The sequence below is a fragment of the Saccopteryx leptura genome, unplaced genomic scaffold (assembly GCF_036850995.1).
Source record: "Saccopteryx leptura isolate mSacLep1 unplaced genomic scaffold, mSacLep1_pri_phased_curated manual_scaffold_76, whole genome shotgun sequence".
NCBI classification, from domain to species: Eukaryota; Metazoa; Chordata; class Mammalia; order Chiroptera; family Emballonuridae; genus Saccopteryx; species Saccopteryx leptura.
This window is the reverse complement of record NW_027095758.1, coordinates 16,884-87,121: the sequence shown is the minus strand read 5'-3', so window position 1 is coordinate 87,121 and position 70,238 is coordinate 16,884. Positions and strand designations below refer to the sequence as shown.

The 70,238-nt window shown below is 48.1% G+C and overlaps 4 protein-coding genes across 6 annotated transcripts in view; 1 reads left to right on the top strand and 3 right to left on the bottom strand.

The window, feature by feature from the left end:
* Positions 1-986, bottom strand: part of ZNF287 (zinc finger protein 287) — a 16,615-nt gene extending 15,629 nt beyond the window's left edge. The window contains exons 1-3 of one of the 3 annotated variants that reach the window (XM_066358169.1): positions 786-986; positions 295-433; positions 1-114 (exon numbers count right to left, since the gene is read on the bottom strand). The exon at positions 1-114 is cut by the window's left edge and continues 469 nt beyond it. The gene's annotated coding sequence lies outside the window, so the exon portion shown is untranslated. The remainder of the gene's footprint in view (positions 115-294; positions 434-785) is intronic. The other 2 variants (XM_066358170.1, XM_066358171.1) reach the window with 2 other exon arrangements.
* A 12,882-nt stretch (positions 987-13,868) lies between these two features.
* Positions 13,869-27,722, bottom strand: ZNF624 (zinc finger protein 624). Its single transcript, XM_066358167.1, has 5 exons — positions 27,621-27,722; positions 25,998-26,072; positions 20,862-20,988; positions 20,181-20,276; positions 13,869-16,513 (listed from the first exon to the last, which is right to left on the bottom strand). Exons 2-5 carry the CDS (start codon positions 26,028-26,030, stop codon positions 14,295-14,297), a joined length of 2,475 nt encoding a protein of 824 aa, XP_066214264.1. The 5' UTR covers positions 26,031-26,072; positions 27,621-27,722; the 3' UTR covers positions 13,869-14,294.
* Positions 27,723-36,067: 8,345 nt separating this feature from the next.
* ZNF286A (zinc finger protein 286A) lies at positions 36,068-49,478 on the bottom strand. Its single transcript, XM_066358172.1, has 5 exons — positions 49,420-49,478; positions 47,258-47,346; positions 43,350-43,464; positions 40,846-40,938; positions 36,068-38,879 (listed from the first exon to the last, which is right to left on the bottom strand). Exons 1-5 carry the CDS (start codon positions 49,475-49,477, stop codon positions 37,648-37,650), a joined length of 1,587 nt encoding a protein of 528 aa, XP_066214269.1. The 5' UTR covers position 49,478; the 3' UTR covers positions 36,068-37,647.
* A 17,206-nt stretch (positions 49,479-66,684) lies between these two features.
* Positions 66,685-70,238, top strand: part of LOC136387096 (tripartite motif-containing protein 16-like protein) — a 19,933-nt gene continuing 16,379 nt past the window's right edge. Inside the window, exon 1 of the mRNA XM_066358166.1 lies at positions 66,685-67,273. Coding sequence (XP_066214263.1) covers positions 66,791-67,273 — 483 coding nt within the window. The 5' untranslated portion in view covers positions 66,685-66,790. The remainder of the gene's footprint in view (positions 67,274-70,238) is intronic.

Genomic DNA, 70,238 nt, shown 5'->3' with positions numbered 1-70,238 from the left:
CATGCCAGAGCCACAGAGACTTCTCTAGGGCTCCTGCAGCCAAGGGACCCGTCAGAGTCAAGCTAAAGCGTGATCAGTCTGGTGCCTAGAACCTGCAGGGATGGTTCAGAAACCCTGAAACACAAGAACAGACCACAAGGTCAAGAATTCCTAGTGCCCTCCGCTAGACACACCCACAGACAGAACCAGACTCTCCCGTGTGCGCAGATCAACACATAGACTATTTACTTCGGTCTCTTGTTAGAAATTCAGACTTGTAAAAAAAAGGGGGGGGGGAAGGGGCGAGTCCTTTACCTGTCCCGCATAGGAACAATGCCCACCTATTCCAGCTTTTCTGTCTCTGAGGCCAGGAGAGCGAGGGAGACAGGCCGGTTGGACTGCAAAGAAGGAGAGGAAGAGCTTTCGGTGGACGTGCTTCTCAAGGTGACAATTCCTTGTGAAAAGAAAAAGAAAAAGAAAAAAAGGGAAACCAGGATCCCTGTTGGAAGAACACCTGCAACCGACCTGCCCTGGAGAAGAAGCCACACCATCTGGGGCCACAAGGCTCCATCCAGCTCCGGGGCCTCCTCCCGCACACGGGTGTCACCAAACCCACCCGTGGACAAGGGGTGGGGGGGTCCTGCGTGGTGGCCGCGCGGGCCTCGCCTCCTGCAGGTCCCGCGGGCCCCCCAGCCCCTCTCCTCCCGGGGCCCCGCAACGGCGCTCACCCCGCGCCCGGCCGCCCGGCCCGGCCCGCCCGCGCGGGGACCGGCCGAGGCGGCGGCCCCTCCCCGCGGCATCCTTACCTGTCGCCGGGACGCGGCGGACGCGCCGCCGGAGCGGCCGGGAGGCCCCGGGCAACAATGGCGGCGGGCGCCTGCGTGGCGGGCTCCGTCCCGCGCTGCCGAGCGGCCTCCGGCTCCGCCGCTGCCTTTCCCCGGAAAGCAGCTCGCGTCTCGGCCGGGCAGGGGGGACAGCGCGAGTCCAGCCCGCCGGTTCCCGAGGAGCCGGAACCCACCCACCCGCGCGCCTCGGCTCCGCCGAGACCTCGCCTGCGCGCCACTACGCATGTGCGCGCGGCGAACGCTCGCGGCCGCCGAGCCAATCGGAAGCGGCTCTCCGAGCCTCCGCCGCCTCCATCCCCTGGATTTGTCGCCATGGCAACCTCCTCCGCCCGCGCGGTGTGACTCGGTTGGTGAGCCTTCGAGGTTCTTCTGCAGGAAACCTCGAAGTTCCCGGGATCAGGCGACTTGGAGGCTGAGGGAGGGAGATGCGGCTGGGGACAGTCAGAGCAAACCTGCTGCCCGACCTCCCAGAGGAAGGAAGGATGGGCAGAAGAAATGGGGCTCTAAAGGAAAAAAGACCCAAAGGGCTGGTTCAGGCTTTACTGCAGATAAACATTCCCTCTGAAAGGTTCTGGGTCCCTCTTCCGGAGTCTGATTCTGAGACCCTCAGGTAGGAAAAAAAAAAAAAAAAAAAAAAAAGAACATCCAAATGTGATAAGGTGCCAAAGAACTGTAAAACTTAGTATTGGCAACGCCATTTTAAAGAGGAAATGTCAGGCTTCTTGCCCCCCCTGTTCTATGGAAAATGGAGGGAGAAGAATGCAGAAGCTTTCTGGTTTACAAGGACAAATGGGTCATCTAGTAGTCATAGTTTAACTATAGTTCTCCGGAAGGACTGAGGCCACTACTTGCTAGACAACAAAGAAGAGAAAGGTTATCTAAAAACTTTCTTTCCCTTTCAATAAGAGGCAATATTTACATATCCCACACTGATTTTAACTCTCCCTCCCTTCCTGGAGTCCTGAGAGTAACATATACCTCTAGACAAAGGGATGGGAGGTAGACACTAAAAGATTTGTGAACATCTTTGATATGTAAAACGACACCACTATTGTGTTACCGTGTAAGTTTTAATATGTAGGAATGCTGTTTATAGATTTTATAGACAAATGTAAGCTTATTAATGATTGATTACTGTGTCATGCTCCCCCAACCTATATGTGATCAAGTCTATATAACTAACTACAGGGCTATTTTGCTCACACATGATTTGGGTTAGCTATACCCCATGTAAGTCATATGCAGCCGGCTTATTAATAAATCTCCTCCTGCCTGACCTGTGGTGGCGTAGTGGATAAAGCGTAGACCTGGAAATGCTGAGGTTGCCAGTTCGAAACCCTGGGCTGCCTGGTCAAGGCACATATGGGAGTTGATGCTTCCAGCTCCTCCCCCCTTCTCTCTCTCTGTCTCTCTCTCCTCTCTCTCCCTCTCTGTCTCTCTCTCTCTCTCCCTCTCTCTCTCTCTCTAAAAATGAATAAAAAAAAATCTCCTCCTAAAAATTCTTCTGTATCCTGCCTTGGTGTCTACATAACCTGCGAATTAAGGTACGTTACTTTATAACACAAAAACATGTTCATTATAAGAGTCTCAAACACAAAATGCTTGAAAATAAAAGGATAGGAAAACATATTCCAGGCATTCCGGTTATCTGCTGCTGTCTTGGCAAAACACCCCCAAACTTAATGGTTTTCAAGAACAGTCATTTATTATTATTATGCTCATGGATTCTGTGGTTCAGGTATTTGGAAGGGGAACAGTGGGCGTGGCTCTTCTCTGCTACATCCCGTCTGGAGCCTCCCTAGAGATAGAAGATTTGATGGAGCGGAGGGTCCACTTCCAACAGGACTTCTTTACTCACATGTCCTGTGCGTAAGCTAAGATGGCTTGAGGATGAGCTCAGCCTGGATTTGACCCGAGTTTCCATATGTGTCCTTTCCAGCATGAAGTACTAGGGTGGTACTATGGAAGTACTATGGTAGAACCGGGCTCCAAGAGCAGAGGTGTTCCAGTGAACAAGAGAAACCCTCTATGACTGATTATAATACAGCCTTGGAAGTCTCAGAGGACCACTTCCATCATACTCTTGGTCCAACCAGACACAAGTGAGTACGGGCAGAGCCTGGCCTTGTACTCTGGGCTTCTACCTCCAAGCATAGCTGTGGGTCAAATAAGTTTGCAAATATGATGTATATGTTTCTCACTTATAGTTTGCATTGGGTGTGGGGGACAGGCTGTAAGCCAGCAAAGTCATTATAGCCTAAGGCTTAGTTTTAAGACTAAGCCTTTCCCGCCCCTTTAATACTAAGATCTTTCAAAAGGAAACTTTTCCCCACACCCTTGACTGTTGCATGATGTGGGGTAGTACACTCTCATGAGGAATCCCATTTATGCCTCAGATAAGTGACTTTGTATCAGAGACTTCCTTATTTGTATATTGGCTTAAAGGTTTTGATTGCTACACTATAAAATGGGGCAGACCGGTCTCTCTCTCTCTCTCTCTGTTCCTGAAATTAGCATTGCAGAGGAGAAGCAGCCAAGATGGTGGAGTGCTGAAGGAGAAGCCAGTTTGTGCAGAGTTTGTGCAGAGAGAAGGAGATGGGGAACAGTGGTGAATAAGGCTGGTGAGGTACAAACCTTTGATTCTAGGAAACTCGGATAAGTCAGTGGCTTTGGGAGCCCTAAATGGAAAGGGAAGTGTTTTCCCACTGTGTGTATTTCTTGCCCGCCGGGTGTGAATTAGGATTAAAGGTAATGGCCCACCAGTTCTTGGCTCTGTTGTTTCATTACCATCTATCCAAATCAAATGTGAACCTGCCCGGGCCAGGCGGCTGTGATGGTGGCCGTGGCTACTGGCTTTACATTTGGCGTAGTCTGTGGCAGGATTCAATACACATCTGTATGGAGCCACCACCACCTTTGAGCGGTGGAGTAGAGGACTGGCTGCTGTTATGGTTCCCCATGGCTGTCCTTTTGGGGACAGTAGGCTAGCTGACTTTTACAGCCATGCGTGAGGAAACCGAGAGCTCTGTGGAAGAGGCTGCCCAGGACCTGCAAACCAAGCAGTGGAAGGAACTGGAGCAAACGTGGGGAGAAAGAGATGCCGACCCTGGAGCTGGAGCAAGCACCGGAGGAGGCCGACCGGGTTTGCGAGATTCACCTGGAAATGGTGCAGCCACTGGAGAAGGAATCACAGGTTCGTGAGTTGCAGATTGCTCTGGACGTTGTGGAGAGCCAGCAGCGGCAGGAGGCCGGGGCTGAGGCTGGGGCCAGGGCTGCAAGGCCCACGGAGCAGAAGGCAGCGGTGTGATAAGGTGCCAAAGAACTGTAAAACTTAGTATTGGCAACGCCATTTTAAAGAGGAAAAGTCAGGCTTCTTGCCCCCTCCATCCTGTGGAAAACGGAGGGAGAAGAATGCAGAAGCTTTCTGGCTTACAAGGACAAATGGGTCATCTAGTCATAATTTAACTATAGTTCTCTGGAAGAACTGAGGCCACTACTTACTAGACAACAAAGAAGCTAAAGGTTATCTGAAGAACTTCCTTTCCCTTTCAATAAGAGGCAATATTTACATATCCCACACTGATTTTAACTCTCCCTCCCTTCCTGGAGTCCTGAGAGTAACATATACCTCTAGACAAAGGGATGAGAGGTAGACACGGAAAGATTTGTGAATGTCTTTGATATGTAAAACGACACCACTATTGTGTTACCTTGTAAGTTTCAATATGTAGGAATGTTTTCTATAGAGCCTATAGACCAGGGCTCGGGAAACTTTTTGGCTGAGAGAGCCATGAATGCCACATATTTTAAAATGTAATTCCATGAGAGCCATACAACGACCCGTGTATGTTACACATTATCCATTAAAAATTTGGTGTTGTCCCGGAGGACAGCTGTGATTGGCTCTTACCTTGTAAGTTTTAATATGTAGGAATGTTTTTTTTTCTTATTTATTTTATTTTATTTATTTATTTTTAGAGAGGAGAGAGAGAGAGACAGAGAGAGACAGAGAGGAGAGAGAGACAGAGAGAGAGAAGGGGGGAGGAGCTGGAAGCATCAACTCCCATATGTGCCTTGACCAGAGAAGCCTAGGGTTTCGAACCGGCGACCTCAGCATTTCCAGGTCTACGCTGCTTTATCCACTGTGCCACCACAGGTCAGGCCATGTAGGAATGTTTTTTATAGAGCCTATAGACCAGGGGTCGGGAAACTTTTTGGCTGAGAGAGCCATGAATGCCACATATTTTAAAATGTAATTCCATGAGAGCCATACAACGACCCGTGTACGTTACACATTATCCATTAAAAATTTGGTGTTGTCCCGGAGGACAGCTGTGATTGGCTCCAGCCACCCGCAACCATGAACATGAGCGGTAGGAAATGAATGGATTGTAATGAGAATGTTTTATATTTTTAATGTTATTATTTTTTTATTAAAGATTTGACTGCGAGCCAGATGCAGCCATCAAAAGAGCCACAGCTGCATCTGGCTCGTGAGCCATAGGTTCCCGACCCCTGATATAGACAAATATTGTAAGCTTGTTAATGATTAATGCTCCCCCTCCTTTTCCCCCAACCTATATGTGATCAAGTCTATATAACTAGCTGCAGGGCTATTTTGGGGACACACAATTTGGCTTAGGTATACCCTGTGTAAGTCATATGCAGCCAGCTTATTAATAAATCTCCTCCTAGCCGGACCAGGAGGTGGTGCAGTGGATAGAGCGTCAGACTGGGATGCGGAAGACCCAGGTTCGAGACTCCGAGGTCGCCAGCTTGAGCGTGGGCTCATCTGGTTTGAGCAAAAAAAAAAATTCACCAGCTTGGACCCAAGGCCACTGGCTCAAGCAAGAGGTTACTCGGTCTGCTGAAGGCCCACGGTCAAGGCACATATGAGAAAGCAATCAATGAACAACTAAGGTGTCGCAATGCACAACAAAAAACTAATGATTGATGCTTCTCATCTCTCTTCGTTCCTGTCTGTCCCTGTCTATTCCTCACTCTGACTCTGTCTCTGTAAAAAAATAAAATAAAATAAAAATTAAAAAAATAAATAAATAAATCTCCTCCTAAAAACTCTTCTGTATCCTGCCTTGGTGTCTCTACATAACCCACGGAATTAAGGTGCGCTACTTTACAACAGAAACCTTTGATTCTAGGATGAGTCAGTGGCTTTGAGAGCCCTCAATGGAAAGGGAAGTGTTTTCCCACTGTGTGTGTTTCTCGCCCGCAGGGTGCAAGCTAGGATTAAATAAATGTAACAGCCCACCAGTTCTTGGCTTCGTTGTTTCATTACTGTCTGTCTGAATCTAATGCGAACCTGCACGGGCCAGGTGGCTGTGATGGGGGTCGCGGCTACTGGCTTTACAATAGCCCTGCTCTTGTTTAAATTAACCCTGCTATACAAACATGGCGGCCTAGAGCCTTTCTCACCCGGTCATCATGTCTTCAGTTGCAAAGGGAAGTAAATTAATTCACTATTTAAAAGAAAGGTCAGAGCGGGTTTCCTGAGTCCAGGGACTAGGGAGAATATCAAATGTCCTTAGGGCTCTCAGCACCTGTCCGCAGGGGACCCTAGCGGGCGGGCGTGTGTTGAAAGTTTTGTTTTATTCTCGGGAAGGCTGTGTTATGCGCTTAGTAAAAACTAACTTCTCAAGTCAGCTCTGGATAGTGACACATTGCAGAAACCCAGCCAGGTGCTGGCACCCCTGTGGAGAAGAGCTGCTCTTCCGGGTGCTCAGGTGGCTGAGGACCCAGCGGGTCTCCCCCACCCGGGCTCAATCCTGGGCGCCTGCCTTGTATAAAAGTCTGGCTCTCATTTTTATTTTTGTTTTTGTGTGAGCATACTAATTTGACTTGTGCCTTATATAAATACATCTTAGGTCAAAATGTTAATGAAAGTGTCCATTACAGATGGTGAGTAGATCCAGTGAAAAGTTTTTTAAAAACTACCTTTACTGAGGTATAATGAACACACAAAGAACTGCACAGACTTAAAATCTACAGTTTAACTATTGCTTACTTTTTATTGATTTTTAGCGAGACAGAGAGAGGAAGGGAGAAAGAGGGGAGGGGAAGTGAAACATTTGCTGTTCCACTCAGTGTTGCATTTTTTGGTTGCTTCCCATGTGAGCCGGGACCAGGGATCGAACCCGCAACCTTGCTGTCTTGGGAGGACACTCTTAAACGCTGAGCAACTGGCCAGGACCCCTAGTGGCCCTTTTGCAGTCATTTTCTGTTCTCTGTTACCTCTGCCCCTTCACCAAGTGACTTCTCATCTGCTTTCTGTCGCTCTTGATTAGTTCACATTTTCTAGTATTTTAAAAATAGATATAACTATGCAGTATGTACTATTTTCTGTTTAGCCTGTTTCACTCAAAAATTCATTGTATGGACACATGCTTTCATTTCCCTTGGTTAATACCCAGATCTGGACTGGCCAGGTCATATCCTACCTAGGCACATACTCAACTTTTGAAGACACTGCCCAACGGTTCCCTAAAGGGGCTGTGTCACTTGACATTTCTCCCCAACAGTGTGTGAAACACCCAGCTCCCTGCTGAGGGTTCTTAATTCCTGTTGTAGTTTCAGCATTTTATTTGTGGGTTTTTTTGCAGAATCACAATGGGTAAAGGCTACTCTAATCACATAAAACAAATTAAATTTGTTCTGGTATTTTTTTTTCCAAAAAAAGGGAACCTTTAATAAAGTATTTCTCTTTTAAAACTGATGTTTTTATTTTACCTGATACTGAGCCAGACTTCATTAGATGTGGTGATTTTTTCATTGTTATTTTTTATTTTTCAATTATAGTTTACATTCAATATTATTTTGCATCAGCTTCAGGTGTACAGCATAGTGGTTAGATTACCATGTGCTTTATAAAGTGGTCCCTCCCATACTTCAAGTACCCACCTGGCACCATATATAGTTATTACAATGTTATTGATTATATCCCCTCTGCTGTACTTTACATCCCCCAAACTACTTTGTAACTATTCATTTGTAATTTTTCTTTTTTAGCAAGCATGGGGGCGGGGAGAGAGAGAGAGAGAGAGAGAGGGAGAAATGGAGGAAGGGAGAAAGATGAGAAAAATCAACTCATAGTTGTGGCATTTTAGTTGTTCATTGATTGCTCGTCATACGTGCCTTGACCAGGGGGCTCCAGCCAGCAACGATGGTGTGATGTATATGATCTCACGCTCAAGCCAGCAACCTCGTACTCAAGCTGGCAAGCCTGTGCTCAAGCTGGATGAGCCCATGCTCAGGCTGGCAACCTCAGGTTTCGAACCTGGGACCTTAGTGTCCCAGGTTGACGCTCTATCCACTGCACCACCACTGGTCAGGTTCATCTGTACTTAATGACCATCTTTTTCACCGCTTAACTCCCCTCCCTTCTGCCAACCATCAGTCTGTTCTCTGAGTCTATTTTGTTCATTACATTCCACAAATAAGTGAAAACATATGGTATTTGTCTTTCTGACTTATTCTACTTAGCATAATACATTTTAAGTTCATCTATGCTGTCACAAATGGCAATATCTTTCCTTCTCTCTCTTTTTATGGCTGAGTAATACATGTACCACTACTTTTTTATCCACTTGTCTACTGAAGGGCACATGGGTTGCTCCCAGCACGTGGAAATTGTTAAGTAGTGCTGCAATGAACTTAGGGGTGCATATATTCTCCTGAATTAGTATTTTGGGTTTCTTTGTATATATACTCAGAAGTGAGTTGCTGACTTGAGCCCAGAGGTCACTGGCTTGAAGCCCAAGGTCTCTGGCTTGAGCTCAAGGTCACTGACTTGAGCTCAAAGGTTGCTGGCTTGAAGCTCAAGGTTGCTTGCTTGAGCCCAAGGTCACCACCTTGAGCAAAGGGTCACTGACTCAGCTGGAGCCTCCTGGTCAAGGCACGTATGAGAAAGCAACCAGTGAACAACTAAGGTGCCACAACTATGAGTTGATGCTTCTCATTTCTCTCCCTTCCTGTTCCTCTCTCTCTCTCTCTCTAAAAAAAAAAAAAAGTGCAAACCTTCTACACTGGAAATGTAAAAAAATTGCTGAGCCCTGACCAGGCGGCGGCGCAGTGGATAGAGCGTCGGACTGGGATGTGGAGGACCCAGGTTTGAGACCTCGAGGTCGCCAGCTCATCTGGCTTGAGAAAAAAAAGAAAAAGCTCACCATCTTGGACCCAAGGTCGCTGGCTGGAGCAAGGGGTTACTCGGTCTGCTGAAGGCCCATGGTCAAGGCACATATGAGAAAGCAATCAATGAACAATTAAGATGTCGCAACGAAAAACTGGTGATTGATGCTTCTCATGCCTCTCCGTTCCTGTCTGTCTGTCCCTGTCTATCCCTTTCTCTGACTCTCTCTCTGTCTCTGTAAAAAAAAAAAATTGCTGAAATTATAACATGTTTATAAGTGAAAAGGTATAGCAAGCTCATATCTGGGTATCTCAATATTGGTAAGATTCCCATTCTTCCAAAGTTAACATATATTTAATGTAATACCCATGAATATCCCAACATTTTTGGGTGGAATAATTGAAAAAATCATTAAAATATATATATGAAAATGCCAAGGACCTAGAATTGCAGGGACAATTTTGAACAAGAATAAAAATTAGAAGACACATAACCACTAGATGCCAACACTTAATATAAATGTTTTCATTAAGAAACTTTGATGTTCAAATAGAATGAAACAATAATCTAGAAATAGATCCTCACATAATATGACCATCTGATTTATTATAATGGTATCACTTCAACCCAAGGAGGAGGGGAGGAAATTATTTTTTCATTAAATAATGAATAAATTGTATATTTGAATGGAAAACATTAATTTTTACCACTACCCCACACTATACATAAAAGTTAATTTCAGATATAAAAACAGTGGACATGCAGAATAAAATGTAAGAAAATATATGACCCTGGGTTAGAAATAGATTTCTTAAACCAGGCACAAAAACACTAATCATGAAAAAAAAGATTCATAGCCCTGGCTGAGTAGCTCAGTTGGTTAGAGAATTGTCCTGATTTGCCAAGGTTCAGGGTTCAATCCCATTCAGGGCACATACAAGAATCAATCAATCAATGCATATGTAAGTGGACCAACAAATTGATGTTTCTCTCTGCCTTCCTCTCTAAAATCAATTAATCAATCAATAATTTAAAAAACCCCACCAAATGAATGCATAAAGTGGAACAAATCAGTTTCTCTCCCTTCCTCTCCCTAAAATCAATAAACTGAAAAGATTGATGAATTACTTTTCATTAAAATTAAAGACTTCTGGCCCTGGCCGGTTGGCTCAGTGGTGGAGCGTCGGCTTGGCATGCAGAAGTCCTGGGTTCGATTCCCAGCCAGGGCACACAGGAGAAGCGCCCATCTGCTTCTCCACCCCTCCCCCTTTTCCTTCTCTCTCTCTCTTGCCCTCCCGCAGCCGAGGCTCCATTGGAGCAGAGATGGCCCAGGCGCTGGGGATGGCTCCTTGGCCTCTGCCCCAGGTGCTAGAGTGGCTCTGGTCGCAACAGAGCGACGCCCCAGATGGGCAGAGCATCGCCCCCTGGTGGGCATGCCGGGTGGATCCTGGTCTGGTGCATGCGGGAGTCTGTCTGACTGTCTCTCCCCGTTTCTAGCTTCAGAAAAATACAAAAAAAAAAAAAAAAAAAGACTTCTGACCTGTGTTGGTGCAGTGGATAAAGTGTCAACCTGGAACGCTGAGGTCACCAGTTCAAAACCCCGGGCTTGCCCGGTCAGGGCACATATGGAGCTTCTTGCTCCTCCCCCTTCTCTCTCTCTAAAATAAATAAATAAATACATAAATAAATAAATAAATAAATAATCTTTTTTAAAAAATTAAAGACATCTATTCATTAAAGGACATCATGTAGAGAGATAAAGGCAAACTGCAGATGAGGAGATAGTTGTGATACAAGTATCTAAAAATACATTATATACCCAAGGTTAAAGAAACCTATAGAAGAGCAGAGTTCCCAATAAAAATATGGGCAAAAGTCTTGAACATGCACTTCTCAAGAGAGGAGTATTCTGAACACTAGTAAACACCTGATAGGGGATTCGATATTATCAGCCACCAAGGAACTGGAAACTGGACCTATAGCAAGGTAGCATTACACACTAGAACCAGGCTTTGGAACCTATTCCTCACCGAAACCGCGCTCATAAAGGTGACCTAACCCAAGGACACTTCAGTTCTTGTCATTTGAACCTGCTTCCATGCTCCTGTCCTTCACATGGCCGGCTCTAACACGGGTAGGAGGCGGGGTCTAGGTGCGGTGGATGTTAGGAGGTAAAAAGCAGCAGCCAATAGAGTGGGCACTGTCATGTCAACTGTCTCGACAAGCAGGGTGTTTTTAAAAATATTATTTTTCAATTACAGTTAACTTTCAATATTAGTTTTAGGTGTACAGCCTAGTTAAACATTTATATAACTTATGTGATCCTGCCAATAAGTCTAGTTACCCAACTGACACCAGACATAGTTGTTACAACATTACTGACCAGATTCCCTGCGCTCTATTTTCATCTCCATGACTATTTTCTAATGACAGCGGAGGTTTTTAAGGGTTAGTATTTCAAGGTCTAATCCTCAAACCTTCTGGTCAGAAAGTGGTGCATTATATCCAAAGAAGATAAGTCTCGTGGTAATAGTCAATACATTTCATTATTAAAACTCAATCAGAAATGGTCATTTTAGCCTGATCTGTGGTGGCGCAGTGGATAAAGCGTCGACCTGGAAATGCTGAGGTCGCTGGTTCAAAACCCTAGGCTTGCCCTGGCCGGTTGGCTCAGCGGTAGAGCGTCGGCCTAGCGTGCGGAGGACCCGGGTTCGATTCCGGCCAGGGCACACAGGAGAAGCGCCCATTTGCTTCTCCACCCCTCCGCCGCGCTTTCCTCTCTGTCTCTCTCTTCCCCTCCTGCAGCCAAGGCTCCATTGGAGCAAAGATGGCCCGGGCGCTGGGGATGGCTCTGTGGCCTCTGCCCCAGGCGCTAGAGTGGCTCTGGTCGCAACATGGCGACGCCCTGGTGGGCAGAGCGTCGCCCCATGGTGGGCGTGCCGGGTGGATCCCGGTCGGGCGCATGCGGGAGTCTGTCTGACTGTCTCTCCCTGTTTCCAGCTTCAGAATAAATGAAAAAAACAAAACAAAACAAAAACCCTAGGCTTGCCTGGTCAAGGCACATATGGGAGTAGATGCTTCCAGCTCCTCCCCCCTTCTCTCTCTCTCTCTCTCCTCTCAAAAAAAAAAAAAAAAAAAAAAAAAGTCATTTTAACCACAATGTCAAATTATTCATTTATAATGGGAGACAGCTCATATCATTTATCCAATACCCCTCCTAATAGTCAGTAGATATTTGTCTACTGCATACATTGTAAGAAGGGCATTTGCTTTTCTTTCCTTTGGTCTCCACTGAAGCATAGCTCATCACGCCTTGTTCTTTTTGGATATCAGGTCCACAGTCAGTTAGAACCTTCTGGCATTGGGTCCCTGGCCTCTGGGTTCCCACTCTGACTCAGGACGTAGTATTCCTGGCCTCCACTGTGGACTTGGGAATCCTTGGCCATTCTCCCTCTCAATGCCCCAATGTTCTGTGAGGCTATGCACAGAACTTTTTACCATTGTGAACTTCACTTGGGCACCAGGTTGGAAGTGGAACTTCTGAGGCTTGCAGTCTTATCTATAGCCTGGACACGGGTCTCTAGATATTCTTGAATACGTTTTCCATCTATATAAAATACCTATTACCTCCTCCAAATGAATCCCAGAGCATGGAGGAGTGAGGTGCTGGGTAACCTTGGAATCTAGGCAGGATCAAAACCAATCCCCCATGTTCTTAGATCCATGACCCCCCCCACCAATGTATATGCAGCAACCGCGGAGATTCCTGGCATATAACAGGTGTCCAACATACCAGCTTCGCAAGAAAAATAGGTTTTTCCTGATCGTGTAAATACGACATGCTCATTGGAAAGAAAAATTTAAAAATATAGAAAAAGTGCAGGGAAGTCAAATAGACAAAAAACACCCAATTCTCCACCAACTTTGAAACAACCATCAAGATTGGGAGGCCACCCCTTCATTCATGGCTCTCAAAAGTTCACACAAACACATAGCTTTACAGTTTTACTCCATACACGCTGCACTTAACACGTCTGTTTTCCCCAGTCTTTCCCTTTATTTATCTCCCTACCTCTCCTTTTCTGCTCCCTTCAAGTTAACCGTTAACTATCTCACCTGTTTCCATGCTCATCTGATCACACACACGAATATAAATACATAAGTGGGTGTACTCATTCAACAAAGTGAAATATTACAGATGTACATATCTGTAATAAAGCAGTTACCTATCAAAGATTGTAAAAAATCCTTGCAGTCAACTACTGTAGGTATAACTTACTTTAAAAATGACTCTCATGCTATTCCATGCATCAGGATACATCACAATTCATCCAACCGAGCCTTTTAGTGGCCATTCATTTCGTCTCCAGGTGGTTTTCTTCTGTCTCTAAAACAATACTTCAAGAAACATCCTTATTTCTGTGTACTCTTGTGCACTGATGCTTTTATTTCTGTGGGACAGACTTCTGGGTCAAAGCATTTTTATTTTTAAAATATTAGGTATTTTAAAAATTGGAATGCTCGTGGAAGTACAAGTTGACATAACCTTTTGGTAAGAGTGCACATTTCCCAAACCCCATTAGCAAACGATTCTTCATTTGCCAACTCCAGGAAGTGGAAGTGACAGCTCACTGGATGTTTTCATTTGCATTTCCCTGAGTACTATTTAGGTTCCTAATATTGTCACAGGTTAATGGCCATTTGGAGGTGCACTCCTACCAACGCCCTCCAGTCCAGATGGGTTAAAGACTTCAGTGTAAAAAAAATTATCAAAATTTTAGAAACAAACTTAGGAGACTATGTATAAACTAGGAATTAAGGAGACCCTTTTAACTAAAATGGTAAATCAAGAAAAAAAGAGAAAAATGGACAAAATATTTTACTATAAAAATAAAAATGCAGTGGTTTCTTTTACTACATAAAAAACCATAAAGACAAATGCTAGATTAAGAAAAACATCTGCAACACACATGACAAAGGATGAGTATCTAAAATATACACAGAGCAACTCCAGATTTATTTGACAGAGAAACCAATAGAAAAATAGGCAAAAATATACAGGCAATTCATTAAAGGTCATCTGTTAACTGAATAAAGTATGAAAGCTGGAAGGTTTGAATCTGTCCATTGTTGTACTCTACTATGAATTTTCTTATAACTTCTAAGACTGAACGTGATTAAATGCCTTTCCACATTCTTATATTTATGGAGTGTCTTTTCTTTGTATATCACACAAATTGTTTCTAAAATTTTTCCCACATTCATTAAATATACAGATCACAGCTTTTCTTGTGGAGCGGATATCTGTATAAATGACTTATTGTTTTCTATATTAACTGAGTTTCTCTCTGATGTATCCTTTGATGTACAGAAAGGCTGGAGCTGCTCCTGAAAAACTTCCCACATGCGTTACATTTATAGGGTTTTTCTCCGGTGTGCATCCTCAGATGCACAGTAAAGTCTGAGTTCGTTCTGAAGGCTTTCCCGCACTTTTCACATTTATAGGGCCGCTCCCCAGTATGAATTCTCCAGTGTAGAGTTAGCTGTGACAGAGTGATACAACCTTTTCCACACTCTTTGCACGTATAGGGTCTCTCGCCAGTATGTGTTCTCCAGTGCACTGTAAGGTACGAACCCCGCCTGAAGGCTTTTCCACAGACATCACATTTATAGGGTTTTTCTCCACTATGGATTTTCTGATGCTCTGTGACATGCACCATCTGGCTAAATGCTTTTCCACAGTCATTACATTTGAATGGTTTCTCTCCAGTATGTGTTCTCTGGTGGGTACTAAATCCTGAGTTACTTGTGAAAACCTTCCCACACTCATTACACTTATAGGGTTTCTCTCCAGTATGCCTTCTTTGATGCACAGTAAGCTGTGATGTGTTAGTGAAAGCTTTCTCACATTCACTACATTTATACGGTTTTTCTCCAGTGTGGGTCCTCTGATGGACAATAAGGTATGACTTAGTCCTGAAGGATTTCCCACAGTCACAGCATTTATAGGGTTTCACTCCAGTGTGAATTTTCTGGTGCTCTTTGAGATTTACCATTTTGGTGAACGCCCTCTCGCAGTCAGTACATTTATATGGTTTCTCTCCAGTATGAGTCCTCTGGTGTACCGTTAAGTGTGATTTTATTCTGAAAGACTCGCCACATTCACTGCACAGATAAGGTTTCTCTTCAGTATGAATTCTCTGGTGTATGATTAGGGATGAAGAACGCATGAAAGCCTTTCCACACTCACCGCATCTGTAAGGTTTCTCTCCTGTGTGCATCCTCTGGTGGACCATAAGGCATGAATAATTAATGAATGCTTTCCCACATTCGCTACATTTATAGGGTTTTTCTCCAGTATGAATTCTCTGATGTTCTGTGAAATTGGCTATACGATTGAATGATTTCCCACATTCATTGCATTCGTAGGGTTTTTCCCCAGTGTGAGTCCTTATATGTACAATAAGGCTTGAATTACTTCTGTAGGCTTTTCCACATTCATCGCATCTAAAGGGCTTCTCTCCAGTATGAATTCTCTGGTGAACATTAAAAATCGTGGTATTCTTGAAGGATTTCCCACACTCGTTGCATTGAAATGGTTTCTCTTGGGTATGGGTCTTCTGATGTACACTAAGATATGACTTATTCCTAAAGGCTTTTCCACAATCACTACACTTGTAGGGCTTCTCTCCATTGTGGGTTTCTTGATGTCGTGCAAGTTTTGATTTATCACTAAAAGCTTTCCCACATTCGCTACATTTATAGGGCTTCTCTCCTGTTTGAATTCTCTGGTGCTGATTAAGGCGTGCACACTGACTGAAAGATTTTCCACAGACATTACATTGATAAGGTTTCTCCTTAGTATGAATTCTCTGATGTACCATAAGTGATGAAGAAGCAATAAAGGCCTTCCCACATTCGTAACACTTAAAGGGCTTTTCTCCAGTGTGAATTTTTTTGTGCTGGTTAAGATACGAAGGCTGGCTAAATGTTTTCCCACATTCATTACATTCATAAGGTTTCTCTTTAGTGTGAGTTCTCTGATGCTGTATGAGTAATGACCTATAGCGAAAGGCCTTTTCACATGTAGTGCACTGAAAGGGTTTTTCTTTATTATAGGGTTGTTTCCCTAAAGTAAGTTCTGAAGTAGGCCTTGTGGCTTTGCTCCTGTTTGTATCCTTGCAATTTTTCTTTCCCAAATGGGTGTCTGTATTGAAATCTAAATTCTCTGTGAAATTTTCCTCATGTGTTTGGCATCTGCTCTGGATTTCTTCTGTGATAACTCCTGGTTCTGGACAGAAAACAGACCTGAATCGAACACCTCGCTGAGCAGTGGAAACTCTCTTGTGTGTGACTGTTCTCTGGCTCTTCCTCTCCTGACTGTTTTGCAGTCTCAACATCCTGTCACTCCTCTTCCACAGTCCTCCCACTCTGGACCCCCACAGACCCTTCTCTGTGAGTTTCTCTACTATGGTCTCCTGGGACAGACATTCAGAGATATCTTCTGTTCGTCCAGCATTCTTGGTTGCTGGTTTGGTGTCCAAATCTGGGGAGGGGAGAAAGAAAAATTAAATGACTGCATTTCTTTAGTTGGGGGGAATCTCACTAAACTGAGTAATAAAAAGAGAACTTGGACTGACAGTGAATATGTGGTTTCACCTGTTTGCAGATTGGCCTTCTTTTCTAGAAAGAAGAACCTAAAATAAAGGGATGCTGGTTAAGCCAAGAACCAAAGTAATAAATTCAAGGTTTTCCTCTATTAAAAAAATCCAGCCCTGTCGGATAGCTTGGTTGGTTAAAGTGTCATCCCAATACACAGAGGTTCCTAGTTAGATCCCTGATCAGGGCACACACCAGAACAGTTCAGTGTTTCTGTCTCTCTCTGCCCCTTCCTCTCTTTCTAAAAATCAGTAAGTTAAATAATTTAAAAAATTAATTCATAGTAATCTAATTCTCCTAGAATCTAAGTCTCTCAAATATTTTTTCTTTTTAATTCAGTGAGAATTGGGAAGGCAGAGAGACAGACTCCTGCATGTGCTCCAACTGGGATCCACCCAGCAAGCCAGCCAGGGGGTGATGCTCTGCCCATCTGGGGTGTTGCTCCGTTGCTCAGCAACCAAGCTCTTCTTAGCACTTGAGAAAGCCATCTTCAGTGCCCATGGCCAACTTGCCCCAATCCAGCCATGGCTGCAGGAGAAGAAGAGAGAGAGAGAAGCGACAGGGGGTGGTAGAGAAACTGATAGGTGCTTTTCCTGTGTGCCCTGACTGGGAATTGTACCCAGGACATCCACACGCCAGGCTGATGTTCCACCTCTGAGTCAACTGGCCAGGCCCAAAGTCTACTTTTAATTTACTCTCTTAAAAATATATATTTGATCCTGGCCGGTTGCCTCAGTGGTAGAGCGTCGGCCTGGTGTGCAGGAGTCCCGGGTTCGATTCCCGGCCAGGGCACACAGGAGAAGCGCCCATCTGCTTCTCAATCCCTCCCCCTCTCCTTCCTCTCTGTCTCTCTCTTCCCCTCCCGCAGCCAAGGCTCCATTGGAGCAAAGTTGGCCCGGGCACTGAGGACAGCTCCATGGCCTCCGCCTCAGGTGCTAGAATGGCTCTGGTTACAACAGAGCGACGTGCCAGCTGGGCAGAGCATCGCCCCCTGGTGGGCATGCCAGGTAGATCCCGGTCGGGCGCATGTGGGAGTCTGTCTGCCTCCCCGTTTCCAACTTCAGAAAAATACAAAAAAAAAAGAGTAAAAAATATATATAATTTGATATATAAAAACAATGTAACACATATGCATGTTACGAATGGCATCACAATAAACTAAATATGCAAATTAACTAGAATCCACTTCTTTCTTTTCATCTCTACCATCATCGTAATCAAATGTACTATCACCTCTTGCCTAGACTATTGTTAACAACCTCTTAACTGATTACGGACTTGCTTTATGCCCTTAAATTAAGTAAAATTCCTTCATTAAAATCTTTGTATGTCTTCACACCCACTTTGATTAGAATCCTTACCATCGTCTTCAAATCCCCACAGGCAGTGTCCTGTGCTCTAACTTATTCTATACCAGTCTCCTCCTCACGCTCAATCTCAGCAGCTCCCTTTCCTTCTAGAACACAGTTCTTTTTTGTCTGTATCAGGTTATTTGCCTGGAACGCCCCCTTGTCCTCTTCCCAGGGCTGGCTCCTCTGATCCGTCACGTTCCAGTTTCTTTTTTTATTTTTTATTTTTTATTTATTCATTATAGTGAGGGGAGAGAGAGAAGGGGGGAGGAGCAGGAAGCATCAACTCCCATATGTGCCTTGACCAGGCAAGCCCAGGGTTTTGAACCGGCAACCTCAGCGTTTCCAGGTTGACGCTTTATCCACTGCGCCACCACAGGTCAGGCACGTTCCAGTTTCAACGTCACCTCCTTAGAAGCCTTTCTTGACCACACTGTCTGAAGGAGGCAGCGTCACCCCATCCCAGTTACTCTTTCATACCCCCAAGTTATCTCAGAGCTCAAGTTACTGTAACCACTATTTAGCTTGCTTTTGTTTACTTACCTATTGACTACCGAGTATTTCTCAGAAATTAACCTTGACGCCTGACCTGTGGTGGCGCAGTGGGTAAAAGCGTCAACCTGGAACGCTGAGGTTGCCGGTTCAAAACCCCAGGCTTGCCTGGTTAAGGCACATATGGGAGTTGATGCTTCCTGCTCCTCCCCCTGTTCTTTCTATCTCTTTCCTCTCTCTGTCTCTTTCTTTCTCTGTGTCTCCTCTCTCTAAAATAATGAATAAATAAAAATATATATATAAAAAAAGAGCTGCTTAGAAAAAAAAAAAAAAAAAGAAATTAACCTTGACGAGGTCAGGGACCTGGTCCATCTTACTGCTGTAGGTCTAGCGTCTAGCTGTGCAGAGATAGCTGACTCCATTTGAAAACAAATCCTCCTGAACACCTGACCCTCTCGCCTTCCCCCCAGGTGGGCTATAAGTGTGTACAGAGACTCCAGGTTTATCAGGAACCACCATTAATCCTTCCTCTTGGGCAAGGTGCCCTCCCTGGTATTCCCCCCAATCTGGTCCCTTTGTTCCCCTTGATCACTTTGCCTTCCTTTTGGAGTGCAGATCCATTTCCTGGGGGGTATATAACAGGTGGTCTGGGGTGGTGAATGGGACAAGGATTCTTCTTGTCCTGCTACTGCCCAGGGCTGTGTTTTTATGAGTCCTCTATTAAGACTGACAACTTAGACTTGTCTGCTTCCTTCTGCGGCTGCTCGAATCTTTTGGCATTTGAGGGTTGCTTTGCATACACGCCTTTTCACAAAACACTTACCCAGTTCACAGTATATAGATGTTTAATAAACACTGATTAAGTAAATATGGTATTTTGACTCTCAACTGATTTCTTTTTTGTATTTTCAGTTAGTTAAGGACCTGGAGGAAACTGACCTGTGGAGGCACAGTGGACAAAGCGTCAACCTGGAACGCTGAGGTCGCCGGTTCGAAGCCCCAGATTTGCCAGGTCAAGGCACATATGAGAAGGAACTACTAGAGTTGATGCTTCCAGCTCCTTTCCCCCTGCCTTTCTCTCTCTCTCTCTCTCTCTAAAAAAATCAATAAATAGAACCTTAAAAAAACCACCACCCAGGAGGCAAACCTAAATCTGAGGGACTGTCAGCAACCCCCAAGGTTGCTTGTATTCTCAATTATCTAAGAACCCCAAAGTTCCAGCATTCTTATAGATAAAGTTAAATAATGACCATGTAGACTCAGCTTTAAAGAAATCAGTGATGATTCTCAAGAAAGCCTTTTCATAAAAATAAAGAAAAAAGATTTCAGATAATGGTAAACAACAACAAAAATGTAAATTTAACTGGAGACAATTTAACTGGAGCTGAAAGAGATATTTTATGCGTGTTTGAATGAAGAAGGAATAAAGGAACAATAATTAAAATAAAAATGAATCCTGGAAAGCAATGTAGGGTGGGATGGGAACCAAAAGAAGAGGACGGAGAGAGGGGGAAAGGGGAAAGAGGGAAATGGAGGGAGACCGGAGGAAAGAGAGAGGGAGGAGGAACAGGGAGAGAGAAAGAGGGAGAACCTTTTCCTCTGAGATAGCTACGAGAAGATACTCTCCAAAATATTTCACGTGCTCTGACTCATCCATGGAACAAATCCCACCTTCCTGGTTCTTACCAGCTTGCCTGGTTCTTACCAGCTTACCTGGACAGGGGGTTCTTGCAGTTTCTCTCACTACCACCCACAGTCCTTTTCCATCCTCCAAATGAGATATCATGTCTGGTTTGGAAACTGCAAGCCCTGTTCAGAGAGAAATGAGTAGGATTTTATTGTTCCTATGAGCAAGAACTACTGCCACATTCAGTCTTAATTCCTAATCTCTTGCGGAAAGTGGAGTTCTAGAGAAATGCTGTCCAATACAGTTGTGAATGGCTGCATGTGGCTATTTAAATATTTTTGTTTGTTTTAGATGAGAGGAGAGGAGATAGTGAGGCAGACTCCCACATATGCACTGACCGAGATCCACCTGGCAACCCCACCTGGAGCCAATGCTCCAGTACAGAGCTATTTTTAGCACCTGAAGCTGCTGTGCTCCAGTGGACCTATCCTCAGTGCCTGGGGCCACACTCAAACCAATTGAACCACTGGCTGTGTGAGGAAAAGAGGGAGAGAAGGGGAAGATGGAGGGAGAAAAGAAGCAGATGGTCGCTTGCCTGTGTGCCCTAACCCGCAATCAAACCTGGGATGTCCATATCCACTGAGCCAACTGGCCAGGGCCACTTATGAAATTTCAGTGCCAAAATTCAGTTAAGTACTTTGGAGACTCTGTACGTTCAGCAAACCCGGTCAAACGGGCAGCTACACGAACACTGAAGTTACCCTTACCCAGGGAGACGAGGTTCCTGTAATTCTCGAGCATCACATCCTTGTGCAGGGCTCTCTGCGTGGGGTCCATCAACCTCCACTCCTCCAAGGTGAAGTCTACAGCCACATCCTTAAATGTCACTGACTCCTAAAATAAACACACCGTGATCACCCAGGGCCTATACAATAAGACCAGTTAGGCAGCATAATTCATACAAAACTGGAGAAGAACTCCAGAAATCAGAATCACCAATGACTATGGAGGTCAACCAGTTCAACCCTTAGAGAATGTATGACTCTCCCTAGAAACAGGAACTTAAAACCACAAGAGGAGGCCAATCTAATTTTAGTGTTACCTAATAGTAGGATTTTTTTTTCAGACCAATTCAAATCTGGTTTTCTATATACTGGTCCTCCTATATCATCTGGAGTCAAAAGCATGGACTCCTCCTTCCTGAGAAAATCTTTAAAATATTTCATAACAGCTCATAGTACTTTCCACCCAAATCATCTTTTCTTCTTCAAAACCCTGGCTTTATGCATAATGTCAACATTTTTTCAGTTTAATCTATAAAATACAGCTTACCAAAAAACAGTTTATCATTCAGACAACTGATAAAGAATATTATAAGATCTCTCTCTGAAAAACACAAATAAGAAATCACAGAACTTTGTGGAATTTCTTTGGTCAGGATATGAAATATATACAAAATTGTGTAAAAAATGAAAGACTTAACCATGAGAATTATTTTCTTTTCTTATTTTTAGCGAGAGAGACAGAGAGAACAGATAGGGACAGACAGGCAGGAAGGAGAGAGACGAGCAGCATCAATTCTTCGCTGTGGTACCTTAGTTGTTATTGATTACATTCTCATATGTGCCTTGACAGGGGGGCTACAGCCGAGCCAGTGACCCCTGGCTCAACCCAGAGACCTTGGGCTTCAAGCTAATAACATTTGGACTCACACCAGCGACCATGGGGTCATGTCTATGATCCCACGCTCAAGCCAGTGACCCCGTGCTCAAGCTGGTGACCTCAGGGTTTCAAACCTGGGACCTCATTGTTCTAGGTTGATGTTCTATCCACTGGTGAAGCTGAAATTTTTTTCTTTTCTTTTTCTTTCTTTTTTTTTTCATTTTTCCGAAGCTGGAAACGGGGAGGCAGTCAGATAGACTCCCGCATGCGCCCAACTGGGATCCACCCGGCACGCCCACCAGGGGGCGATGCTCTGCCCACCAGGGGGCGATGCCCTACCCCTCCGGGGCGTCGCTCTGTTGCATCCAGAGCCATTCTAGTGCCTGGGGCAGAGGCCACAGAGCCATCCTCAGCGCCCGGGCCATCTTTGCTCCAATGGAGCCTCGCCGCAGGAGGGGAAGAGAAAGACAGACAGGAAGGTGACGGGGAGGGGCGGAGAAGCAAATGGGCGCCTCCGCCTCTCCTGTGTGCCCTGGCCGGGAGTCGAACCTGGGACTCCTGCACACCAGGCCGATGCTCTACCGCTGAGCCAACCGGCCAGGGCCTGAAAAATTTTTCTTAACACAACTGATTCATTTCTGATTTTGATATTTTTCTTGAAAAATAAACAGGTGGATTCTGTATTCACAAATAAAAAAGTAAACTTAAATACAATGAAATAAAAATATCTAAACAAACTCATCTTAAAAATGGAAATATTATTAAGGAATAGGAACTGATGTTGATGTATTCTTGATATTTTAATGGTACCGGATCTTACAATGTGAATCAAGAGTCAGACTATGTGATACATGATACTTGATCATTAGCAACGATGATGTGACTATTTGCCAAATCAGGGCTGCCACCATCGAGAAAAATGAAATGTGACAAATTGATGCTACCAGCCCTGGGGTTACTACAGCCATCACACGAGATGGAATTCACCGGGAACCTGCAATGAAGTAGGAACATTGAGAGGCAGGGGCAGGAAGAGAACTGTCCTCTTTATTTTCCTTACACGCGGTGGGAAGTATTACCTTCACCACCTCGGGCTCTCCTGCCCAAAGATGAAGATCTTCATCTGGCTGGGGGCCCTCAGGGCTCCGAGGGATACAGGGCAAGATCACTCAGTGACAGGCTGCCTGTGCCAATACAGCAGAGCCTCGGAAAGCGCAGTAGCTCACCGTGGACGTGGTTTATGGGGGATGACTTCTTTACTGTCTTATTAGGGCTGATATCAAGGTCCCATAGTAACATCCAATCGTAATCTCCTTTCATCAAACACACAAGATTGAGAAAGGTATAACTGCACAGGGTCTAAAGGACGCTTTTAACACAGAACTTAACAAAACAAAATTAAACTTAGCTAAGGGATCTTCAGATGCTATATAATTCTTTTTCATATGGGGATGAAATCTAATTCTTACAAAGTATTATTCTTGCTTAAGAATAATATTCAAAAGCAACTAATACCCTGTTTTCTGCAGTTCAATTATTAGTGTTTGGGAAGGTGGCATGTCTCAGTACTCAGGAAATATTTTCTGGGACCTCTCGTATGACTGTTTTCTTCCAAACCTTAGAAACGATATCCTATGAGGGCCTGATTTTATGAAATGAAATTTTACTATGCCTTATAGTAGCACTTACCAGTTTTAAATTTTGTGCCATTTAAAAAATATGGTTAAAAGTATTGACTTAAATTTCATTGAGAAAAATGTTGTAAAAACCCCTCCCAGGTTTGTACAATGACGCGACGTCAATCTCTGATGATTAGGAGTGGCTTTGATCAGGCCAATGCTGGCCAGATACTTTGGATCTACTAATAACAGTGATATTTGTTTTCTATTACTCTTTTCAAGGATATGTTTCTTTTTCTTTGTTTATTTTATTGATCTCTAGCAGGAGAGGAAGGGAGAGAGAGACACACAGGAATATCAATCTACTCCTGTACATGCCCTGACCGGGGATCGAACTGGCAACCTCTGTGCTTCAGGGACGAAGCCCTAACCACCTGAGCTATCCGGTCAGGGCTCAAGGGTATGCTTTTAGGATTGGTTACATGTTATATATCCGGGCTACAAAGAAAGAAAGATCACTACACTACTACAGGTTATGGGTCATTACTCTTGGTACAGGGGAACGAGACGGCGATTCTTGTCTTTCTTGAGAGCAAGAATTCAATCGAGACAAAGTGTAGCCAGTAAAGGAAGAATTTACTGGCTGTGCAGGAAGAAAGTCAGAGAAAAGGGGGCCTGGGAGACAGGTTCAGGGGGTGGGCCCCGGATGAACTGCCGCTGTCCATGGCTCCCCTGGTTGTGAGTCTCGGGGGGCCCTTCAGAGCTCAGGAGAAATAGGGGGCGATGGAAACGCCCCTGGGGAAGAGGAGGAGAGATGAGGGAAGGGAAGTCATGAGTGCACTCCCAGAGGGAGAGTGCTGGGACCTCCGTCCTGAGGGATTTTAAGAGTGGCAATTTTAAGGGGGGTCCCAAGGGAGGAGCTCGAAAGAACACTCCTCAGCTCTCCAGGTGTGTTCCCCAGGTGTGTTCTCAGGGTGTGTTCCCCAGGTGTGTTCCCCAGGTGTGTTCTCCAGGTGTGTTCCCCAGGTGTGCTCTCCAGGTGTGTTCCCCAGGTGTGCTCTCCAGGTGTGTTCTCCAGGTGTGTTCCCCAGGTGTGTTCCCCGGGTGTGTTCCCCAGGTGTGTTCCCCAGGTGTGCTCTCCAGGTGTGTTCCCCAGGTGTGTTCTCCAGGTGTGTTCTCAGGGTGGTACTCTCCACTGGGCGGTCAGCACCAAGGCAGCTGGTCCTGAGGTCAGCCGTGGCTTTCCTCTGTCTGCTTTGCTTTTTGGGGGGGGCTTGGAGCTGAAACACAACTTGAGGACTAGATGTTACCTCTAGGTGTTAATGCTTGAGCAGTAGTGTCTGGATTTCTCGTTTGTTCCTTCTCGAAGGGGGTCTAAAGCCACGTGACTACTGATATGCCAGGGGAAGAAAGGGCAGGGAGGGTCCGAATTCCACGACCAGCGATATGAGAGCCGGGGGGTCTAAACCACACGATCAGCTGCGGGAACAACGGTGCCACACTGGGGGCGAGGTCCCTGTTTTCCCAGCTTTGCCTATTGCTAGGCACCTGGAGTTTTGCATCTTGGTGGCCTTCTGTGTCTGGCCTACAGTCTGCTCTGCTCACGTCTGTCTAACCACCTGCCACACTACGACAAATTCTATTTGTTACCTTTCTTCTGAAGCTATTTCAGAAAGCCGCTGATTAACACAGCTTCCAATATGTTCACACCCATCTCAAATACACTCCTCCACACACACTTTCACGTCTTCAGAGAAACGTGAAAAGACTCAGCTGAAATATCTGATTTCCAGTCCTATCCTTCATTCCCCATTTGGAGTCACTAGCGCACTCACGACTCCGCTGCGCAGCCTTGGCCTGAACCCCTTTCTCACCTGAAGTACCTTCCCCAATGCTTTCCCGGCTTTCAATCCCATTTGTAATTCAATCCGAGCTTCAATCTAAACACCCTCCTAACCATCGTCTGGAGCTTCCCTTGACGCATTTAGCCCACACTACTGTCCCATTTCCTTCCTTCCACAGCGCTCACCATCCTTACTATATCGCTAGGCAACCGCTACTTATCTAAACAAACGATGTAGCTATTCCCTTTGTCTGCCTTACTTCAATGAGAAGTAAGCTCCTACAGCCAAGCACTGTGTCTTAAACATCTCTCTCCCTGTCATCTATTAAGCTTGATCACTTCTTAACAGGTAAAAAAGTGGAAGTCACTGAGAGTGGGCACAAGGGGAATGGTCCCTATGAATTAAGAGTGTGACTGTGTGTACATATTTTTTTCCAAAATTTCCTGAATGAAATTTTCCAGCTGAAAAATATACCAGTTTATTACCCTATCAATAACTGAAATTTCCTGGGAACAATAAAAATTTAACAACGTAAGTAAAATTCTCGGATTGCCTATTGTATCTAAAGATAGCCCCAACATTTCTTGAAAGATCTGGAAATTTGGTTCAATATGTATAGTGAATCTTTCTATAGGTTACAGCCTTTACTCACAAATTCAACAATTTGATTCAGTTACCAGAAGAGGTGTGGGTAAGGCAGACAAGTCACAAGGCTTCAGGAAAAGACATGTCCTCAAACCCAGACAGCAGATCAGAGATAAGGAAACCCCAAACTCACCAGAAGTCCAGCTGAAGACACCATCGCAGCCATTATCTCCTCCTCTCTGTTCTCCTCTCGAGATGGAGTGGAGTCCTACAAAGACATATCTGAGAATGAGAAACAAGTCATGAAAACCAATTCTGCCTTGGAAATCTCAGACTCACCACATTGGAATCCTGACACATAAGTAAGCATGACTTCCCTAAAGAACACGAGAGTAACCCCAGGAGCACTGAGAAAAAAAAAAAAAAGATTCTTGCCGTTGCAGATCTTGAGAGTTTATATATATATATATATTTTTTTTTTTTTGTATTTTTCCGAAGCTAGAAACAGGGAGAGATCCCGCATGCGCCCGACCGGGATCCACCCGGCACGCCCACCAGGGGGCGACGCTCTGCCCACCTGGGGGCGTCGCTCTGCCATGACCAGAGCTACTCTAGCGCCTGGGGCAGAGGCCAAGGAGCCAAACCCAGCGCCCGGGCCATCTTTGCTCCAATGGAGCCTCGGCTGCGGGAGGGGAAGAGAGAGACAGAGAGGAAGGAGGGGGTGGAGAAGCAAATGGGCGCTTCTCCTATGTGCCCTGGCCGGGAATCGAACCCGGGTCCCCCCGTACGCCAGGCCGACGCTCTACCGCTGCGCCAACCGGCCAGGGCCACTAAACATCTTTTTAATTTTTAGTATCAGAATAAACAATCCTATTTAAAATGTAATATACTGTTTGACCTCTACCGTGTAAAATAACACAGAGAGAGAACAAAACTGGCAAGCAAGGAAGCCAAATTCTGAGACCTCTGAGACTTGGGCCTGTGTTTACCCTTCTTCCTACTTTTCCCACACTTTCCAAGTAGACAGTACGACGTATTTCCATATACGGACTAGGACCTTGGAATAGGAGTAAAATTCCAGAGTGTCTGTGCACAGCCACTAGTGTCGGTCTGGCTCCTGCGGACATGCGACCATCAGCAAGTCAACTTAAGCTCCACACAAAGCGGCCGTGACGAGCCCATGAGGCCACACGCCGTGACGACTGCAAATGATGTCTATCTAGGCTAGTCTTTTCCCAGAGTCCTAATTCCCTAGATATTCTTTTCCGGATGTGGTGACTTCCACCTGTCTCGCCAAGCATGGCCAGAAGTATCACAGGCTAACGGAAAAAGCTGCCCGTTGCTGTGGTTCCCAAGCCATGGATGGACCAGAACACCATTTACCAACGGAAAGCAACACTACTGTCCTGTCGGGGCGAGAGAAGCGACTTAAAAGTGACATATACATACATATACATACATACATAGATACATAGATACGTATGTATATGTATGTGTATTTTAAAAAGGGGAGTCTTTCCAACGCCGTAGAACGAGCTGCCCAGGCGGGAGAGGGTCCACCTGCTCTGCTCCATCGCGCGTGCAGGCGCCCGGGCTGGTCCCGCCGCGGGGAGAGGGGACTGCGGTCCGGCTCGGCTCGGCCCGCGCCCGGCGGCACCGACGCCCTAAAGACGCCGAGGGGACACCGAGCGCAGAAGCGGGCGGACGACCGGCCCGGCCCCCGCGCCTCCCTCCCGGGCAGCTCCGCGCAGGGCAGGGGCTCGGGGCGGCGGGGCGGCGACCAGCGGGACCTGGTGGCGCCCGGGGCGACGGGTACCTGGCAGCCGCACTGAGGACCAGGGATAGGCGCTCGCAGAGCAGGGCGGGAACACTTCCAGCGATGGCGCGGGCGGCCCGGCTGGCCGGCCGGCCGCCAGCCCGGCACTGCGCCTGCGCGGCCGCGGCACCCGGACTACAAGGCCCAGAACCCTCTGCGCCCAGCTGCCCCTGCTTCCCTTTGTCTGCACCTGGGAGGGAGCTGGCTGTGCGGATCATTCATTTGTGGGGGTCCTGGAAAGGCTATCAGACTGAATAGATTTGTCCTGAGAGGCCGCAACTAGGTGTCAAGCACTACCACTGGGCGCTAGCGTCCCAAAGAAGGAGGACAGCTCTGGCCTCGGAACATTTCCCCGAGGCTGAAGAAATAAAGTCATTGAAAGAGTAGTTTGGCCCTCCTCTGGCTTAGTTAAAAATTAAAACCCCAGACACCAGCAGGTGCGTGTGTGTGTGTGCACGCCTTTGCTTCTCTTTTCATTCAAGTTCTTTTTTTTTTTTTTTCCTGACAAGAAACAGAGAGAGGGACAGATAGGGACAGATAGGCAGGAGGGGAGAGAGATGAGAAGCATCAATTCTTCATTGCGACACTTTAGTTGTTCATTGATTGCTTTCTCATATGTGCACTGACCAGGGGCTACAGCAGAGAGAGTGACCCCTTGTTCAAGCCAGTGTGACCTTGGGCTTCAAGCCAGCTACTGTGCGGTCATGTCTTTGATGCTGCGCTCAAACCGGCAACCTTGGGGTTTCAAACCTGAGTCCTCTATGTCCCAGTCCGATGCTCTACCCACTGCGCCACTGCCTGGTCAGGCTCATTCAAGTTCTTGATGGAAAAAAATCGGTTAAGGCTTTCATTATAGTTTCCGGGTCTTTGAAAGCAGAGCCTCTTTCTTGGCTCATTCAAATAGTTGTAATATACAATGTAACAAATAGATCATACAATTAATATTCTTATTAATATACAATGTTATTAATGGTTATACAGTATACATGTCTTATATTATTATTACATGATTATTATTATTATTATTATTATTTTTGTATTTTTCTGAAGCTGGAAACGGGGAGAGACAGTCAGACAGACTCCCTGCATGCGCCTGACCGGGATCCACCCGGCACGCCCACCAGGGGGCGATGCTCTGCCCCTCTAGGGCGTCGCTCTGTTGCGACCAGAGCCACTCTAGTGCCTGGGGCAGAGGCCAAGGAGCCATCCCCAGCGCCCCGGCCATCTTTGCTCCAATGGAGCCTCGCTGCGGGAGGGGAAGAGAGAGAGAGGAAGGAGAGGGGAGGGGTGGAGAAGCAGATGGGCGCTTCTCCTGTGTGCCCTGGCCAGGAATCGAACCCGGAACTTCTGCACGCCAGGCCGACGCTCTACCACTAAGCCAACCGGCCAGGGCCTACATGATTATTTTTAAAGGCATGTTTCCCTTTGTCTTGGTTCCATGGCTTCAGTGGCCAAAGACCATATTCTGCACCAATAGTCCTCAAGGGCGTTGGGCAGCTTCCCACAAAGACAAGACTGTTCCTCTGTAATCCAATCCTAACCTGTGTGCCTGGCGTTCTGTGCTGCTTTGGTTGTGTATGAGGCCTATTCTGGGTCACCCCCTCCAGCTGGGGCACAAGAAAGTCCAGGGAAAGTGAACGCAGTGTGAAATGGCTGTTGAGATCTCAAAGAGCCGGTGGCTAACTGGGGAAAGTGCGACATAACCCAATAGCCTTTGAACATTAGAGGGGAAAGGAATTCAAATGGGAAATCAAACTCCTGGAGATAACAAACATGATGTCAAAAATGAAAAATAGCCCTGGCCGGTTGGCTCAGCGGTAGAGCGTCGGCCTAGCGTGCGGAGGACCCGGGTTCGATTCCCGGCCAGGGCACATAGGAGAAGCGCCCATTTGCTTCTCCACCCCTCCTCCACGCCTTCCTCTCTGTCTCTCTCTTCCCCTCCCGCAGCCAAGGCTCCATTGGAGCAAAGGATGGCCCGGGCGCTGGGGATGGCTCTGTGGCCTCTGCCTCAGGCGCTAGAGTGGCTCTGGTCGCAACATGGCGACGCCCAGGATGGGCAGAGCATCGCCCCCTGGTGGGCAGAGCGTCGCCCCATGGTGGGCGTGCCGGGTGGATCCCGGTCGGGCGCATGCGGGAGTCTGTCTGACTGTCTCTCCCTGTTTCCAGCTTCAGAAAAATGCAAAAAAAAAAAAGAAAAAAAAAAAGAAAAATATATTGGGTTGGAGTAATAGCAGATTAGACACTGAAAAAGAAAAGATTAGTGAAGTCAAAGACATACAAATAGAAACTGTCCAAAATGAAATATGGAGAAAAAGGATGCGGTCCGGACAGTGCACCAGCGAGTTATGGAAAAATATGAAGTAGTCTAACTATGTGTAATTAGAATTCTAGAAGGAAAGGAAAGAGAGGGAGTAGAAAGATACTTAAAGAAACAATGGCTAATTATTTTCAGAATTTGATGAAAATGATAAATCCATAGATCCAAGAACCTCAATGAAATGCAAAGAAAAGACATGAAGAAAACCACACCAAGGCATGTTATAATCAAACTGCTGCAAAGCAGTGATAAAGGAACATCTTGAAAACAGAAGAAGATTATGTACATAGGTGGGCAAAAGTTTGCAGTTGTAATAAAATACAGTACAATAATTAATAAATGATAATGCAAGAATAACCTGACCAGGTGGTGGCACAGTGGATAGAGCTTCGACCTGGGATGCTGAGGACCCAGGTTCAAAACCACAAAGTCACAGGCTTGAGCACAGGGTCACTGGCTTGAGCGCAGGGTCGCTGGTTTGAGTGTGGGATCATAGACATGATCCCATAGTCGCTGGCATGAGCCCAAGGTCTCTGACTTGAGCAAAGGGGTCACTGGCTTGGCTGGAGCTCCCATTCAAGGCACATATGAGAAAGCAATCAATGAACAACTAAGGAGCAGCAACAACAAATTGATGCTTCTCCTCTCTCTCCCTTCCTGTCTGTCTCTGTCTGTACCCACCCTTCACTTAAAAAAAAAATGAGCCAGACATTTCTTTCTGAGTTTTATCAGTATGGAATATACGGTAAGTATGCATTCTATTTTTTTGTAAGACTTGGTACTGTATTTTTCTAACCACCATTCCAAAGTGTGGGGTGTTATCTCAAACATCCAAGCAATTCTTGAATACCAGCTGGGTGCCCTACAATTTAACTCAGTTCTGACACTATCTACCCAGAGATAGCATCAATTCCCACAGGTGAAGGGACCAGTCCTACAAGACCGCCCCACCCCCACTTCAGAGGACAATTGCAGGTCCAGGTTGCCACCTGTACTTCTGACCTACCGGTTGTAGATCAGAGGATTCAAGACCCCCTCCTCATCCTTTGAGTTCAAGTAATTTGCTAGAGAGGCTCACAGGACTCAGAGGAGCATTTTACTTACTAGATCACCACTTTATTACAAAAAGGACTTAACTCAGGGACAGCGAGATGGAAGAGATACATGGGGCAAGGTGTGGGGACATGGCACGGGGCTTCACGCCCACTCCAGGCACACGACTTTCCCCAAATTTCCACAGATTCACCGACCTGGAAGCCCTGTGAGCTCCATCCTTTTTGGGTTTTTAAAGCGTCTTCCTGACATCAGGCACAATTGATTAAATCATTGGTCATTGGTTATTGATTCAACCTCAAGTCCCTCTCCCCTCCTGTAACCTCCTAATTGCATGGTTGGTTCTCCTGGCAACCAGTTCCCATTCTTCAGTGGGGGCTGAGTTAATCTAAACCGGTTTTACTCATTTGCTAAATTATATTACTTGCATATCTTTAAGATTATGAAAATTTTAGTATTATGTATTTAATTGCATTGAATTATAGTTGTGACAAACATTTTGATATCAACAATTATGTTGCCCTGTAGTTAGCTTATACACAGTACATAATTTCCAAAGGACTTTAGTTAACTTTAAGACCTAGAACTGGCCCTGGCTGGTTGACTCAGCAGTAGGTAGAGTGTCAGACTCGTATGTGGAAGTCCCAGGTTTGATTCCCGGTCAGGGCAAACAGGAGAAGCGACCATCTGTTTCTCCACCCTTCCTCCTCTCTCTCTCTCACTCTCTCCCTTCCTCCTGCAGCCATAGCTTAAATGGTTGGAGCAAGTTGGCCTGGGCGCTGAGGATGGCTCCATGGCCTTGCCTTAGGCGCTGAAATAGCTAACAGAGCAGTGGCCCCAGATGGGCAGAGCATCACCCCCTAGTGGGCATGCCAGGTTGATCCCAGTTGGGATGCATGCGGGAGTCTGTCTTTCTGCCTCCCTGCTTCTAATAATAATAATAATAATAATAATAATAATAATAGACCTAGAACTGGTAGTAAAATCAAGTAAGTGCATCTTGTGGCACAGGGACACGTGCACACAGTTGTTGCTGATCTGCTGACTCACCTCACTGGCAGGAAGTGGAAGCTGGGCTGCTGACTCACCTCACTGGCAGGATTCCACTTCCTGCCCTGCCTCTTTCACTTTTCTGATTCCTGGATTGCCAATGTGCGTTTAGCTCCACGACCATGGGAGCTGGCTTCTGCGAGACACCTCAGTCACCAAGGTCAGAGGCCTCAGGAATGGACACGGGTCTCTGTCCACCTTTCCATGAGGTCCTAGCTCAGGTGCATGGGATACCGGGATTTTGTGATCTTCCTTTGTTTACTGGCTGTGGACTTCCAAACATCAGACAGAGATAGCTTTGCAGAGATTGTGACGCAGTGGCCACAATGCCCAGAGCTGGTATCTTTTCAGACATAAGCCAGGCCTTCCCAGGAGAGGACCCGTGACTTTGTGGCTCTTGGGTGGATTTCCCTCCCATGTTCAAGTGTGAGAGGGATGTCTGTGGCTCTGGTCATATCACACGTTTGTGACCTTTGTTCATCTGCCTAATTGCTCGTGTAGAACAGAATTCTCGATCACGTGTTCCAGTGAATTATTTTGGTTAGCTAAGTTGTAATTAATCTGAATGGTTGAAATACTTATTTTCGAACAAGGATGGCAGCAAAACTGTGCAGAAAACACTTAACACAGCACGCCTGAGATTGCCATCTTTTTTTTTTTTTTTTTTTTTTTCATTTTTCTGAAGCTGGAAACAGGGAGAGACAGTCAGACAGACTCCCGCATGCGCCCGACCGGGATCCACCCGGCACGCCCACCAGGGGCGACGCTCTGCCCACCAGGGGGCGATGCTCTGCCCCTCCTGGGCGTCGCCATGTTGCGACCAGAGCCACTCTAGCGCCTGGGGCAGAGGCCACAGAGCCATCCCCAGCGCCCGGGCCATCTTTGCTCCAATGGAGCCTTGGCTGCGGGAGGGGACGAGAGAGACAGAGAGGAAAGCGCGGCGGAGGGGTGGAGAAGCAAATGGGCGCTTCTCCTGTGTGCCCTGGCCGGGAATCGAACCCGGGTCCTCCGCACGCTAGGCCGACGCTCTACCGCTGTGAGATTGCCATCTTTAGAAGGGCCTGCTGACGGGTCTGAGCCCTGGTTGGCATCCAAGAACTCGCCTGTGGACGGCTCCTCCGCCCCCATAGCTGGGAAGAGTGGACAATGTGCACGTCTCCAGGAGTTGTGAAGGCCCGGACGAACACTTAGAAATGTGTCTGGTTTCCTGAATGACATGGGTATGTTTTACGGTTGGTCTTTCTTTACCTCTTAAAATATGCTTAAATCAGGAGAATTTAAAAGCAATTTACAAAAGTTTCTGACCATAAAGACATAAGTATCATGTACTGACAGTGGACCAATAAAAGCAGTCAAATTTAGTTAATAGGTAAGCAAAAACATCTGACAAGCAGACCGCTAAGACTTCTAAGATTCGTGTCAAGGTACAAACACATAGACTGGACACGAAGTATAAAGAGAACGAATATGGAAATACATGGCCCGACCCTGTGGTAGTTCAGTGGACAAAGTGTCAACCTGGGACGCTGAGGTTGCTGGTTCAAAACCCCGGGCTTGCCTGGTCAAGGCACATATGGGAGTTAATGCTTCCTGCTCCTCCCCCTACCCTTCTCTCTCTCTTCTCTCTAAAATGAATAAATAAAATCTTTTTTTAAAAAAAATACAGAAATGCAAAGGGCCAGAGTTCTCAGTAAAACTCAGAAAAGCAAATCCTTTAACACCACTTAAACTGGAATTTGATTACCAACTTGCGTCTCTGGAACTCTGAGATAGCTCCTGATTCAGTGGTACTTAGAGGAAAAAACAAAAAACCAACCAACACCCCACCCCCCCTGCCCCCCAGGTTCCTCAAGGTCTTCAGGACAGCACCAGACAGAAGCAAGAGCAGGAAGTGAGGCCCTCTCCTAGCAGGAGCTGGAGAGTGGGACGCTCAGTTCTTAAATCAGTCAGTGAGAGGGGTGGGAGACACACCCCTTCCTAGTTTCTACTGGTGGATGCTGAGACACACCCCTTCCTAGTTTCTACTGGTGGATGCTGAGACACACCCCTTCCTAGTTTCTATTGGTGGATGCTGAGCTTCTCGCTGTGGATTGAAAACTTGTCCCAATGTGACAGCGCTGGGAGGCGGGGCCTTGGACAGGGGGCGAGGCCATGATGGCGGAGCTCTCGGGAATGAAGGCGGTCCTCCGCTACAAGGCCCCAGAGCTCCCTCGCCCTCTCACAATGTGACGACACAGTGGAAAGATGGCTGTCTATGGACCAGGAAGCCTCTCCTCAGACGCTGAATCTCCTGGGACCTTGGTCTTGGACTTGATGTCGTTTTCAGAGCTGTGATGTCGAATGTTGAACATAAGCCATTCCGTCTGTGATTTCTTGTTAAACAGCAGCCCAAATGGGCTAAGACACCACTTTATTAAACTATGTGTGTGTAGCGCACACACATGGAGAGAGAGAGAAGGGGAGAGTGGGAGAGAAAGGGGACACTGTACCACTTACCGTCTTCCAGCCCCTTCATGTGCATTGTTGTATTTAATCCTCACAACAACCTTATGGAAGGGAGATGATTTATCTCCATTTTGCAGATAAAAAACAAAGAGGCTCAGAGAATAAGTAGCATTTTAAGGTCACAGAGTTGCTAAGCGGAGGTGGCAAAATTAAAAACCAGCTTGGTAAAGCCTGTGTGGATGTCATTTTGGTAGTCAGATGTTGGCCTCCAAACGATGAATTTATTTTTGCTCCAGCTTTTGGCCTGAGGAACAGTAAGTACAGTGTGTCCGTAAAGTCACGGTGCACTTTTGACTGGTCACAGGAAAGCAACAAAAGACGACAGAAATGTGGAATCTGCACCAAATAAAAGGAAAACTCTCCCAGTTTCATACCTATTCAGTGCAGTTCGATGTGGGCTCACACACAGATTTTTTAGGGCTCCTTAGGTAGCTATCCCGTATAGCCTCTACAGACTCGTCACTGACTGATGGCCTACCAGAACGGGGTTTCTCCACCAAACTGCCGGTTTTCTTCAACTGCTTATCCCACCAAGTAATGTTATTCCTATGTGGTGGCGCTTTGTTATAAACGCGCCGATAGTCATGTTGCACTTTGGTCCTGGATTCGAATTTAGCGAGCCACAGAACACACTGAACTTTCCTCTGTACCGTCCACATCTCGACTGGCATGGCCGTGGGCTGCTCCACTGTATACACAGTGTTATGTCACCATCTGCGCATGCGCACATGCTGCCACATCATCCTACAGAAACTGGGAGGGTTTTCCTTTTATTTGGTGCAGATTTCACATTTCTATCATCTTTTGTTGCTTTCCTGTGACCGGTCAAAAGTGCACCATGACTTTACGGACACACTGTATTTTAGGCTTTTCTGACACACACTCTCTGCTGCAACTACTCAACTCTGCCCTTTATGGTATAAAATGGCTGACATGTAAATGAATGAGAGTGGCTGAATTCCAATGAAACATTCTTTACAGAAACAGGCAGTAGACACACTTAATCTATGGGTCAGGGCACTTTGTCAACCCCCGCGTTAGACCGACACTGAACAGTAAGGTGATAACAAGGGCTGAGCCCCTCTTCCTTCATTTTGTTCGTCAGCCATTCTGCCGACGTCTCGGACCTTGAGCCTTCCCAACCCTCTTGACTCCTTTCAATGTCTTAAAAAGAGTTCTTTCTAAAGCCTCTGCCCAGTCCTTTCCATCCCACTTCTTTCCTGTTGACTTCCACCATTGCTGGATTGACGATCAACCCATCCTTAACGAGCTTGCTCTCCACCACGACCACTTTTAACACTTCAGTCTTCTACTTTTCTTCAGTGATAGAACTCAAGTCTACAGAGAGGGAATTGTAAGTCACAGGGACATAAAAGATAAAAGTTATAAGAGAAGAATCTATTAACTACTTTTCCCCTTTTTCTATGAACATCTTTTCACACAGTATGTAATAAAATAACAAACAAAAAAAAAAATCCGACATTTGTATAGTGTTTTGCTAAATATTTATTTGAACGTTTACTTTTACTTGTGTTCCCCATCCCATCACTGGTCTTTGGTTACCCAGGTAGGAATATCAATAGATCATGTGGTTTCATGCCTTTCTGATCTTCTTGAAAGGGCTCTGGGATATAGCAAAGACTAGCCAACATATAGAGAGAACAAGAACAAAAAATAATGTGGGTAAACATGAAGGTCAGAAGAATGACAACTTCTTCACAGAGAGAAACTGCTTATCCACAGGTGAGTCACTGTCCTGTGAGCTCTTTTCCGTATCTAACAGAAACACATGTCCTGTGTCGCACAGCTGCTTCCGTGCCATTTCTTGACATGCTCACACATTGAACCCGTCAACGTGTGCAGATCCTCAACATCCCAGCGGCTTTTCCTCAAAGCGACATAGTTTACAGAATGTATAATAATGTAAAGAAATGAAATCTAACACTGTATTTACAGAAAACCAAGGATTTATTCAGGGAATGCCAAGGATAAGAGAGGGACTTGATCAAAATCCACAGTGAAGATTTTGACCCGTGCTACTTCAGGATAACTTCCAAGGAAGTAAAAACGAAGCTCTCTCTACACAGCAGAAGGACCACCACCGTCTAAATCTATGACCAGCACCATCCATGTGAACCTACCTTAGAACCCGCTCTAAAGACATTCTATTTGTGTTCATCAAATTAAACAGTGGCCATTTTGGGGGAGAGGGAGGAATACAAAGCATATTTCAACTTTTAACCTTTAGTTTTTATTTATTTATTTATTTGCTAATAGAAATGACACTGTCTGTAAATCTGGATCTCTACTTTGGATTCAAAGAGGAACAACTCTGTCTTCCTGATGATAAGGACATGAACCCTCTAACCTACCAAATAAGAACTTCCTTACAAGCTATAACATGGTTAGGACATAGAAAAGAGGAGAAACTGGATTCCATGGTGATTATATTGCTACCCACTTCTGAGGATTTCTTGAATTTTCACAACTGTGTATTGGAGAGGGGTTAGGAATAAAAATCTGAAATTTATGGCTTTCATAATTATCAAATTATGAGCTTCCTAACGCTGGTTGGTTGGCTCAGTGGATAGTGTTGGCTCAGCATGCCGATGTACGGGGTTCGATTCCAGGTCAGGGCACACATGAGAAGTGACCGTCTGCTTTTCTTTTCCTTCCTCTCCCCCTTCCCTTTCTCTTCCCTTTCTGCAGCCAGTGGCTTGATTGGTTCAAGTGTCAGCCCCAGGCACTAAGGATAGCTTGGTTGGTCCTAGTGTTAGCCTCAGGCACTGAGGATAGCTTGGTTGATTCCAGCATTGGTCCCAGACGGGGGTTGTCAGGTGGATCCCAGTCTGGCGCATGCGGGAGTCTGTCTCCCTATCTCTCCTCCTTTCACTTAAAAAAAAAATTATGAGCTTTCATAATTATGAAATCAATAGATATGAGGAACATTTTGTTTATGGCTCAAAAATATGTACTATGCAAGTAAAATTAGATGCATACAAAATTGGTCCGTAAGCAGCATTTTAAGGGTCCTTCACTTAACACTCTTGTATTCAACACAGTGATAAAACCAACTTACATTTCTTCACATACAGTAATTTTTCAGGGTTGTTCTTCTGTATGAATTCTTTGATGTCTGATGAGGGAGGAACTGCACTTAAAGCTTTTCCCACACTCGTTGCACCTGTAGGGTTTCTCTCCAGTATGAGTTCTCTGGTGTTGAATAAGAGCTGATGAATGAATAAAGGCTTTCCCACATTCATTACATTTGTAGGGTTTCTTTCCAATATGAATTCTTTGATGTTTAGCAAAATTTGAACTCCGGCTGAAGGTTTTCCCACACTCGGTGCACTCGTAGGGCTTCTCTCCGGTATGAATTCTTTGATGCTGAACAAGGTGAGTGCTTTGACTAAAGGTTTTCCCACATTCGCTACACTCGTATGGCTTTTCTCCAGTATGAACTCTCTGGTGTTTGGTGAGGGATGAGCAATGGCTGAAGGCTTTCCCACACTCCTGACATTTATAGGGCTTCTCTCCGGTGTGAGTTCTTTGATGTTTGATGAGTGCTGATGAATGAATGAATGCTTTATCACATTCATTACATTCGTAAGGCTTCACTCCGGTATGAATCAGCTGATGCTGTACCAGGTGAGTACTTCGATTGAATCCTTTCCCACATTCACTGCACTCGTAAGGTCTCTCTCCGATGTGAATTCTCTGGTGGATTGCAAGGGATGCGCTTTCTGTGAAGGCTTTTTTGCACTCAGTGCACTCAAAGAGAATTCTCGTATGAGTTCTCTGATGCTTCGTTAAATTAGCTCTGTGGCTAAAAGATTTCCCACATTCGTTGCAGCTGTAAGGTTTCTCCCCGGTGTGGACTCGCTGGTGTCGGATAAGCACTGAATGGTAAGTGAAGAGTTCACCACAATCGTTACATTTATGAGGTTTTTTCTCCTTATAGGTTCTTTGCTTTTTCCTTAAATTTGATTTCTGTTTCAGTCTTTTTTCCAGCGTATGAAAGGCATAGGATCCTTTAGAAACTCTGTCCTGAGTGAGAAGGACAGACTTCTCACTCAGGTTTTTCCAGTACCCATCGTGCTCGTGAGCTCTCTCTCTGGGAAGTGAGTTCACGTAGGTGAACATTTCTCTCAGGTGTCTCCCCTGATTTCCCTGCTGACTCTCTAACAAACTTCCACACTCATCAGTGGTTTCCAGGCTGGTCTCGTAGGCACTGTTCCCTGTCGGTCTGCCCGTTAGTGCAACCTGGCACGCTTCTTCTCCGGAACAGTCTCGCCCCGAAGTCGGCTCTTTGCTCTCAGGTCTACTTTCCAAATCTGAAAGAAATTGGAAATGCACATTTCCTTCATTTTTTTTCTGGCTCAACCAAAAGGTTGTTCTGAAGTAAGTAAGAGTAATAAAGGTGAAAAGCACGTCTTCAGTGAGTAAGTGGGTCTGACACACGGGATGATTTGCAGAGAGAGGAAAAATGAAGAGAAACGCAGGATAAGCAGAGAAAATGAACAGATCGTATCCAGGAGTCAACGGGGGAAAAGATGACCAGAACGAAAGAAGGAAGGATGCAGATGAAGCAATCCATCACCACATTTCCAGCAGGATATGGGCATACTAAAATCATGAAATGAGCATAGTAAAATACTACTGTAGTAATACATATCCAGGCAGTAATCACTTGAGTGCTAAGGACAGTTTCAACTTCTAAATTTTCAGTCATCCAATCCTACACATATCCAAATACGCATTCCATTTCCAGTTTAACCTTTTCTAACAATGCTTTTATAAAAAAATCTCCTATGAGCTCCCAAAGATATAATGGCAAATCTACACATAAGACTACTTTTTACCACGCTAATTGTATTTTGCAAACGTCACTCTCACGATATAAAGAATGGAGTGCCTGGAGGCAAAGGTGGCATCAGGCAGAGAAAGGATCACTGTCTTCCCAGCAAACAAAAGGAGAGGGAGGTACGGTAACAAGGAAGACATACTGAGAATATAATTAGATAACCACACTGATGAACTGGATAAAGGAGAGTGATGGAAGTGTGAAGACTATTCACAGATCTAGGCTTGCACAATCTAATAAGACGATGAGTGTCGTCAAGACAGTTATTAGAAAAAGGCCCAGCTGAGGAATGGAGGGTGTGGGCATATATGTATCAGGCATTTAGTTTCAAATACGTTGTATTTGAGGTGTCTTTGATATAGGCAAGTGGAGACATACACAGATGTTGAGAACAGGCGCAGCAAGGGGAGGTCTAGGATGGAAACAACTTTGGGATTGATAGCAGGGGTCTCCAAACTTTTTACACAGGGGGCCAGTTCACTGTCCCTCAGACCATTGGAGGGCTGCCAAATACAGTGGTCCTCTCACTGACCACCAATGAAAGAGGTGCCCCTTCCAGAAGTGCAGTGGGGGCCGGATAAACGGCCTCAGGGGGCTGCATTGCAGCCCACGGGCCGTAGTTTGGGGACACCTGATATAAGGGATAATAATTTGCTTATGGGAATAGACGAGACTGCTGAAAAAACAAGAAGCTGCAAACTGGGGACCAGTTGGATAAATCTGGCCCTCAGACATCTGTTTGGACCACACTGCTTATACAAAATTTTGAGATTAGTTGCCAACAGTTAAAAATAGGAAGATTTCAGCCCTGGCCGGTTGGCTCACCAGTAGAGCGTTGGCCTGGTGTGTGGATGTCCTATGTTGGATTCCAGTCAGGGCGCACAGGAGAAGTGAGCATCTGCTTCTCCACTCTTCCCTATTCTTCCTTCTCTCACACTCTTCTCCTCCTGCAGCCATGGCTCAAATGGTTCAAGCAAGTTGGCCCCGGGCACTGAGAGTGGCTCCATGGCCTTGCTTCAGGCACTGAGATAGCTCGGTTGCCAAGCAACGAAGCAGCAGCCCCAGATGGGCAGAGCATCACCTGGTAGGGGGCTTGCCAGGTGCATCCTGGTAAGGGTGCATGCGGGAGTCTGTCTATCTCCCCTCCCTCACATGGGAAAGAAGGAATAAAGGAAAAAAAAGAGGCAAATAAAACAAAACACTGGCACGTGTTTGATCTTGGTGATAGATCATATGTGTAGTTTCTCCTTGACTTTTGTGTGTGTGTGTGTGTGTGTGTGTGTGTGTGTGTATTTAAATTGCTACATAATTTAAATTATTAAAAAAATAAAAGCATGTAGCACTTCTAACAGTCTCTCTCAAGCAGTGAAAAGTGCCAGTTCTTCACCGTCTTGAGGGACCTCTTCTTTCTGAGGACTCCCATCCACCCGACTCACCTGAACAGCTGCTTCTGGGGACTCTTCTCTCAAGCATCAACGGTTCCTTTCCATTCTCCAAACTGTGGTTCTCAGGCTTGGAAACCGGAAGCCCTGCTCATTAAAAAAAAAAAAAAAAAAAGAAAGAAAAAAGGGAAGACAGAAATGGGACTTAGCAGCTATCTGTGATGGGCACAAACATCTACCCTAGAGCACAGCGCCACGCCCTGCTCTGCAGAGAGGACAGGGAGCTCCCGGCAGGTGCAGAATCAAAGAAGAGCACGTCTGCCTGGAGCTCAGAGCGCCCGCAGCGGGAGCCTGGCCCGGCAAGGGCTTCGCCTGTACTCGAAAACACAAACGCTTTTCCCTGTCAGAAAAGAAGAGAGCTCATCTCTCTTCCCCGAGGACGTCCCAGGAGACAAGGCAGATCAACCCTCAGCTGAGGGAAGAAGCTGGAGAAAAGGGGAGCCCAGCGTCCCCACAAAGTCCTGACGTGCTAACTAGAATTGCTGTCTCCTGCTTTCCTCTCTCTGTTTCCTCACTAACTCACTCTCTCAGGGGATTTGTTCCAGGAGGTTTCGGAGGGGCTGACACAGCTCTTCCCCCATCCGTGCAAACACACATTGCACATGTGCATGCAGGTGCGCCAGGGTGTGCGTGCACACTCACGTACACGCTCACGCACACAGAGTTGGGCACGGGATCCAAACAGGCCAGAGTGCCCATCTCGCTGGGTCTAGTTCTTGTTGAACTGGTCAACATGTGATCCTATTTGCTGAAACTCCCGGACAGAAGAACCGCCTTTCCCCCCGTAGCTCTCTAACTATAAGATGACATAACCCTAGAGCTGCCGAGGGCCATCTTCGCCACATGGAGAGCTCCTAAGAAAAAAGCCAATACAGGGCAAAGGCAAGCCGCGTGATTAAAAAATAAAAGAAGTTCCTGATAATATATTTGATTCCCTGAATCGAGGTTCTTTTTCCGCTGGGGAGTGGAATCCAGCACTCAAACCCGACCGAGCCCTGTCTCTGAACGAACAGAAGACTTTACCTTCAGGGCTGGACTCCACACCGTTCTAGGAGGACAGTGGTGGAACCCAGAGCCGCTGGGAGCACGGAATGGAAAGGTAAGAGAAACACTTACCCCTGGAGAAAGGGCGGAGATGCACACTAGGCCTAGCATTACGACTAAAGGAAGACAAATAGTTATAAATTCCACACCTAATCCAGGTTCACAAATGCCCAGCTAAGAGTGAGTGTCCTCAGAGCGAAGACACCCCATCTCTTCCCACTTCCTGTCAACATGCGCACCGATCAAGTCTTTTGCAGAAAGACCAGTAATAACCTAACTTCACTTCCTAACGCCACACTTTGAAGACACAGGCGAGCAGTAACCCTTGGGCGACAGTCCTCGACAGAAGCAGACATGGGTAAGTGTTCACAGTCACCCTGATGAGATTTCCAGATCATGGGGTGGGCGGCGGCAGAGGGTGGGTAAAAAGCTCCAGTCTCGCTGCTGTTGCCGGAGAGACTGCGCTTTAGTGCTGCCCAATGACCTGCTATTTAGGAAACAACCAACAGAGGAAGTAACAGCAGAGACGGAACACCTATCAGGGGTCGTCAAACTTTTTATAAAAACCGCCCACTTTTGCAGTGCTGGTAGACCTGGTCCCTACCACCCACTAGTGGGCGTTCCAGCTTTCATGATGGGCCCATCGCAGCGCTGTTTGGCTGCACGGTAGGGACCAGGTTGACCAGCACTGCAAAAGTGGGCGGTTTTTATAAAAAGTTTGACAACCCCTTATAGATCAATATACAAATGCCACTCAATCTTCCTGAGCCCTGAGCTGTATGCACGGAGGAACAGCGCAACTTTAAGTCACCCGTAGAACACAACAGCTGGGGGGAGGGGTGGGGTCATAAAACGCTGAAGAGACACTTTAGAAACTACAGACTTCTAGAAAGCGAGGTTGTAGTTTATTCTGAATCAACATGGACAAGCTGTTCGTCCAGGCTTTTAGCTGAAAACCCACAAGGCCACAACCTTCAAAGAAGAGAAATATCTTCAAGGTAATTCTCCTCTCCCCAGGGATAGTGCTGTCCCTTAGGGATCAGGGAAAAGCTCAGAGAAACCCCCTGAAAAACCACCAGGCAGGATCAAGGCGACCAACCGTTACTCAGTTCCAGAAGACCGTCAGGGAAAAGGTTACCTCTCTTTAAAAAAATAGACAAGTTTATTTAACTTACGATCAAGATTTAAATAAATAAATAGAAAACCGAGATTTTTTTTTAATCTCGTTAGCTACTGCGGAATTAGGTTTCTGTCCCTTGAATCCAAAGAATCCCGATTCAAAATCAGCATAGACAGTTCACAACAACCTGGAACAGAAACGGGTTTTGTCGGGGTCCCAAGGGATGAAGCCGTCACGCCCCCTGAACGGGGACTGGGAAAGCGAAGGCTGTGCTGAGCTACTCCGCTTCCCATAAAGTCACGACGTCCCGCAGGCAGCGTGCAGAGTCACGTACAGAGTGAGACCAGGTTCCTGTAGTTCTCCAGCATCACGTCCCTCTGCGCGGGGTCCAGCTTCCCCCACTCCTCGGGCGTGAGGTCCATGGCCACGTCCTTCAATGTCATGGATGCCTAAGACACAAAACACACTGTTGTTCACAATCTTTCACTTGATAGCATCCCTTTCACCCCGCCTCCAGTCGCTTGTGGCCCGGGGACAGAGGGACCGAATACATTTGAGAGGAAAAATGACAGTGATAAATGACAAGTATTTGAATAGTATTCAGATTCTGAACATTCTAGGTCAAGTCGCTGGGTATCAGTTATGTGTCAGGCACACTGCGTTCGGGTCAGCAGGTGAACCCAAAGAAACACAACCACGGTTTCTCCACTGAGAGTCAGTCATTCTTCTGGTGAATAGAGCTAAACCATGCACCACACCGAGGAGTCAACAGTGGAGTTTGGCAAAGTAAACAAAAGAAAGGCCGAGGAGAAAAAACGGCATGTCCACCTAACTCTTCTTGTGAGTCCTCAAGAAAAACTTGAAGCCTCGATCTAGCCAATCAGGAGATGAACAGAAATACAGACCGTGTAACAGAGAAATCATGGGATGAAAAGGTTGGCAGCGAACACCAAATCCAATTAAGCATGGAATTAATTCAAGGCAAAAAAGCATTCACTGGAAAATGATGACAAATTGATTTAAGGGTACAGATATAACTCATATATGTTTATGTGTAGAATTACAGAGAATTAAGTTAATATGAGACAAAAAAATACAAAACTGTAAGGAGGTAGACACATAGCAGTATCTTTACATGCCTTTTAAAATAAAGCCCTATACAGACTTTATTCCAAGGTTGTTGGAATAAATATATATCAAATGATATATCAAATGCTATCACTGGATAGAAAACACCTTCTATTCAAACATTCATGAAGCATTTGCAAAAGTAACAAAGTAAATTTAAATAAATCCCAAACACAAGTAGAACAGAGCAATAACTGATAAACTAAAAAACATAAGATCAAAATAATAAAATAAAAAGCTAAGCCAATTGCCAAACTGTACTCAAAGGTAATTTCATACCTTTAAACACTTCCATTTTATTAAAAAATAATATAAATAAACGAATAAAGCATATAGTCAGGTTAGAGATAGAGCAACAAACTAAGCAACACAAAGAATTACAGTATAAAAGCAGAAATTTAGATCTCCCAGCTACATCAACGTGAATTTCCTGATTTTGGAAAATAAGAGTAAAGTGAGGTAAAATGTTAACTTTTGGGGAATATAAATAGAAAGTGTATAAAGAATCTTTCTACCATATTTCTTTAAGTTTTAAAGTTATTTCAAAAGTTTCCAAAGATGGAAATAATCTGGGACTTAGAAAAATAGGAGACTCGTTCTTGGAAATAAAATAGAATGTAAGTCACTAAGCAGCAACTAAGTAGACAAGGTAGTTTGAGGAAAACAACTGTGATCTTACAATTTGTATATCCACAGGGAAAATAACACTCGATGGGAATTAATTTCCGGACCATTAGAAGAAAAAAAATCAGAACTAAAAAGCAAACTATTGCACAAAAGGCAGAAACAAATACAACAAACAAACAAAAGAACAAAGAAAGCATAGTCAACAGAATTATAAAACCGCATGGCAAGAAAAATTGGAAACATACAAGAAATCATATTAATGTAAATGAATTAATTTTCCTTTAAAAATAAATTTTTTTTAAGAGACAGAGACAGAGAGAGAGTCAGAGAGAGGGACAGATGGGGACGGAGAGAGATGAGAAGCATCAATCATTAGTTTTTTGTTGCGACACCTTAGTTGTTCATTGATTGCTTTCTCATATGTGCCTTGACCGCAGGCCTTCAGCAGACCGAGTAACCCCCTTGCTCGAGCCAGTGATCTTGGGTCCAAGCTGGTGAGCTTTGCTCAAACCAGATGAGCCCGCGCTCAAGCTGGCGACCTCGGGGTCTCGAACCTGGGTCCTCCGCATCCCAGTCCGATGCTCTATCCACTGCACCACCACCTGGTCATGCTAAAAATAATTTTTTTTAAAAGCCAAATACTGTTTACACAAAGGCATTCCTAAAAACACCCCGAAGTTGAGAACTAGGGGTGGGGAAAACCTAAGGAAATATCACATCTGAATACAGTTGTGCAAGTTCAACAAAAACACATGGAAAAATATACACCAAACTGTTATCCTCAGTAGGGAAACGTAGGGACTGAATCTGGGGAGGGAAGTAACATTATTTTTATACTCATATATGTCTGTGCTGTTCACCTGGTTTCAACGACCAAGAATGAAAACATCGATATTTAAAAAAAACTCTCTAATAAGAAAAGACAGAAACAGTCCAGGTAAATTCTAATAAGATAGTTATAATATCAGCATTACATTAAGTCTAATGCAGTGTAGAAAGGACAGAGAAAGTGTCTAAAAATTTCCATGAAAGGTGCAATCTACCCCGAGGCTCTGAGTCTTGAACCTGATATCAAAGGCTTCTCCTGGCGAAGTGTTCCGAGTTCCCCCTGGCTGCCATGACGACGCCTGGCCCCTGTAGTTCAGGTAGCACCCATCCCATCTCCGACTCATGGGTGGTGTGTGTGTCTATGCAGGAGTGCAGGTATATTCTGTAGGTCTGGCCAGTTAGAGAACTACACTTAGCTCTGGACAACACCTGGTGCGAGGCTGGGCGTGCCGCCCATTCAAGAGTTAATCCCTGGGCGTCTGCTGGGAAGACTGGGGCGGGGAGCTGCCCTGTGTCTCTGCTCTTCACCGTGGGAAGATGGAAGCCTAGAGTTAATGGGGACCAGCACTAGGGGGAAAACCTGCTTGAGAGGCAAAGGCAGAGAGAAAAGTCCAGTGAAATGGAGGAAACAGGTTCTAATGTTACTGCTTGAGACATTCGAGTCAGACCTGGAGTTTTCAGCTCTGCTAGTCAATAAACACCTCTTTTTGCTTACAGCAGTTGGAGCTGAGCTTTGATTGGCTGTAACTTAGAGCTTCTTGACTAACGCAGTCTTCACTACGAATGGAAGGCGGGTGAAAACCCAAGGAAGACAGGTAAGTGTGCAAGGGCCTGGAGACGTCACTTTTACCAATGGCACCGATGTACGATGTGCACACTTTACACAGGGGTCACGGGAGCAAAGGAACAGGCTAGCTCTGGAACCCTAGGGTGGTGGCATGCCACACACATCACGGAGAGCTCTTTTCTCTTACCCAACTTCTTTTAACAGAAATTTCAAACCTACAAAAAGTCGAAAGACTAATACTAACACTCATCACCCCTGGAGCACAACCAGCACTGATTCAACAATTCTTGTATAAGAGTTGCCCTTGTGGGACAGACCGCACAGAACGCTGCTTCACTTCTAAACCTCGGCCGGCCAGCGTTCACCATCTTGGAGGGCTGGATTTTAACCCTTTAAATCACACGTCCATAATAAGCTTTCGTTTCAAGCACTCCTTTGAACTTCTGAGTAGTCACTATTTTTGGAATTCACTTCAGCACTAGAGGTGCTTTCTTAGAGTTCTTACTCACCAGACACGGGTACGTTGTTTTCCTACAGAAACACATATTTTAAGATATGCCCCCTATTTTCTTTTTAAAATACCTTCCTAAGTTGCCAAGCTCAGAAACGAGCACAACAGGCTAAAGGCGGGAAACACTCCTCCTTACGTGCCTGTTGACTGACAATAAATACCAGATGGAGGAGACAACATGGGTTAGTAGGAAACATTATCCACCGAGTCCCTGAGCCATCTGAGTCGTCTCAGAACTCAAACTCAGCTCTCCAGACGGGCTCCAGTTGGCAAAGAAACTCCACACCAAAAAAGAAGGGAGAGCGTCTGTCCTCTGAGAAAGAAAGCGGAATTTCTATAACCGGCAGACACTCACACTCACCTGGGATCTGGCTATGAGGCGCAGGGCTGCCATTTCTCCTTTTTCTGGGCTCTTCTCTCGGGAAAAGGACGAATCCTGGGAAGACATAGCTACGGGCAAGAAGGTGGTGATTATGGGATCTAAATCTGTCTTGTGATCCAGATTTGTAAGACTAAAAATCCCTCCACCATACTAATGAAGCTTCCTCCAGATGGTGCAAATGAATGGCGCCCCAACAACTCATAATCCCTAGGATCACGGGGAATGTCCAGGAAGGCTCCCACTTAGGGGCCTAAATTCATCGTTGCTTTAATAATAACACCTACCGGGAGGCGGCATTCTCTAATCTAGAAATTAGAATTAGTTTATTTCCAAAGCTTAACCTACATTCAATATAAGAAAAAATATGCCCAGTTCTCAAAAGTCACCCTACAAGCTTATCTGTGTTTCTTTTTAATTTCTCCATTGATTAGAGAGAGAGAAAGGAAGAAGGGGGGAGTGAGAGAGGCATCAACTGTTGTTCCACTGTGTTGTGCACTCACTGGTAGCTTCCCATATGCGCCCTGTCCAGGGAGGGGACCCAGGACTGGGGCAGCGGGGAGGATGCTCTACCCACTGAGCCACCTGCCCAGGGCCATCCTGCAAGCTCATTTACAATGTAGATGACTGGATCCCACTTCCAAACAATTGTTATTAGTTAAGTCTGAGGTACAATCTAGAAATCTAATAAATGGGGGGGGGGGGGAGGTGTAGTAATTAATTCTGACAAGGAGGTCCCAGATCAAATTTCAAGAAAGCCTGGGCTAGTAATGCCTGTTTTCTATTACGCAAAACAAACAAAAATATCTGCGCTAAGATTGTTAAGACTGTTGTGCAAAGTGAAAGAACAGGTGCAGGATGTTTTTTTCCCCAAGAAAAAGCCAAATTCTCAGATTCACTGATAGTCTGGTTAAAAAGAACATGTGAGATAAGTAATTGAGGCTTTGATCATGCCTTCCTTGGAAGCGAACATTTTGGCCACGTTTTGGGTGGCTTTGAAGGAAGCACCGTGCACCCAGCTGGGGTGGATAAGGGGGTACTGTGCACCCAGCTGGGGTGGAGAGGGGGGTACCGGTCACCCAGCTGGGGTGGAGAGGGGGGGGTACCGGTCACCCAGCTGGGGTGGAGAGGGGGGTACCGGTCACCCAGCTGGGGTGGAGAGGGGGGTACCGGTCACCCAGCTGGGGTGGAGAGGGGGGGGGTACCGGTCACCCAGCTGGGGTGGAGAGGGGGGTACCGGTCACCCAGCTGGGGTGGAGAGGGGGGTACCGTGCACCCAGCTGGGGTGGTAAAGGGGGTACCGGTCACCCAGCTGGGGTGGAGAGGGGGTACCGTGCACCCAGCTGGGGTGGAAAAGGGGGTACCGTGCACCCAGCTGGAGTGGAAAAGGGGGTGTTCCCAGGCCAAGCCCTGCGTTCTCACTCAAGGAGCCCGTCCACGTCCCGGACAAAGAAGACTGGCGGGACTGTCTGCCACGAGCCACCTCCCCCGAGGCAGCGGACTTCTCTGCAGGAGGAAGTGCACCTTCCCCAAGTTCAACTTCAGCCACTCTCACCTCTTTTCTCCGGCTCTGCGGCCAAATCTCGCCCCCGATCAGCCGCCCCCCGGTGCTGAAGGTTCTGATCCCGCCTTCCCCGCCCCCTCCACTTACAGACCTCCGGGGACAGGACAGCGAGAAGCCCCGGAGGGCCTCCTGTCGCCCACCCCCACCCCTTCCTGCCTCCACTCGGGGGGGTCAGGCCCGGCTTCTTCCTCGGTCCTACGAGGGTGGCACCTGGCAGCCCGGGGACAGCACGCCCCCCGGATGCCCGTCCCCGCCGCTGGCAGCTGAACCCGAGGGGACGGAGCCGCTGGAAGAGCTGGCGCTGGGGCTGCCGCCCGGGTGCAAGGCGCGGGCCCAAGCCCGCCAGCCCCCCGCCCGCCCGCCCGCCGCGCCTCGTCTGCACCCACGTCCCCGGGAGGCGGCCGCCGCGCGTGGGGTTCAGACCGGAGCGTGCAGGGATGCTCCAGGCTCACGGTCCGCCCTCCAGGCCCCTCGTCCCAAACGCGCACTCCGGCCCCGACCCGGGCGCACAGACCGATGCCCCGGGGGACCCACCCCCGACGCCAAGCGGAGAAAAGCGGCCTGGCAGTCACCAACTCACCTCCCATCCGGGCTTGACAAAGGCGACCAACTTCTCCGGCCAGCTCGGCGTCGCGCATGCGTCACAAGGAGTGCGAGCAGGGCTGGCCAGCCTCACGCAGCCCCGGAACTACGATTCCCAGAAGCCTCAGCGTGTCCGCCGGGCTCCGTCGCTCAGCAGGTGGGGAGCCCACGTGGCGCCGTTGGGGGGATGCGAAGGAGCGGCCGTCTCTATTCTTCTCGCGAGAGTATGGGCCAGCATCCTCCGCGTTGGAGCCACGGCGCAGGGGAACATCCCTAGGGTTAGGTGGTCTGGTTTAGTTAGTGCGCGGGAGTTGCGCTTGTCTGCGCCAGGGACTCACAGCCCGGTGCTTGCTTAGGGCTGCGGAGGAGTTCAACCTAAACTAATGTAATGTAAGGTATATAAAAGGAGGCGATGGCTTTTAAAATATATATATTATTTTACCTCTCCAGACGTCTTTGCCTTCAAGTAATGTGAAAAGCATATTTTGAGGAACAGCAGGTTGGATACACAAATCCATAGGCTACTTGTAATATTGAAAATTCACATGTGTGAGATAAGTTGAAAAGATTTTTAGCCAATTTTAACAAATTTTGAGCAACAGATTCTTCATCTTTTTTCTTTCTTTCTTCTTTTCCAAGCAAGAGGATGGGGAGAGAGACAGACTCCCACATGCACCTTAACTGGGATCCACCTGGAAACCTCATCTGGAGCAATGCTGGCAACTGAGCTATTTTTAGCACCTGAGGTGGAGGCTCCACCAGCCATCAGTGCCTGGGGCGATGTGCTTGAACCAATAGAGCCATGGCTGTGGGAGGGAGAGAGAGAAAGAAGAGGGAGAGTGAGGGGTGGAGAAGCAGATAATTGCTTCTCCCATGTGCTCTGACCTAGAATCAGACCCTGGACATTCACATGCTGGGCTGATGCTCTACCATTGAGCCAACAAATCAGGGTCTCCCTTCATCTTTTTTTTGGTATTTTTCTGAAATGAGAAGCAGGGAGGCAGAGACACAGACTCCCGCATGCGCCCGACTAGGATCCACCCGGCATGCCCACCAGGGGGTGATGCTCTGCCCATCTGGGCGTTGCTCTGTTGCAACTGGAGCCATTCTAGCACCTGAGGCAGAGACTATGGAGCCATCCTCAGCACCCAGGCCAACTTTGCTCCAATGGAGCCTTGGCTGCGGGAGGGGAAGAGAGAGATAGAGAGAAAGGAGAGGGGGAAGGGTGGAGAAGCAGATGGGCGCTTCTCCTGTGTGCCCTGGCTGGAAATCGGACCAGTGACTTCCACATGCCGGGCGGAAGCTCTACTGCTGAGCCAACCAGCCAGGGCCTCCCTTCATCTTTTTAACCCATCTCTTCAATCCCTCGCTGCTCCTATCTGGCAATCATCAATTAGTTCTCTGTATCTATGAGTTTATTTCTGTTTTGTTCATTTATTTTGTGTTTTAAATTTCATGTATAAGTGAATTATATGGTACTTGTCTTTCTCTGTCTGACTTACATCACTTAGCATAATCCTCTCTATGTCCATCCTTGGCTGTGGTCATATATAGTAAGATTTAATTCTTTTTATTTATGGCTAGACTGGTACCATCTTTCCTTTATGGTTTGTGTATCAATGGAAACCAGTCCCTTGATTGGAGCATTTAAGCCATTTACATTTAAAGGAATTATCCATAGGTCTGCAAGCTGGGTGGGGAAGGGTCTACGAAAAAACAGTGGTTTCTGCCTGCACTTCTGTCCGGGAGCAAGCTGCTCCTCCAGTCCTCATCCTGAAGCCAAACAATTCAGTTCCTCTCTAGATGTCCTTGGCGCTATTCACGCTCTTGCCCCAGAGTTGGGGCTCAGAGTCAGCAAGTCTGTCAGTGGGTAAGTCTGTGCACCGTCCCCGTAAGGGGAACACCTGGGACACCAGCAAGCAGCCCTGTCTTCCCCTCAGCCACAGTCCCTGCCGGCTTTCACAGCCAGGAGCGAGAGGATTCCTCTTCCTGACACGGGACCCTGGGCTGGGGAGCTCGGTGTGCGACTGGGACCCCTGGCTACTCTGGAGAACCTCTGAAGCCAAAGTATCTCTTCCAGTTTTTTTTTTTTAAATATTTTATTTATTGATTTTTTTAGAGGGGGGGAGAGAGAGAGAGAGAGAGAAGGGGAGGAGCAGGAAGCATCAACTCCCATATGTGCCTTGATCAGGCAAGCCCAGGGTTTTGAACCGGCAACCTCAGTGTTCCAGGTCGACGCCCCATCCCACTGTGCCACCACAGGTCAGGCCTCTCTTCCAGTTTTTATCTGCCACGTGTGGGTGTGGGACCAGCCTGTCCCGTGTCCCTGCCTTACTAACAGTCTCCATGTGGCTGCTTCTCCAGTCTCCTAGTTGTAGGACTTCCATTCCGCCAGATTTTAGGTGGTTCTGAATGATGATTGTTCCGTAGTTCCGAAGCTTAGTTGTAATTTTGATGTGGTTGTGGGAGGAGGCGAGTATACATTTACCTATGCTGCCCAAGGAAAGCTTCTGAAAAAGGTTGGGAGAAAGCTTAAAAAAAAAAATAAAATAAAGAGTAGTCTGCACATTGAATGCTGCCTTACTTAATGCTCATAAAAAGTAAAGAAACGGCCTGTCAGTGCCTCCTTCTCAAGTTACATTTCTAAGATAAAGATGAAAATGAGAGCATTCCCATTGAAAAAATCTTACAAATGCTGTGACTATGAGAGAACCTGTTACCACTGAGCTTTTATTTTACATCTGATGGTTCATCCCGGAGAGACCACATAAATAGAGCAAAGCCTTCTATCTTGGCTTAACCATAAATAGCATCGGTAATGCACACATTATGCATGGTATATTATTAATGTACCAAAGTGGGAAGACATTAGACGATCTTCTTTCATATATTATTGACATCAAACGATGCACACTTGCAAAAACAAAACCCCAGAATACAGTAAAAGTATTGTGAAGCCATGGCTTAACTCTCCTTATTCAAAATCATTGTTTTCATAAGACCCCAGTCCTGGAATTTAAGTAAATATATAAATAGAAAGACTTCAGAAACATCAAACTTATGTATACAGTATAGTCATTACTGGAGAAAATATTTATCTTGCAATAAGTATGGCAAAGGCTGTAGTGGATAATTTTTTTTCTTTTTTTTTTTAAGCAAGAGAGAGAGAGAGAGGTAGACAGAGAGAGACAGACAGACAGACAGGAAGGGAGAGAGATGAGAAGCATCAACTCATAGTGGCAGCACTTTAGTTGTTCATTGATTGCTTCTCATACATGCGTTGCCTGGGAGGTTACAGCACAGCAACTGATCCCTTGCTCAAGCCAGCGGCCTTGGTTGGACTCAGGCCAGCAACCTTGGACTTCAAGCCAGCGACCTTGGACTCAACCCAGCGACCTTGGGCTTCAAGTTAGCGACCTTTGGGCTCAAGCCAGCGACCATGGGGTCATGTCTATGATCCCATGCTCAAGCCAACGACTCTGTACTCAAGCTGGTGAGCCTGTGCTCAAGCTGGCGACCTCGGGATTTAGAACCTGGGTCCTCAGCGTCCCAGGCTGACATCTTATCCACTGTGCCACCACCTGGTCATCTCTAATCATCTCTAATCATAGATTTTAGAATGGAAAAGATTGGAAAAAAGAAAGGGCACTTTTTTAAAAAGGGGCTTTTTATTTGACAAGCAATGAGATAGAGGTCTGCAGAGGTTAAGTGATATGCTTAAGTTGTTTATTTTGGGTAGTCAGTAGAGCTGAATGTCCATGGACTTTTTTCTCCAAATAATACCCCTTAGCTACATGCAGACTATAGAGGAGCCATACCAGGGCTACAATGGCCAGAGGGACCCTTGCAAGAGGGATCCTTTCAATCAGCAGACTGAATGGAGGGACAGGAAGAATCCGCCTTCCTATTTGGGGGCAGATACTGACCGGAGTACTGTGATGAGGCCACGACATAGGAGTGCTATGAATTCCTGCCACAGTCCTGAGAGTGGCAAGTGGGCACAAGCGGGCCAGGATTTGCCGTCTTTGTCTCTGCCTGTGGCAGTCGGGGAGCCACAGGGTAAGAATGGAATTTCTTGTGAACATCGCAAAGCTGTGACAATGGTTCTGTGCAGCCATGGGTTAGAGGTCACCTCGATTCTCTAACGTCAAGATTTTGCCTAATGTGATGTCTTTGTGAGCGAATGAATTAACACGTTTTGTTTGTTTACTTTGTACTCACAAGACTTTTATTCTCATTGGTCAGTAGTCTCAACCTAGAGCATTTCTTGTTCCCCCAGGGGACAATGGCCAGTATCTGGAGACAGTTTTGGTTGTCACAACTTGGGGAGAGGGTGTCACTGGCATTTAGAGAGGTGGGGTAGGGGATACTGCTAAAGGTCCTGCAGCGCACAGGACAGCCCCAAACAGAGAATGATCCCGCCCCAAAGGGCAGAAGTGTTGAGGTTGAGGAATCATTAGAAAGGCAGTTTACCATGTGACCACCAGGGGGCAGTCATGACTGCTGTTGTGATGTTAAAAAACTCAGGAGTTTTTCCCGGAGCATAGTTGATTGGAACAGTCACTCTTTTCTTGACTCGCACACGCGGGCGCGCGCTTTGTAAATTGCAAAAGTGATTTTTTTTTTTTTTTTTTAGCAACAGATTCAAATAATATAGAAGTGTATAAAGTAAAAAAAAAAAAGGATTCCTTTTTCCCTCTTCAAGTCCTACCCTTTATAATTACGTTTGATACTATGAATCTGCTCAGATTTTTTCTTATTTACATGTGTATGTGTATATAGGTATATGTGTGTATAGGTGCATACGCATATATGACTAGTGTACTGAGTCTTTTGTTTTGCAACTCACTTTTAAACATTGACATTATCCTGTAGACATCTTTACAAGTAACTTAAAACTACCTCATGTAAAATAAAATGGATGCATAATGTTCTAATGTGTGGATGTACTATAATTTATTTATATATCTGGATGTACTATAATTTATTTATGTATCTTCTTACTGATGGGCATTTGTGTCCTTTCCAGTTTTTTGTTTGTTTCTTTGTTTTTGGCTGAGACAAGCAATTCTGTGCGGTCATGGTGTTATTTCTGTGGCATAGATTCCTGGGAACATGAGACCTGGGTCAGAGTGTACGTACATTTAGAATCATGGTAAGTTGGCCGTAGCAATTTATAGTCTGAACAGTGCAGGAGAGAACACATTTCTCCACACTCTTGCCTATGTAGGCTACTGCCAATAGTTTTAATTCTTACTTGGCTCTATTTCATTCTTAATGAGGTTGGAGATCTGTTCATCTGTTCATCGGCTCGCAGAGTGGCTCAGAGGCGGCAGTGTGGGGTGTGGGGATTCCAGTTTGGAAGCCAGTGCCGGAAGCAGGCGTCCCCAAACTACCGGCGGGCCGCATGCAGCCCCCTGAGGCCATTTATCCGCCCCCCCCCCCCGCACTTCCGGAAGGGCCACCTCTTTCATTGGTGGTCAGTGAGAGGTGCACTGTATGTGGTGGCCCTCCAACGGTCTGAGGGACAGTGAACTGGCCCTCTGTGTAAAAAGTTTGGGGACCCCTGGAGGGGATAGAGGCGGTGTGTGAGAGACGGCAGAGGCTCGGACGAACGACCGTCATGGCGGTGGGACTAGGAAGGGTGAAGGTTCCGGAGGCGGAACTTGAAACGTAAACTGGGGATGGAACGGCCATGAGGGGTGAGGGCGAGGGGCGTTCCCTGGGTTTCTGGTCTAGGCCTCGGGGCGGGTGCTGGCGGCAGTCTATGGGAAAGAACCGTGTAAGGGCCGGCTGGCTGTGGCGGGACCTGCAGAGGGCCCACTTTCATTTTGGATGTGTCAGGTTTGAGGTGCCCGTGAGAAAGCCGGGTGTTGACATTTAGAAAGTACAGTGTGTCCGTAAAGTCATGGTGCACTTTTGACCGGTCACAGGAAAGCAACAAAAGACGATAAAAATGTGAAAGCTGCACCAAATAAAAGGAAAACTCTCCCAGTTTCATACCTATTCAGTGCAGTTCAATGTGGGCTCATGCACAGATTTTTTAGGGCTCCTTAGGTAGCTATCCCGTATAGCCTCTACAGACTCGTCACTGACTGATGGCCTACCAGAACGGGGTCTCTCCACCAAACTGCCGGTTTCCTTCAACTGCTTATCCCATCCAGTAATGTTATTCCTATGTGGCGGCGCTTCATTATAAATGCACCGATGTTCACATTGCACTTTGGTCACGGATTCGAGTTTAGCGAGCCACAGAACACACTGAACTTTCCTCTGTACCGTCCACATTTCGACTGGCATGGCCGTGGGCTGCTCCGCTGTATACACGGTGTTACTACATCATCATCTGCGCATGCGCACAGGCTGCCACATCATCCTACAGAAACTGGGAGGGTTTTCCTTTGATTTGGTGCAGATTTCACATTTCTATCGCCTTTTGTTGCTTTCCTGTGATCGGTCCAAAGTGCACCATGACTTTACAGACACGCTGAGGTTGGGGGGACAGAGTCTGAAAGTCTGGGCCGCAGGCACTCGTTTGCGCCCTTTGTCCCGACGACAGCTGCCATCTTAGGAAAGCAGGAGCTATCTGAGGGAGAGGGAGTAAGTTGGGAAGAGGAGGCCGTCTTGGATCGACCTTCACAGAGCTTCTGGCCTCTAGCAGCCAGGTAGGAAGGGAGGAGCAGGAAAAGCAGGCTGAAAAGTGGTGGCCGACCTGACCTGGGGGGGCGGGGGGCGCAGTGGATAAAGCGTCCTCCTGGAACCCTGAGGTCGCCGGTTTGAGACCCTGGTCGAGGCATATACTGGAGTGGGTGCTTCCTGTCCCCCCACCTTTCTCTTCTCTCTCTTTCTCTCTCTCTCTCCCCATCCCCTGCCTCTCTAATGTGGATGCATAAAATTTAAAAGAAAGAAAGAAAGAACAGTGAGCTAAATGCAGTGGTGTGCACAATGAGCTTTGTGACCCAGGTGTCTTGAAAATTTTCATTCCTTCCTGAAATAAGGCCAGTAGCAGCTTGAGGTACAGCTTGACCTCAAGTTCTTGTGGCAAAAGAGTTCAGGCCAACCTCAGAGTATGGCCTGTCAAGTATTGCTTTATCCGTTAGGCTGTTTCAGGGTATTTGCAGAGCAACCCATATACATTTAAGCCGTAACAAAACAGACAGAGAATGGATCGAGTCGGTCCCACAGCTCAATGATGCCAGAGGACTAAGGTCCTGTGAGCCTCTCTGCTTTGCCGCCGCTGTGAGGGTATCGCCCTGAGGCTGGTCCCTTCACATCTTAGGGTGGTTGCGAGCAACAATGCTTCTCTGTCCTCCTCTGGGGGGAAGGGGCTACTTCCCCAAACCTCTCTCCTAAGAGCCAGGAAAACCCCTGTGAATTTCTTCTTGACTACCATTGGCCTAGGTTTGCACAGGCTCCCCATTCCCTGGAGCAGTCCCCACCGGCCGCCGGACTGGACCGGCCAGCTCCGTACAGGCGAGCGGAGCCCACCCCCGGGGCTGGGCCAGTCCGGCTCCGGTACAGGCGGGCGGAGCCCACCCCCGGGACTGGGCCAGTCCGGCTCCGGTACAGGCGAGCGGAGCCCACCCCCGGGGCCGGGAGGGCCGGTCCGGCTCCGGTACAGGCGGGCGGAGCCCACCCCCGGGGCTGGGCCAGTCCGGCTCCGGTACAGGCGGGCGGAGCCCACCCCCGGGACTGGGCCAGTCCGGCTCCGGTACAGGCGAGCGGAGCCCACCCCCGGGGCTGGGCCGGTCCGGCTCCGGTACAGGCGAGCGGAGCCCACCCCCGGGGCCGGGAGGGCCAGTCCGGCTCCGGTACAGGCGAGCGGAGCCCACCCCCGGGACTGGAAGGGCGCGGCTGTCGGGAGTCACATTTCCCAACCCGTGGAGGACAAAAAAGAAAAGCTGATGTTGGGTGACTCAGTGCCGCTCGCACGTGGGATTCAGGCGAGTCTGGTGAGCGCGTGGGGCGGCCCGCCAGGAGTCTCATGGCGTGAGAAACCCAGACACCTGCTAGGGCAGGACTTAGCCAGAATGAGCCGGGCCACAGGTCCCAGTCGCGGGGCGGCGTGAGAAAGCAGTCTCCAGTCAGGCCGACTGTGTCACTAGGATCTGCCCTGGTCACCGCCTCTGTGAAATCATGAAGTTTTGGGGAGAAAAAGGGCCCTGAGTAAAAAGAGAACGAGCAGTTTGAGCAAAACTGATGGGTCACGGAGCACCCAACACCCTGGCTTTGCAACTCCTTTAACAGGATATGTTACACTTCTCTCCCAGGCAATTTGGGCACCTCTGGAGAGGGAGGAAGGTGCCCGGTGGTGTCCCCCCTGGGGACCTGAAGAAACACTGGGAGCAGGGGTCGTGCGGAGCTGGGACTCTGGCCATCGTCTGAAAGGGAAGGAGCAAGAAGAGATGAATGGTGACTGTAAATGTGACCCTGCTCAAATAGGCTTTCCCAAATTTTAGAGGGAGGTGGGCTGTCCTTAGCCCGTCCCTCATCTCACAGCTTAAGACAACGCATTTGAAGCATCCTTCAGGTCCTCGAATTCTGGTGTGTTTGGGAACACCGTATTATGAGTGTATGAATCCGTTGGCATTTGTATGATATCTTCACTCTCCTTTTCTCAGAGAACACTCTGGAAGTTTGTTGGAGCCCAGGCGGCAGCCCCGTCTGGTGGATGAGAGGAAACTGAGGCTCAGAGGAGGCTCCGCCACTCACAACCGTGACAGAGTTCGTAGGTTGTAGGATCAGGACACCAACCCTTTGACACTCTTAAGTCCAACTTTTCTTTCTGATGGTCTCTGGAGCCCTCCCATAACAAAACCACTCAAGAGTCCTGTTGAAGAAGCCTTCCTCCTGGAATATTCTTGGCAAGACAGAAACTTATTTCACTCCCGTGGAGGCAATAGCTTCTGTGTTTTCTTCTGACCACTCTCGTGTTTTATTTCGTTCCTGAGTCTCCTGGGCTATCCTCTGGAGGAGGGCTTCTTCCCCTCATCCCAGGAAACCCATGGGCAGATGTCAGGGGTGCAGAAATAAAGAGCATTCCTCAGCCATCTGGTTTGCAACAAGGCAGTGGTTCAGAATCAAAACCATCTGAGCAAAGCGCCCTGCCCCCCGGGGAGGGAAGTGAAACTAAGACTGGTGGTCAAGGGGCTCCCCAGACACAACACAAGCACCTTCCTGCAGGAAGGGGACTTTGTAAGGCAGAGCATATTGTTTACAGAGAGAATGACCCATTGTCCACTGAGCCTGGCCACAAACAACCCCTTGAGGGAGGGGCGGGTTGTGGAACTAGAATGACAGATGTTTCTCCTCCCTTTGCTGAGAGATCTAAGGGAGTAGTCCTTATTTGTTATAAAAATATAATAAGTACATAAAAACAAGAGCCGATTCCCAGATTACTGGAAGAGAGTTACAAAACGCAGGGTAGTAATTCCCATTGTACTGCAGCACCTGGGGCTCTGAGGCAGCACCCCGGGTTCCATCGTGGTGGTTCAGAACCCAGCATCTCTGGAAAAGTTACTTTGTTGCAGGAACAAAGGAGGCGACTCTCAGAGGAGAGAGAAGCTCAGACATTCTTAGCCCACAGACAACATGGCCCACTAGGCATCACAGCACAGGAGTTCCCCGGAAGTTAGCTCTTCTGTGTTTTGTATACCGTATTTCCCCATGAATAAGACACACGTTAATTTTAGGGCCTGAAATTTGAAAAAAAAAAAGCATTACGTAAAGTTATTGAACTCAAGTTTTATTCATCATAAAGTTCATGTAACTCCTCATCACTGTCAAAACTCCCATCCATTAGCTTGTCCTCGTCTGTGTCTGGTGACAAATCACCATCATCACAGATTACCTTGTCCTCAGTTCCATCCATGGCATTTGAAACGCCACCACCGCTGTATAAGACACACCAAGGATTTAGACCCCAAATTTTTTGAAAAACGGGTGCGTCTTATGCATGGGGACATATGGTACCTTTACGGCTTTAGCTGGCACGGGACAAGTGCCTGATTTCTTTGACTTCTCTGTCTGCAGACCTACGAGACTTTTGCATCTCCGGGAGGGAGGGCGGGGGCACGAGAGGAGGTTCGAACCATTTGTCCTTGACTGTTCACATATCCCGTTGTTCCTGCCTGCGTTGCAAGTTACTTCAGGGAGCTGATAAAGGTGCTGCCCAGCTGGGGTGTGTGACTTTTCAAATGAAGAACCCAGTCAGCCCTCCGAGTCCCTCGACCTCACCCTGATAAGCCTGAGTTCCCTCATCTACTAAAGTAGGAGCAGGGATAGCAACCTCTCTGGGCGGTGGTGAGGTTCACCCGTGTGATCTGTGTCAAGCCTTCATCTTGACACGGATGCTGGTATTATCGACATGGCACACCAGCTCAGGGCTGGACCCGGTCTGGGCTGCTTCGAATCTCCTATCTGTGCCGCCCCCGCCTGCTCATGGTCCAGTCTCGCCAGCCTCGACTTGAGCGGATGAAAGAAGGTTCCGGAGCTTTTGGCAGCGTCATCCTCCTGCAGAGACCCTGTTTCTCGTCTTCCCCGGTGTGGCGCCCCTGCTGTGCAGACTCACACGGGCTCCTGTGAGGCCCAGGGGCCCATCTGTGCTCGCCTCATCTCTTGATAAGTCTTTGTCCACCTTTGAGCTGTCCTGCATGTTTTCTGGAAAACACATGGGTTTTGGTAATTTTTAAGCCACACTTTGATCAGAATTAGTTCTTTCAGCCATTCGCATATGCGCACGCACACACTCACACTCACACTCACGGGTGGTGGGCAAGGGTTTGGCTTATTTCCTCCTGCTTACAATCAATCATCTTTTGTCACAACAGTGACCCGTGCAAGCCACTCCTCTGTGTGGCTCTGCTCTACAGAGGTCAGGCACCCGCGCAGTCAGTATGCTGAGTGTCTGGCCCCTGTTACCATCTCTACCCCACCATCCCCACCCCACCATCCCTACTCCACCGTCCCTACCCCACCGTCCCTACCCTACCATCCCTACCCCACCATCCCTACCCCACCTACCCCACCATCCCTACTCCACCATCCCTACCCCACCATCCCTACCCCACCATCCCCACCCCACCATCCCTACTCCACCGTCCCTACCCCACCGTCCCTACCCTACCATCCCTACCCCACCATCCCTACCCCACCTACCCCACCATCCCTACCCCACCATCCCTACCCCACCATCCCTACCCCACCATCCCTACCCCACCATCCCTTTTGTGTTTTTGCTGTCTCATGCTAGTACTTGCTGAGTTTGAGTTTCCTTATCTGTAAATGTTGGGAAGGACGAGGGTGGAGGGGATGGTTTTTCTAAGGTTCCTCCGACTCTAAAGATGTATAACCTCGCCCTAGCCGGGTTGGCTCAGCGGTAGAGCGTCGGCCTGGCGTGCGGGGGACCCGGGTTCGATTCCCGGCCAGGGCACATAGGAGAAGCGCCCATTTGCTTCTCCACCCCCACCTCCCTCCTTCCTCTCTGTCTCTCTCTTCCCCTCCCGCAGCAAAGGCTCCATTGGAGCAAAGATGGCCCGGGCGCTGGGGATGGCTCCTTGGCCTCTGCCCCAGGCGCTGGAGTGGCTCTGGTTGCGGCACAGCAACGCCCTGAGGGGCAGAGCATCGCCCCCTGGTGGGCAGAGCATCGCCCCTGGTGGGCGTGCCGGGTGGATCCCGGTCGGGCGCATGTGGGAGTCTGTCTGACTGTCTCTCCCCGTTTCCAGCTTCAGAGGAATACAAAAAAAAAAAAAAAAAAAAAAAAAAAAATGTATAACCTCGCAGAAAATCTACAGGGTCCTTCACCCTGGCCCTGTACATGACCCGCCTGCCCACCTGACTGCTCCCTGCCCGCGAGCCCGCCCTGCCTGGACACTACCCTTGTGAGCCGCTGAGTCGCGGCCGTCTCAGCACGCCGGCGGTGGCCGCTCCCAGGCTGGCCTCGGTTCACCTCAGGTAATGTTATAAAGGCAGGTAGGGCTCTGTGGAATGTGTGGTATCCCAGCAAACAGCTAGACTGGAGGCGCCCACTGTGGCCGGGGCAACTGTCTGACTTCCAGTTTAACTGGCAGTACCAAAGTTGGCTCGGGGCCTCGGGGGTGAGCCAAACTTGGAACCCATCTTCTGTCCCCAGGGCGGGAGATAATATTGTTACATTTTTTTTATATTGTTACATATTTTAAGAGATTTATTTCGCCTGACCAGGCACTAGTGCAGTGTATATAGAGCATCAGCCTGGGACGCGGAGGACCCAGATTTGAAACCCCGAGGTTGCTGGCTTGAGCATGGGCTTACCAGCTTGAGTACGGGGTCGCTGGCTTGAGCAAGGGGTCACTCGGTCTGCTGTAGCCTCCTGGTCATGGCACATATGAGAAAGCCATCAATGAACAACTAAGGCGCCACAATGAAGAATTGATGCTTCTCATCTCTCTCCGTTCCTGTCTGTCTGTCCCTCTCTTTGACTCCCTCTCTGTCTCTGTCAAAAAGAAAAAAAAGAGATTTATTTCATTTGTTACAAGTAGGTTACTTTGCCATTTTTGACCTAACGCATGAGAATAACGAGGTTCATCTGTGCAATTACTTTGGGTTTTGTTATCACTGTAGTTGTCAGAGTTGCTATGGAGAGTCAACACATCGGTGATTGTGCGTACTGTGTGCCACATAGAAAGGTCAGGCCTTCGGGTCTGGAATTCATTGACTATAGTTGCAGAGTGAGGTCAAACTCCAGGGCATAGAAGGCGGGCCGTCCCCTCCCACAGGTTCCTGGGCAGTCCTGCAGCTAATTCTGGCCCTGCCTGCCTGGGTGGTTACAAAGTAGAGGTGATCAAGGGTGCACCATGGTCACACCTATTGGCAAACAGAAGGACGCCCGGGAACACCTCGGGACTAGAGCTCTGTGGCTCACGCAGGAAATGACCCTGGCGCACATTCTCAGTTAGAGGGTGTCCATAGCTAACGGCACCGGGATTCCGGCCAGCGCTCTGCCCCCCCTCCCGCAGCAGAAGTCCGTCAGGTGCTGTGGTAGGTGCTGGACAGCTGGACCCTATTGGAGTTTGTCGTCTAGTCTTCTGAGCAACACACGTGTCCCCAGTCTTTATGAAGAGAGAGCATGTACAATACCCCGGGAAGATCGCTCCTTTCCGAGGGCCCCAGTCCCTGCCCCACAGAGAGATAGGCGTGGGAGTGTACGGCACAACCCCCGTGTTCTGAGAGTGGGAGCAATGATCCTTTGAGCCTGTCACCTCTCTTTTCTCTCCATCAATTCATTCTCTTGTTTTGCTAGCAAAGATCAATGAACAGATACTCTATGAGAAACGCAGGGCTGGGCACCAATTTGCTGACAGCAACCCCACGCCCGAAAACCCACTGGGCCCATGTCCCCGGGGGAACCAGGAAAATTCTGGGCTAGTTCCTGGGAAGAAGGATGCAAGTACCAGAAAAATGCCAACGTGCATTTGGAGGACTAAGATGTCACTCCGCCAGATAACTCCACCCCCTCCCGCACTATTTTCGCCGTAGTTTCATGAAGGACCAGACTCTTAGCTCCGAAAAAGAGGGAAGGGCACATCGCGATCAGGTACGATCCCTTAACATCGATCAAATGAAGCCTTGTGACTAGTTCATTATGCTGTTCTCATTTTGGTCAGTCGAATGGCCGGATTATTCTGAGGTTCCACAGGCTGACGGGCAGACAGACGTCTCCCACGTGTGTGAATCACAGGACTGCCCGGCTCATTGGAGGCACTGATGAAAAAAATCCGGAGAGATCGTTGAAGGGACGAACCGAAAGCCGTTTGCTCAGGACGAAAGCTGGAGTGGCTTCTTGAGCCAGAAGCAGCCAGACGGTGTCTGTGGGTTAAGAAAGCCTTTCCCGAGCTCTTCCGTTCATCAAGGGGAGGGTCTGACACGCACAAGCAGTTTCCCAGACAGCCAGACGATTTAGGCCGCCAACACCCTCATTTTCTGGACATGGGCACGGAGGTTAAGAGAGGAAAAATGATTTTATCAGACCGGCCTGGGATTAAAAATGCAGACTTTCTGTTTTCCACTTGGCTGTGGAATGTCAGCTGTCGTCCTCCCCTCCCCCCCCCCCCCCCCCAGGGCTGAACACCACCATGAGCTGCCCTGCAGGATTAGCGGTAAAGGAGGTGTGGCTGGCCGCGACAGTTCAGGAGAGCAGGAAGGGGGGGGGGGGTGAGGCCGGCAGGTAACGAACAGGAGGGACCCCAAGCTGGATGATGTCCCGATGTCCCCTCGTGGGCACTTGAGGCTGTGGAACGGGTCAGGCAGGCAACCACCATCCTTTCCCCTCCCTAGAAAGATCAAAGGCTCTGTTCAGTTGCCAGCACCCGGTGGTTATTCTGAGAGTGCAGCAGCCCTGTCCCGTTAAATCTGGAGAAAGCCCGAAGGCCTGCCAGCGGACGCCAGCTGCTGTCCCTCCTGGTTTGGAGATTTAAAGGACTATGAAATGAAATACAGAGAGAAGACTCCTCTGGGGGGTCTTCCAACAGTGGAAGTGAGTGGGCCCTCACCCAATATGACGGCTGTCCCTATAAGAAAAGGAGAACAGGACACAGACACACACACAGGGACGACCATGTGAAGACCCAGGGAGAAGGTGGCCGTCTGCTGGCCAAGAAGAGAGGCCTCAGCAGAATCCTGTCGACACCTTGCCCTGGAACCTCCAGCCTCCATAGCTGTGAGAAAATAAATTCCCGTTGTTTCAACTGTGGAGTGTGGATGTAAGTTAAAGCCATTTAAACACAGAACTGGGGAAACCTTGCATATCCGACTCCTCCAACCTTTGGAATGTTTGAACTGGGAAGAGTCATCTTTGGACTGGGCCGAACCAACACTGTGCTTTAAACAACTGTCGGTCCTGGCTGGTTGGCTCAGTGGTAGAGCGTCGGCCTGGCGTGCAGGAGTCCTGGGTTCGATTCCCGGCCAGGGCACACAGGAGAAGCACCCATCTGCTTCTCCACCCCTCCCCCTCTCCTTCCTCTCTGTCTCTCTGTTCCCCTCCCGCAGCCGAGGCTCCATTGGAGCAAAGTTGGCTCGGGTCCTGGGGATGGCTCTGTGGCCTCTGCCTCAGGCGCCAGAGTGGCTCTGGTTGCAACAGAGCGAAGCCCTGGATGGGCAGAACATCGCCCCCTGGTGGGCGTGCCGGGTGGATCCCGGTCGGGCGCATGCGGGAGTCTGTCTGACTGCCTCCCCGTTTCTGGCTTCGGAAAAAAAATAAATAAATAAAAAATAAACAACTGTCAGGAAGCTGAGAACAGCAGGCATCCCAGCCACTGGACTGAAAATGAAAGACCTTCTTTAGAATGAGTGTCACCACGTATAGTGAAAGAATGACTTGGCTTGTTTGCACCTTCAGAAATTCCTTTCTTTATTCATGTAATTATTTTCCTTTCTTTTCCTCATAAAAATCCCTTACTCTCCCCTTCCCGATCAAAAACAAAGAACTATTTGGGTTTGAAAGGGTTCAGAACAGGCTTCCCCAAGATGTGCCGCTTTGGCATGTGGATGATTCTGAGCTGAAGGCAGTCAAGATCCTGCCGTCTCGTGAGAAACTTTTACCTTTTCCTTTGAGAATTTAGATCTGGGTTCTTGCCATTATAGAAAAGTGATCGCCCAGAGGTAAATTTTTATGAGCTATCTATTGGGCAGGGCACACATCTAATGACTGAACATACGTTCTTCTTGTCCTTCTCCTGTGAATGGCCTCCCTCCCCTCGGAAGCCCCAAGGCGCCCTTACCTCATTCTTAGCTCGGAATGCCATACACACACACACACACACACACACACACACGATTTTCCCCTTCTGTCTCTGGCCCTTTCATGTATGTGGGGTTTCTGACTCTCCTACATATGCAGGGTTCCCATACGTATGTGTGTGCCATTAAATTTGCTTATTTTCTCTTATTAATCTAGCTCCTGTCTATGTGGATAGTAGCCCAGCTGGGAGAACCTAGAAGGTTGGAAGAAATTTTCTTCCTCTTCCACAGGTTTCTTCCTGAATCAGTGTTCCCCGAATAGCTTTTCTTTACTTTTTTTCTTTTTAATACTGAGAAGTGGGGAGGCGGAGAGGCAGACTCCCACATGCACCCTGACCGGAATCCACTCGGCAAACCCCCTAAAGGGTGATGCTCTGTCCATCTGGGACCGCTGTTCTGTTGCTCAGCAACCTAGCTATTTTATAGTGCCTGTGGTGAGGCCATGGAGCCATCCTCAGCGCCCGGAGCCAACTTGCTTGAACCATTCAAGCCATGGTTGTGGGAGGAGAAGAGAAAGAGAGAGAAGGGGAGAGGGAGGGGTGGAGAAGCAGACAGTCGCTTCTCCTGTGTGCCCTGACCAGGAAACGGACCCGAGACTTCTGCACGTCAGGCCAATGCTCTACCACTGAGCCAACCGACCAGGGCTAGCTTTTCTTTTCGATCTTAAATAAATGCTTGTTGCCTCTCAGTTTAGCCTTCTATTTTCAAGTTAACAAAACCAACCAGCCATTGTATTTTGTTATGGCAGCCCGAGCAAACTCAGACAGCATGTCCAGGAACGCCTTATGAAGGTGGGCAAAAGGGCTATTTTTTGGCCAACAGCCCTCCTGGGACCCTAGGGCACGACGTGCAGCCTGGAGGGTTGTCTGAGCGGAGCTCTGTGTGGAAGGAGGCAGGTCCTTCCCTGACCCTCCTGCTCCACACTGAACACCCCTCTGAAGCCCGTGTCCTGGAACGTGCAAGCAGATGGCAGGGAAAAGACCAGATTCAGAAACACATACCTTGTTCCTCACTGCCTCGTGTCCAGTTCCGTGAGAGGGGCATGGATGAATGGCTACCCTATGGCTGAAGTCCTTACATTCTGGCTCTCTTTAAAAAATAAGCACACACACAGACACACACACACACACACCCCACACACACACTTTAGCCTGTCAAAACATGTAAAGGAAATACAGGCTTTTTACAACAGAGCTCAGGAATTTCTAGTCCTTTCCGGAGACGCCACTGACACACACGGTCCTGGGCTAAGCCTTTGGTGGACACATGGTTCACATAAGAATAGAAGTTTTGGACCAGGTCCGAGGAGCGGCCCGAACCTCTGGGGAGACATCCTGAGCGGCCGTCCCGAGTGTGTGATTAACCTAGCTGCCTCCTTGTTACCGTGGCTGGCTACCATCCAAGCCCGGAGAGGAGTAATGACTAGCCGAGCTTCCTCTGGGAGGGAGGAAACAGTTAAAATCTTGCAGCAGCTGTAGTCATCTAGGCGTGGTTCCCTCTTGTCAGACTCGGACTGGGACTCGGACCGGGGAGGGCGGCACAGAACCTGGGCCAAGGAGCAGCGGAAGGACAGGCGAGGCAGCAGCGCCTTCCAAATGGCTGAGTTGGGTCTGATGGCTCCGGGGCCACTGCCCGGGGTTACTGCTCACTCCCTGGTCACTCTCAGCCCAGACTCTGGGCCAGCCAGCCCAGCAGAAGAAGAGGACAAGGGCCCTCTGGGAAGCCCCCAAGGGGAGATCCAGGGACAGGGCACTGGCTCTGGTGGCGGAGGGGAGGAGGAGATCCTGTGTGACTTCTGCCTGGGGGCCAGCAGAGTGCCCGCGGTCAAGTCCTGTCTGACCTGCATGGTGAACTACTGTGAGGAGCACCTGCGGCCACACCAGGAGAACAGCAAACTGCACAGCCACCAGCTGACGGAGCCGGTGAGGGACCGGGACCTGCGTACCTGCCCTGCCCACCGCAGCCCGCTGGTGGCCTTTTGCCGCCAGGATCGGCAGTGCATCTGCCAGGAGTGTGCCCAGGGCGAGCACAAGGGCCACGCCTCCATCTCCCTGGATGTCGCCCGTAGGGACAAGGAGGTGAGTGCTGGGGTCCACCATCTGGGGAGAGGGGTGCTGGTGAGCGATGTGAGCCGTGCGCCCGGCGGGGCGAGGCTGCCGTTCCTTCCGTGCCCTGAGTTCACCTGAGAAGGACTTGACCCACCCGGGCCTGGGCTGTTCGTCCCCCAGATGAAATATCAATTTCACTTGGCTTAGAACACTGAATTAGGTCACTCTGTCCCCATCTCGGTCCCCGCCGTCCCTGTCCTGTCTCTCCTGGCGCCGGTCTCTCCGCATGCTGGCTGGAGTCCTGCTCTCTCTCATGCAGCTTGTTTCGTGTTTGGGTGCGGGGCGCAGAAACCGTGGGGCTCGGGACGGCGATGCCTCCTTCTGTCTGGGTCTGTCTGGCGCTTCATGAAGCGTACTCCTTGGCAGAAATTCAAGAGAAAAGAAGCAAACCTTTCTCTTCATATCTCTTCTTCCTTCTACCCCCAAACAACAACCCCGGGAGAAAGTGCCCACAGGTACGCGGGGGGTGGGGTGAAACCCAAGACCTTGAAAAGCGCTAAGATTACAGAGACGTGGAAACTGACCTCCACGCGCAGTGTCAGGGAGAGCCTGACTCAGGGAAAAGCTCAGTTCCCCATCAGATAGGGGTGTCCGGAGGCAGAAGAAAACACCGCGCGCGGAGCCTGTCATTTTATTCCCGTGCGACAGGACAGGGAACTGTTGCTAGAACAGCTTAGCCCCCTAAAAGCGCAGAGCCTCGGGGACGTTCTTGGGAAGGCATCGAGCAACTTTCTACGCTTCGTGTCTCATCCCTGCACCCTCCACGCGCACTGTTCGTGTGGCCGGCGAGGAGGGGCGGTCGACTTCTGCCCCACGACCCTCACAGTCGTGCTCCGGGCAGAGCTCTGTTTGCGCGGCACACAGGGGTCGACCCACCCAGACCCACCCCCGCCCCGTCTTCCGGGGCCGCCAAGGGAAGAGGCTGCTGGGAAATGTAGTTCAGCGGCCAGAGCCCCTCCTCCGTGCCCGTCCCCGCCGGAGATTTCACCCAGCCTTAGTGGGGACTATTTGCGGAAAGCTCTGCGGTCCAGGGGCCCCATGAGGCACCGTTTCCGACTCTGGAAGCCACTTCGCCAGCGGTTTCTTCGTGTCTCCAGGATCGGCAGGGACGGTCGTTCATTCCCCTGCTTTCCTAACCGCAGCGCAGAGGCGGCCTGGACCCACACACAGATCACAGGGGAAAGCCCTGTGTCCCGAGGAAATGAATGTCCGCTGAGCCTTGCGGTGTGCTGCGTGCTTTCCGTGGGTTCCCGCAGCCAGTCCTCAAATAACTCGAGGGGTGGTGCTCTCTTTCTTGTATCTTCACCACGCGGGTCCGAACTCCTGCAGGCGACCAAGTCACACAGAGGAATGAACCCTGGGAAGCCACCTTACTGCGGGGACGCAAGGAAAGGACCCCAAAGTCATAGCATTAGAACCTTATTTTTTTATTTTTTTCTCTTGGCACTGAAAACCTAACAAATATATAATAGAAACATTCCCTTTGGGTATAACATCTGAGTTTCATTATCCTTCATCGGATGAGTGATGCACGTAACACGTTGGAAAACAATCTCCAACAAGTACGCAATAGATTTGAGTACACCCAGGAAAGGTCTCCCTTCCATCCCCGCCCCCAGGAAAGGTCTCCCACCCAACCTGGCACCTCGCCTCCCCCCTCGGCTCTTCCCTTTCCTTTAGGAAACGTTCTATGCCTGTGGGGCACAGACACGATCTGAATTTTAAACGTAGTGTAAACTGACGCAGTACAGAGACTTAGGGGGATCGTCCTTCTGGGCAGGAAGAGTTGTAAGGGCACGTGTGGAACCCCGATTTCAGACATCCGGAGGGAGAACAGGGAAGGTAAGATGAGGACACGGGGTCCCGGTCCTTGGGAAGCGTTCAGTGCTGACAAGCAATCACGGTTATAAATGTGGGGGCGAGAACCCCAGACCCCCTGTTTCTGGTGACGGCTCCATTTCCCATCCTCTGCGTTCTGGGGTCTGCCTACGCGCTTTCTTGTCCTTCCTCCCCTGTGCCCTTGTTTTTTTTTAGCTCAGAGGGTAAATTTGCTCTGTAAGTGGAAACCACACCATTGTTGGCTCTGCCAATCGCAGGAGCCAATAGATCTCTTGCGAGGAGCCCTGCAGACGAGCCCAGGAGAACACAGTACCTTGCTGAGGCGGCAGCTGCCACCAGGGTTATTTTGAAAGTTATATTGGACACGCTTAAGGTCCTAGAAGCCCAAAGTTCCCTTCAGCTGGCCCCAGCCTGCTGGCATGACTTGCTGAATGAAGGTCACTTTGGACTGTGTTAAGGGCTAATGACCCAGGCAGGCGTGTTGCGCATGGGTCGGCCACGAGGACACAGAGTAGCCAAGATCCTGATCCGGTTCCTGGAGCGACTCAGTTCTCAGTTAACCCAGTGAGCCCCTTCTACAGCTTGCCCGGTCTCCAGCTGTGCCGTGTGGAGGGCGGACAACGCTGAGTTTGGGAGTCCTGGCTGTTCTTGGATTATTTGTTCTATTCTGCTGGGCTCTTCCTAGCGGGAATCTTAGAAGTTCCCAGGCCTTTTCCCGTCTAAGAGCAGCTGGTCCTCTCTCTTCTCGCCTTCTTTTTGTCTCAGGCGCTCACTGCCATGGAAACGTGGGGAGGGGCACACAGGGGCACTGTAAAGTTTGCCCTCCTTAGCCCCGGCCGGTTGGCTCAGTGGTAGAGTATTGGCCTGGCGTGTAACTGTTCCGGGTTCGATTCCCAGTCGGGCACACAAGAGAAGCGCCCATCTCCTTCTTTTCCCCTCCCCCTCCCCTTCTCTCTCTCTCTCTCTCTCTCTCTCTCTCTCTCTCCCCACACACAGCCATGGCTCTATTGGTTCAAGCATATTGGCCCCAGTCGCTGAGGATGGCTCCATGGAGCCTCTGCCTCAGGTGCTAAAAATAGCTTGGTTGCAAACATGG

Excerpts from the sequence above, each read along its gene's own strand:
- ZNF624 (XM_066358167.1), bottom strand. The coding sequence starts at position 26,030 with ATGGCTGCGATGGTGTCTTCAGCTGGACTTCTG. Across the intron at positions 20,989-25,997 it reads TGTCTTCAGCTGGACTTCTG|GAGTCAGTGACATTTAAGGA; the intron begins GTGAGTTTGGGG and ends TGTTTATTTTAG. Across the intron at positions 16,514-20,180 it reads TGCAAGAACCCCCTGTCCAG|ATTTGGACACCAAACCAGCA; the intron begins GTAAGCTGGTAA and ends TCCCCTCCCCAG.
- ZNF286A (XM_066358172.1), bottom strand. The coding sequence starts at position 49,477 with ATGCGCGACGCCGAGCTGGCCGGAGAAGTTGGTCGCCTTTGTCAAGCC. Across the intron at positions 47,347-49,419 it reads TTGTCAAGCCCGGATGGGAG|CTATGTCTTCCCAGGATTCG; the intron begins GTGAGTTGGTGA and ends TCTTGCCCGTAG. Across the intron at positions 38,880-40,845 it reads CCCCAGAAGCAGCTGTTCAG|ATTTGGAAAGTAGACCTGAG; the intron begins GTGAGTCGGGTG and ends AATTTCTTTCAG.